The sequence below is a fragment of the Urocitellus parryii genome, chromosome 9, assembly GCF_045843805.1.
Source record: "Urocitellus parryii isolate mUroPar1 chromosome 9, mUroPar1.hap1, whole genome shotgun sequence".
NCBI classification, from domain to species: domain Eukaryota; kingdom Metazoa; phylum Chordata; class Mammalia; order Rodentia; family Sciuridae; genus Urocitellus; species Urocitellus parryii.
Genome location: NC_135539.1, coordinates 44,874,287 through 44,945,340, shown reverse-complemented (window position 1 = coordinate 44,945,340; position 71,054 = coordinate 44,874,287). Strand labels below are relative to the sequence as shown.

At 49.8% G+C, this 71,054-nt stretch overlaps 1 protein-coding gene across 1 annotated transcript; it reads right to left on the bottom strand.

Moving 5' to 3' along the window:
• Positions 1-11,185: 11,185 nt before the first annotated feature.
• LOC144256953 (phosphatidylinositol 4,5-bisphosphate 3-kinase catalytic subunit delta isoform-like) lies at positions 11,186-45,609 on the bottom strand. The gene is made up of 25 exons (XM_077802880.1): positions 45,522-45,609; positions 39,328-39,405; positions 29,637-29,756; positions 22,250-22,410; positions 20,469-20,697; positions 20,139-20,371; positions 19,577-19,738; positions 19,274-19,423; positions 18,802-18,891; positions 17,512-17,733; positions 16,776-16,872; positions 16,557-16,687; positions 16,124-16,174; positions 15,884-16,051; positions 15,676-15,797; positions 15,337-15,480; positions 15,093-15,192; positions 14,797-14,975; positions 14,586-14,698; positions 14,346-14,424; positions 13,709-13,876; positions 13,051-13,174; positions 12,736-12,881; positions 12,299-12,431; positions 11,186-11,684 (listed from the first exon to the last, which is right to left on the bottom strand). Exons 4-25 carry the CDS (start codon positions 22,391-22,393, stop codon positions 11,547-11,549), a joined length of 3,123 nt encoding a protein of 1,040 aa, XP_077659006.1. The 5' UTR covers positions 22,394-22,410; positions 29,637-29,756; positions 39,328-39,405; positions 45,522-45,609; the 3' UTR covers positions 11,186-11,546.
• Between the last annotated feature and the right edge of the window lie 25,445 nt (positions 45,610-71,054).

Below are 71,054 nucleotides of genomic sequence, written 5' to 3'. Positions count from 1 at the left end.
GTCTTATATGAAAATCTTCACCTTCTCTCTATTTTTGAATGTTGGGACAAAATTCTATCCTGACAGTTACAACCCATATCTTTTTGAAGGTATTATTACATTATCTTTTCCATTATTGCTGTCTGTTATTATCTAATTGTTCTTTTTGTGCTCATTTTAAGATCTTTTTTATGGGTCTGGAGTTGTAACTCAGTAGAAGAGGGCTTTCCTAGCATGTGTTAGGCACTGGGTTTGATCCTCAGCACAATATAAAATAAATAATTAAAATCAAGGTGTTGTGTACACCTATAACTAAAAATGTACACATTAAAAAGAGATCTATTTGCTGGGATTGCAGGTGAATCCCTGTAATCCCAGCAGTTGAGGAGACTGTGGCAGGAGGATCACAAGTTCAAAGCCAGCCTTAGCAAAAGTGAGGCTCTAAGCCATGCATTGAGATCCTGTCTGTAAATAAAATATAAAATGGGGCTTGGGGTATATCTCGATGGTTGAGTGCCCCTGAGTTCAATCCTGGCATCCACCTTTCCCGCAAAAATGATCATCATTGTCTTTGAATTTCTCTAGTTAATCTGTAGTATGAATGGATTTGGATTTATTTTTACTTTATTTGAATTTTGTTCTGTTTCTTGACTCTGAATATTCATCATTTTAGAAAACATTGTAGCAATTATCTCTTTCAACATTATCTAACCCCAATTCTCTCATTTCTTTTGGAATTATTCTGACATGTCTACTGATTATCTTCTTACCTCTTATTCTTTCTTTCATAGTTCCATATTTCTAATTCTATTGCTTTATTCTGAGTATTTTTCTCACACCTACCAGAATACCAGTTCTCATTTTAACTGCATATTGTCTGCCTTTTCACTCAAATGACTTTTTAAAGTTATAAATGTACATAATACCTTTGTTTTATTTATTTTTATGCAGTACTGATGATTGAACTCAGTTCCTCACATGTGGTAGGAAAGCACTCTACCTCTGACATACAACCCCAGCCCTTAACTTAAGTGACTTATTAAATAAATAAATATATTTTTTACCTGTATGAAGTGTGATTTTTTCTATTTTGTCTAACATCACCTGCCATTATGGAAAATTAAAATTTAAAACTCAATTAGATATCTTCATAAACCTACCAGAATTAATGAAGTAAAATGTAGGTACAATACAAAATGTTAGAGATAAAGCAGAGAAACTTGGTCATTAAAATACTGCTACTATGAGTATAAAATTGAAAATCCACTCTGAAAAATTCTCTAAACAACAACAACAGCTTAGTCATTGTATTAATGAGTATTTATTTCAGAGATGTAAAATCTTGTTTTCATGGAAGAATCTTTTATAGTAGTTTTATTCATAGTGGCTTAAACTAGGTACAACACAGACATGTTTCAACAGGGCAATGATAATGCAAACTTTAGTACATCTACACAAAGTGTACTACACAACAGTAACAAGGAACCAACACTCCATGCAAGAATATTGACAAAATCATTAACAAATCAGAGAATTATGCTGAATACAAAAATCAACTTCAAAAAAATACACACTGCAGGATTTAACTCATACAAATTCTTGAAATGACAAAATTATATGAAGAAAAAGCAGATTAGTGATCACCAGGGTTTAGATAGGGGTTTAGGCAAGAGAAAAAAAAAATGTATCCATAAAAGAGTGATGTGGCAGGTCCTTGTATAGACAAAAATATTCTGTTTCTGATTTGTGTCATTGCAAGTATCCTGATTGTGACACTGTGCTCATTTTTTAAGATGTACAAAAACTAATTAAAGTGTACAAAGTATAAGCCTGGTTCAGTTTCTGCAAGTGCATGTAAATCTACCATTATCTTTAAACATTGTTTAATTAAAAATTTAAAAATGGGGCAAAAATGAAAAATGATGTAGAATCCATGTATACAAGGTCAAGGTCCATAGAGCACTCAAATTCATAGTTGGAAAATAAAATGGTGGTTTTCAAGGGCTGCATGGAGGAGGAAATAAAAAAAATAGTGTTTAATGAGTTTAGAGCTCCATTTTTTCCAAATTATGAGATGGATATTAGTAATTTTTGCAACACCATGAATGTATTTAAAGCCTCTTAAGTACACATGTAAAAATGTTAAATTTCATATATATGAAATTTATATATATATATATATATATATATATATATATATTACTGCAATAAAAAAATTATTTTCAATAACAAAAATCAACACTGTTTCAAAGAATTTCCAGATTACACTTAATGAAATTTATATTTCTTCTAGATTCTGGGGCCTGCAGAGGATAAAGGCAGTCAGGTGCAGGAAAGAGCTGCATGAATTTGCAAAACTAAAGAATCTATGGTAAGACTACTATGTTGCGACAGGAACAGATTGGTAGACAATGAGACTAGAGTCCCTGTAGGCCTGCTTCCTCTGGCCCTCCTCCTTGTGGCCATTTTCTCCTGGCCCTGCTCCCCCCAGGTCCTGCTCCCTGGGTCCTGCTCCCCCGGGTCCTGCTTCTTCTCATCCTGTTCCCCCTGGTCTGCTCCCTGAGGCCTACTCCTCCTGTATTTTCTCCCACTGGGCTCTACTCCCCTTGGGCCCAATTCCAACTGGGTCCTGCCGTCCCCCCCCCCCCCCCCCCCCCCCCGCCCCGCTTCTGCTTCCCTGTGCCTCATTCCCCCTGGCCCTGTTCCTCCTGGTCTTGTTCCCCCTGGCCCTGCTTTTCTGGGCCCGGCTCCTCCTGGCCCTGATCCCCTGGTCTTGCTCTCCTTGGGCGCTGCTCCACCTGGTCCTGTTCCCAACCCCCATGCCCTACTCCCCTAGCACTGTTCCCCCACACCCAGGTTAGAGGGGCCTCGCATCTGGAGGGGGGAGTGCCCTCTCCACTGGGTGCGGAGGGGGGAGCTCCCCCACACACCCAGGTTAGACGGGCCTCCCCCCTTGAGTCTGGAGAGCCCTCTTTCCTAGGTGTGGAGGGGAGCTTCCCCCCCCAAACCGAGGTTAGAGGGGCCTCCCCCCAGGAGGGAATGCCCTCTCTCCTGGGTGCTGAGGTGGAGCTCCCACCCCCCTCACACCCAGGTCGGAGGGGGCTCCCCCCTGAGGGTGGAGTGCCCTCTCCCCTAGGTGCGGAGTGGGAACGGGAGCTCCGACACCCAGCTTCCAGGGGCCTCCCCCAGGAGGGTTAAGGTTAGGGTTAGAGTGGGGAGTGCCCCTCTGCCGTGGGTGCACAAGGGAGCTCCCCCGGACACTCAGGTTAGAGGCACTTCCCCCCTGGAGGGGGGAGTGCCCCTGTGCCCTGGGTGCGCTGGGGAACTCCCCGACACCCAGGTTAGAGGGGCCTCTCCACTGGAGGTGGGTGTGCCCCTCACCCTGGGTATGCTGGAGAGCTCTTCCTGACACCCAGGTTAGAGAGGCCGCATCCCTGGAGGGAGCAGTGCTCTCTATGCTGGGTGCGCTGGGGAGCTCCCCTGGACACCCAGGTTAGAGGGGCCTAGCCCCTGGAGGGGGGAGTGCCCTCTATACTGGGTGCAGAGGGGGGGATCTGCCCCCCCCACACACCCAGGTTAGATGGGCCATGCCCCTGGATGGGGAGGAGTGCCCTCTCCCCTGGGTGTGGAGCGGGGGGAACTCCCCTCCAATACCCAGGTTAGAGGGGCCTTCCCCTGGAGTCGGGAGAGCCTTCTCCCCTGGGTGCGGAGGGGGAGCTCCCCCACACACCCAGGTTAGTGGGGCATCCTTCCCAGAGGGGGGAATGCCCTCTACCTGCGTGCTGAGGAGCTCCCACCCCCGCGACACCCAGGACAGAGGGGCCTCCTCCACAGACTGGGGAGTGCCCTCTCCCCTAGGTGAGGGGTGAGGGGCGGGAGTTCCTCCCCACACCCCAACACCCAGGATGGAGAGGCCTCCCCCCAGGGGGTAGTGCCCTCTCCCCTCGGTGCGGAGGGGGGAGCTCCTCACCACACACCCAGGTTAGTGGGACATCCGCCCTAGAGGGGGAGTGCCCTCTCCCCTAGGTGCGGGGTGAGGGGCGGGAGCTTCCCCACCCTGACACCCAGGTTGGTGGCGCCTCTCCTGAGGAGGGGTGAGTGCCCTCTGTCCTGGGTGCCGGGGGGGCGGCTCACCTCCCCACTCTGACATCCAGTTTCCAGGGGCCTCCCCCAGGAGGGTTAGGGTTAGGGTTAAAGGGGGGAGTGCCCCTCTGCCCTGGGTGCACTGGGGAGCTCCCCCGGACCCCCAGCTTAGAGGGGCCTCCCCCCTGGAGAACGGAGTGCCCCTCTGCCCTGGGTGCGCTGGGGAGCTACCCCTGACAGCCAGGTTAGAGGGGCCTCCCTCCTGGACGGTTGAGTGCCCTCTCCCCTGGGTGCGGAGGGGGCGAGCTCCCCCACCACACCCAGGTTAGAAGGGTCGCCCCCCTGGAAGGGGGAGTACCCTCTCCCCTGAGTGCAGTGCCAGGGAGTTCCCCCCACACACACACCCAGGTTAGAGGGGCCTCCCCCCTGGAGTGGAGAGTGCCCTCTCCCCTGGGTGCAGGGGTGAGCTCCCTCCACAAACCCAGTTAAGAGGGGTCTCTCCCGTGGAGGGGGTAGTGCCCTCTCCCCTGGGTGTGGAGGGGAGAGCTTCCCCTCCTGACACCCAGGTTAGAGGGGCCTCCCCTGTGGAGGGGTAGTGCCCTCTCCCCTGGGTGCAGGGAGGATGAGGAGGATGCTCCCCTCACCCCAAAATCCAGGTCTCAGGGGCCTCCCACCTGGAAGTGGGAGTGCCCTCTCCCTTGGGTGTAGGGTGGGGGGTGGAGCTCCCCAGGTCTGAGGGGCCTTCCCCCGGGAGGTGGTAGTGCCCTCTCCCTTGATTGCTGGGATGGTGGAGCTCCCCCCACCCCAACACCCAGGTCCGAGGGGCCTCCCTCCGGAGGGGGAGTGCCCTCTCCCCTGGGTGCGAGGGGTGGTGGAGTTTTCGCCGCCACCCCGACACCCAAGTCCCAAGGGCCTCCCCTGGAGGGGAGAGTGCCCTCTCCCCTGGGTGCAGGGGGGAGCTCCCCCCTTCACCCAGACAGCCAGATCCAAGGGCGCTGCAGAGGAAATAGGGCCTGGAAGGCAGTCAACCAAGATGGGCCGTCCTCTCAGGTACTGTGCTGTCCCTCGGCCTGAGGATGGCAGGCTGGGCGTGGCAGCAGCAAGTGTCAGGGGAGCCATAGTAGCCACAGTACAAAAGAGGCTGCAGGGCGCTCAGAGCCTTCCTGGCCCATGTTCCTCACCTCCTGCAGGAGGGACAGGAAGGTGCTGGGTTGCTGCTGGTTGGAGCCTGTGAGGCCCACCTGGCTTTCCCTTGTTCCTCCTGCAGGCAGATCTTCAGGCTGAGGCTCCTTGCTGGGAAGTGGCACCCTTCATGCTTGGTAGCAGGAGTCAGGGCACTCAGGCTGGGCAGGTGGGACGGGCCCAGAGCTGAGAGGGAGGCCTTCCTCAGCCTTCTTCTGAAGTCCTGAGGCAGACTCTGGGGCAGATCTAGAGCTCCTCCCCATGGTTGGCAGTGGCCCCTGAGGGGACCTCTACAGGTGAGGCTTTTGGCCCTATGTGGGCTGGGGAGTCCATGGATGTGAGGTATTCACTCTGCTGGACAGACACAGGTTCCAGAGGGAAGGAAACTTTTCTTTCCCCTGTATTTTCTAAAGATGTGTTTGTTGAAATACAAGTGTCCTGTAATAGACTTCACATATTTAGGAGTGTGCAGTTTGGTAAATTTGATATATGTATATACCCATGACTTATTTTGCCACAATCATAGTGAACCCCTCTCTTATTATCCCAAACATTTCTCTAGCCCTTTCCTAATGCCTTGCTAAGCCCCCACTCCCCAGCCACCCGCCCCAAAGCAACCACTGGTCTCTTCTCAGTTGCCATACATTATTTTGTATTTTCTAGTGCTTTACCTAAATGAAAGCCTACAGCATGCATACATTGTGTGTAACTTCTGTAACTTCGCATGATAATTATGATATTTTTCCAAGTTGGCCAGCACCACACTCCACATGGTGGAGGTGGGAGCTGTGCTGATGGCTGGGGTTCCTGGAGGGGCCACAGTCTTCTGTCCCAAGGTAGTGAGAACCTGTGTGGTCCCCCTCCACCATCATTTGTACCTGTGATCTCCCAGGTGTTTTTCAGAGCCCTGATAGCCTCATTCTTGGTGGCAGGTGTTTTAATAAGGTGCCCTGCATTGCAGTCCCCCCAGTCCAAAGCTACATCATGATTTTGTAGCTGGAAAAGCCCAGGATCAACCAGAGTGGAGTCCACTGCTTTGCCTGAACTGCTTCTAAATTTCAGAGCTCTTAGGGGTTTTCCTGTTCCCTGAGCTTGGAATCATCAGCACAATCACATGAGAAGTGTAGTTCCTGGGGGATGAGTCTGAAGACCCCAGGGTAACAGCTGCTCTGCATGGGGAGGCCTCCTTACCTTCCTGGACACTCCTTACTGCGGCTGATGTACCCACCTTCTTTCCCTCTGAGGTTTTGGGAGATCCTGTTTCTGAGAGGGCTTCTTCCTTGCCTGGTGTCATCATGCTCTTTGGAAACCAATTCAGGGTCTTTCCACCTTTCCCTGACTGATCTGAGGGTCTGAGCTATGTCTTTTGGCTCACTCCATAGGAGGACAGTGTTCCTGCTGTTGTTGCCCAGAATTTGTGCAGTGCTACCATTTGTTTGTTTGCTTTGTTTATTTCACACTGGAATCAAACCCAGGGCTGTGTGTGTGCTAAGGACATGCTCTACCACTGAGCCACACCCTCAGCAGCCCCCAATTCTTGAATTTGACTCTCCCTTACCTCTCTTGCTTGTCCTGAAAATGGGTTTCTGAGCTTGAGCCTGAGTTGGGTGTCCATTAGCTATGACCAGCTTCATTGGGCTCCACAGGCTCCCTGCTATCTGAGACGGTTGCATATTGAGGAGTGAGAGGAACCAAACCCAGAGCAGGAGAGCCTGGAGGTGGACACAGCCCACCTGTAGCAGAAGTTCATTGAAGTGAACCCCTCTGACCTGGGCACGGTTTTCACAGGTGAGAGGCCAGAGCCAGCTGGAGGCCACATGGCTCCCAATATCTTCAAACTTGTGGAGAGACAGCATTGTTGCACAGTGTCCTCCTTCTGAACAAGAAGATGACATGTGGCACTAACATACAAAGGACTAGCATATGCCCCTAAAACGCCAACCATGCTATTTTTTCCTCAATTGGAAAACCACATGCATTTGTCCTGCTGGCTCAGCAACCCAGGTGCCTACCTTTAGCCACTGGGGCCCTGGCTCTGGCCCCACCCAGCTTCCTAACTTGAGCCACCTGGTATGTTCTTAACCCTGCAGGTGTGGCACCATGGCCAGCTACCAAAAGGTTTTGTAACTCCTGTGCTACTGGAACTGGCATACCTGGTAGTTCATTGACCATCTGGTAGTTCAACTGACCTGGTAGTTCATTCTCATCTGCTCTGAGGTAAATGGCAGCTACCCTCAGCAATGAACTTAAGGAGGAGGTGTGTACAGGGCTGCTACCCAAAAGAGCCAGCTGTGGTGGTGACAGAGGGCCCAGTCTCTTGGCCCTGATGTTTGTAGACACACTTTAGCACACTCGCCTTCTTCAGCCTGGCCTGATGTGGATAGACCTGTGCAGTCTGTACTGGCAGGTTGGGCTGCTGCTCCATTCCACCATCTGCTGCATTCTGAGTGAGAGCCTGAGGAACCATGGAGGGAGGTGATAGAGAGCAAGTGTCAGGGAATACCACAGGAAGGGACAAGGTTGTTGCTGAAGTTTTCACACATGAGACACAAGGACGCTCTTCTATAAAGAACAGCAGCTGGTTAACAAAGGGATCCTTGTAGTGGTGTCAGGTCACTGAATCTGTTGGTAGTGAAGTTGGGTCCTTGGACTGATGAAGGGACCCACTGCACACAGGGCTAACACTGTCCTAGCTGGCAGTGGTCACTGTCAGACCATAGCAGGGAGAGGACCACCCTGCTCTGAAGCCTTCATCAGCATCTTCTGTGGCTTTGTAGTTGCTCAAGGGATCCATGGTCTAGGGAATTGGATCCAGGGTGTTATTAGCAATTGACCATCTTTACCATAAAAGGAAATAAAAGATTTTGAATTGTGTCATCTTTCCAGTTTCTAGGTTTGGGGGTAAAGCAGGAGAAATTTGTACACCATCTACTTCCCAAGTGACTAGGACCTGAGGTTGCTTTGCCACACTGCTCTCATGGATGGATTATTTGATAAAGTTAACTATAAAGGATTTATTAGAAAAGTGCTGTTTCTTGGACATGGAACAACATCAGATTTACAGTGGTTTCTAAGTGCTTACAAGTTTTTTTTTGTTTTGTTTTGTTTTTGTTTCCTTTTTTTCTGGTCACTAACTCTTCCTCCCTGCCATGTCCTGCCAGCTCAGGGGATGCAGCAATTCAGGCTCCTACCATCCAGTGAGTTGCCCACATCTTGCACCTCCAGAAATGTTGCAGTGACTAGACTAGCTGACAAAGAGTAAAAATTGGTAATCATTTTTTTCTTTTTCTTTTTGAAGGTCTTTATTTATTTTTCCAAACTAGTGCTTTTACAAGTGGTAGAATGGGGTTAATATGTAGATGATCAACTGACTTTTTAATGCTTTGTAAATACATTGTATTTCTCTGTGTCCTTTGTGCTAATGTACTCAGGACTAGGATGCCAAGTGCAGTGACTCTGCTTCTGTTACCTCTCCCTCGGGAAACTAGGAGGGGAGGCCTACTCACTCTGGTCTAGGCATGAGGCTATGCAGGATTTGGTGTGCTGTTTGGGACCAGAGTAGTGGTTTGTGTTTGAAGTCTGGAAATGGGTCTTCGTCTTTGGGGTTCTGCACACTTCTAGCATCATGTTTGGGATGGGATCTATGGGGTCCCTGGCTTCTCATGCACTCCTCTCAGGACCAGAAGCTTCCTTTTATGTCACCCAGGCTTTGTGTTTCTGTACTGAGGCTTCATAAATGTACATTTTCCTGCTGGTGAAGTTCTCTGTGGTTCATTGAAACTGAAAGCTGTGGTGCAGATCACTTGACCACTTGGTTTTGGAGATAGCAGTGCTTTCCTGAGGGATCTGCACTCATAATGGAGGAAGGCAGTGTGCTACAATGTTCCAAAACAGTCTGCATCTACCCCACCCCAACCCTTGTGGGTTGCTCCTGCAGAATGCCCCTGCATTGGGGTCAGATCCTCACTCCAGTAGCCACGAGTCTTGCTGCTCTGATCCATGGGAAGTTCAAGGAGAGAAAGAATTTGGGGCTAGAGCAACAAAGAACTTTGTTCTTCATGTACATGTCAGATGCTAGACTGTAAACCTGGGGGTCATCCTGCACACTGCCCCTGTGTCCTCACTGCCAGTCTTAAGGATGGCTGTGCTGTTGTGTGGCTGCCCATCCACATGCAGTCTGTGTAGATGCCGTCTAGACAGTGGTAGAAGCTAACAGAGAGGGATGTCCTCTTATGGTCTGTAGTGCCTTGGTGTTCCTGCTCAGATGCATGTATTGATGCTAGGTGGGAAAGTGTGTACACTACAGTAAAGTTCTGGTTCTAAATTCAGCTGGAGTGATGCCTGTTTATTGCCTTGTTTAAACTTTGTTTTCCTTTTGAGCCAAGAACATAAGACCATAGAAAGGCTTTAATTTCTTTCCACTTGCCTTTCTGTCTTGTGAAAAAAGACAGCAGACTCAATCCACATCAGTGATATTTAACATGCAACATGAAATGATTGAAAACAAATAGAAGCTGTTATCACTGGGCAACAGACCATACACCCAGAAATCACTGAGGTTGTGCAAGGTCTGTAGCCCACGCCTTGAAGCATAATACATAGACATGTGTGTGGTTTTTCATACTGTAAAGGAGGCAGGTGGCCTGATTAAATTCAGCATTTATTTGGGAACAAAAGTGACATCTCTGGCTACTGCAGATGAGACAGGTGCTCTGGTGGCACAACAGCTATTGAAAATGCAGAGAGCTGGCATCTGGCATTCCTTTTAAGCTGTGCACCTCTCATGCTAAGGGCCAGAGTCTGCTGGCTCTGCCGAGTCTTGGGAGACACCTGAGAGATCAGCAGTGAGCCCAGAAGGTCCTGAATGAACTAAATGTGCATCAGGATTATCAGGAGCTTCTTCATATTTTTTTTTGTTTACACTGCTAGAGATCAAACCCAGGGCCTCATGCACACTCAGCACATGCTCTATGACTGGGCTCTGGCCCCATCCCACTGTGGGTTTCTAAAAGCCCAAGTCCTGGATGCTTCACTACAGTGGGCTTCAGAAAGCTGAAAGAGGCACAGGATCCTGTGGTAGGGACAGTTTCTCTTGTGTAGCCCTTTGGGATTACTGAGGCTAAACTTGGACTATCTCAGAGTAAGTGCCCTCAGATAGAAAGACCCCACCTCACGTGGCCCAAGATTATTCCCAGATGGTTCTTCAAAGGTGAGCCCTGGGGGACATCAAGCCCCATCCCTCCCTTAAACCTTCCAGAGCAGGGAGCCTATTCACACATCACCACACAGACCCTCTCTGACCTTTCACCCTGACCAGGAGGAGCTCTGCCAAGCTCATTTTTTATACTACACATACGGGAGGCAGGCTCCTCTGCAGCTGTAGAGGTTCAGTAAATAGAGTGGTATTATTTTCTTACATGAAGGTGAAAGAGGTGAGGGCATCCTCTACCTGAGAGTCACTTTAGCAGTGAAGAGCAAGCATCTCTGTGGCTATGGGGTGCCCTGGCTTCTTTGGGAGCTTCCCAGGACTTGGTCAATGGAGAACACGCAGGGTGGGCCACACAGGTGGCAGAAGGTGATCTGGGGATTGAGGTGTCCTAAGTGGACAGGAGGCCAAGTAACTGCTAGGTGGAGAGCCTGGGAATAAGGCTTCCCCAAGAGGAAGTGAGTCTTTGCTGGGCAAGATCCACCAGCTGGAAGACCTGGAATGCCCATCCTAAGACAAGAGCAAGGTACAACCTCATGGTGCCCAACGCACCGTGCTTGGACTCAGTGCAGCACCCGTCCTCTGCACTAGGCATTTGCATTTATGGTGTTTTGTTCTTTTTGTTATTTTTTACTTGTAGATGGAAAAATACCTTTATTTTAATTTATTTTTATGTGGTGCTGAAGATTAAAACCAGCGCTTCACACGTGCGAGGCAAGCACTCTACTACTGAGCTTACAACCCCAGCCCTGGCTGTTTGGTTCTTTATTATAGTTTTTTTTATACATGTATGACAGTGGAATATATTATAATTCTTATTACACAAATAAAACACAATTTTTCCTATCTCTTGTTTTATACAAAGTATATTTTCACAAATTTGTGTCTTTGTACATCTACTTTGGATAATAATGTCCATCACATTTCCCCATCATCTTGAAACATTTCCTGTCTGTCTAAATAACTAGTGTAAACAAAATATAATTGTGTTGTTCTTTCCCATGAGGTGTAGTTCAGGTGTAGGCCCCATCTAGGACAACCAAGGGTAGCTGTCCTCAGACAGGTTTGTCAGCCTGTGGCAGCTCAGAGGTGGCCACTATTGCCGGTTGTCTTTGGTCAGGTTGTGTGCCAGCCAGTTCACTTTGGTCTTCCAGCTCTCCCTCAGGGCTTCATTGAACTTCACCCTGAAGTGCTTCAGCCCCTCCTCCTCCGTCTTCCCCAGCGCCAGGGTGTCCTGGGACAGAATCATCACAACTGCATCAACATTCAGGGATCCTGACCCTGCTGCATCTGCAATCCCTTCTGCCTCCCTATACTCCTGCACCCTCGGGTTGTTGAAATTCCTTCCTAAAAGAACTGCAAGCAGAGGGTCAGGCAGCCTCACCTTAGCTGAGAGAAGGGCAGGAGAAGCTTTAGGGAATACACCCCCTCCCACTCTGCCTCTCACTAACTGAAAAGACAGGAATGCAAAGTGTCTTGCAAACCTACAAGAGACTTTATCTCATGCATGAAAGATACTGAGGACACATGGTATAACCAAACAAGATCACAGTTCACCTGCAACTGGGCGGGAATAGGCCCAGGAAGTGCAACATTCTGGCCACTTCCCACCATACTGCACTGCTGGGCCTGGGATGGCATGAGGGCCGCCATCTGAGAGGTGAATCTCCTAGGTCCCTGAGCTGTTCGGGCAAGATGCACTCTGACCAGGATGAGCTCTGCCAAGCTCATTTTTTATACTATACATAGGGAAGGCAGGCTCCTCCACAGCTGTAGACATTCAGGAGGCCTTGTGAAGTTTGTGGTAGACCCTGGCCTCCAGTCTGGTGTGGTCCTGTGCTGGCATACCTTCAAATAGTGGATGTCATTGGAGGAGCTTAGCTCAGGCAGGCCTGCTGCCTGCATCAGAGCAAAGAGTTGGAGGATGAGGAGCCCATGGCGCCGCAGAATGCTGTAGGCCTGTTCACAGTAGCCTCGAAACCTGCAGAGGTGGAGGAAATAGATAAATCCCTGGGTCCTCCCTGCCATCCCCAGCCCCAAACAAGCAGGGGTTCTGCATCCAGCCAGCACCTGCCACTGAGTGTCTGCCCCTGGCCTGGACCTGCCTCCTACACCTCTCATGGACCTCCTGTTTGCACTGCCCAACAGGGTACTCTTGGATTGGGGTGCACCTGCAGAGAAGGCAGCACCCCCAGGGTGGAGGCAGGAGTTAGCCTGAGGGTTATGTCCCCATCCCTGCCCCTGGCTGGACACTGTCCCCTCACTGGGGCCCTGGGCACCCTCACTTTTCAAATTTCTCATTATTACTAGTATTGCCCTGCTGAATCACGTGGACAAAGTCATGGGTGAGGATGAATGGGACTCGCTCATGGTTGATTCCAAACTTGGTCTTGAAATTCCCCAGAATGTGGCCAAAGTCAATGTGAAATAGCTGAGGGGAGGGAAGGGCAGGGAGAATAGGCTTCACAAAGAGAGATTCCAGTTAGAGGAAGTCAGCAGGACTTGGGACACTCTTCTGGGAGGTATGGGTAGGTCAGAGAGGCCACTGGGCCAGGGATGTAAGACAAGCTCACTGGGCAGCTGAACACAGTGCCCCTTACCTGCCCATTCTCACGGATCATGATGTTGTCACTGTGCCGGTCACCGATGCCCTGCACATATGTAGCCACACAGTAGCCAGCACAAGAGAGGGTGAAATCCTCAATGGCTCGATCCAGGGCTTCTCTGGGTGGGGAAGATTGAAAACCAGGGCTCCTTATATTTTCCCTCCTCTTGAATCCGGCCTTGTGTTAATCAACAAGGAGGGCATTATTCTGGAGCATAGGTCACCATGCCCAGCTTGAAATTGCCCCCTTCTTCCACACAATACCATTCAGAGAAGCCAAGGTCTATGTATTAGATGAAGAGAGGCTGCATAAAGAGGCACAACTGACAGCCAAGTCCCTAGGTGTGTGACTGGCCCCTTGGTAGAAGCTCTGGGCTCAGGCAATATCACAGATGCTAGCCATAGCACCAGCTATTTCAAACCACAGCAGAACCCACTCAAGCTGTATATTTGTGACTAAACACAGTGGTGGTTTTAACGCCCAAAGAGTTGAGTAGCATAACACAGCCATGAAAAATGGACACCCAGGAACAGTCCTACCCCAAATCAGATGTGGGCCAGTGCTCAGCTGAGCCAAGCAGCCATGGAAACTGTCACAGGCCTTCCCTCACCTTTCACTCTATGGAGCCTCTCCCAGGAATAAGAAAGCCTACCCAGGGTTCTTGGACTTGAGCCAGTTGAGCAGGGCATCCTTGTTGAAGGCAGCCATGGCAGCCAGGTTGCTCTGGTTCAGCTGGATGTTGGCAATGGTGTCCGAGTGCTGCACCGCCTCAATGAGGCCCATGCAGTCACCAGTGGGAAGGCAGCCATAGGGGGTCATCCTAGCACATGAGAAGAGGCACAGGCAGACACTATGGTTAAGGACATTCTCTGGGGCTACTGGAACCCCCTGGAAATTGAGGCACCCAACAAAACCACAGGGAATACTGCTAAAATTCCTAAGGATGCCAGATGGGGTGTGGGGCTCTGGGGAAGGTGCCTTAGAGACACAGAACTGGCACCCAAGTTGCAGAGCACACCTTGGCTGGGCTCATGTTTGCTCTGAAGAGAATGAGTCAGTGGGCTTGGAAGAAGGTGGCACTGCTCCCCAAGGGGTAGGAAGCCAGGAAATAGGAGCTGAGCATCAGGAATGGCCTTACCCAAACCCCTCCAGCTCCCCTACCCCTCTTGTAAGAACAGCCGCTCTCACATCCAACAGGGAGGTGTCAGTTTAGACCAGGAACTCCTCCAGGAGCAGGCTCTGAGGCCTGTTACAGACCCAAACAAACAGGTGGTGGATAGAGGCCCCACCTTAGGTCCAGGCCCTCCTGCTTCCACAGGGCGTCCATGAGCTGGATCATCTGCAGAGTCAGCATGTCCTGGCGGAGGTCTGGAAGGGCAGGAGTTTCTAGTGGGTTATACACCCATGCAAGGCTCAGAGTATCTGAGCTCTGTCTTCTCAGGGAACCCCCTGGGGCCCTACCACAGAATAGTATTGGCCTAGGTGAGAAGGCCAAGGCCTCAGCATGTCCCCTGCCCAGCCTGGCTCACCATCCCTGTTCTTAAAGATGATGCCAACGCTGTCACCACTGCCTGCCTCCTCACTGCTGTACATGATCCACAGGGGTTTCATCTTGGAGTCCATGAAGGTGCACCTTTCCACACTGCAGGTAGAGGGCCGTGTTGCCCTGGGCAGTTGGGGGCTTAGGGTGGGGAGGGGGCTTAGGGCCTGGCTCCAGGTGGGGCTAGGCCTGGGGCTCACCAGACTTCTGCCAGCATCGTGCTGGGGTCCAATGGGGACTGCAAGTGTGAAAGGGCTTCTAGATAAGTATCCTGGCACATGTACAAGTGCATCAGCTCCTTAGTTTGGGGCTTGGTGGTCTTCTGGGAGCTCACCTTCACAAAGTCGCTCAGGGCCTTCAGCTTGCTCAGTGCTTCTGCCTGGTGGGCAGAATGGAGTAGCAGCAGTGCACATGAGCCTGAGCCAGAACCAGGAGTATGACTGTGAAGGGGCCTGGAAGGGGAGCCCGCCTCAGGCACAGGCACTCTGAGCCTCACCTGCTTCATCAGCACCTTCATGTGGTGGGTGCTGCCCCTGAAGTAGGCCTCCATGATGAGGCCAAAACGCAAGGCCACGGACGGCACATGCATCTCAGAGCTGGAGGGAGAAGATGGGGCTGAGAATGGCCAGGAGTGGCACATAGCCCCTCCTCAGCCCAGTAAACATGAGGTCAGCAGGAGACCCTCATCCCCCATGGCTTTTCTAGGTTTCCAAGGAATCAGCAGGGGTGCATCCAGCTACCGAAGATGCCAGAATAGGAAGTGGCCAATCTTTCCGTTGGCCAGAGCCCGGTCCAACAAGAATTGGGTCAGTTTGCAGTCCAGGTAGGACTTGTACTTGAGGACCTGCACCAGCTGCAGCAAGCACTGGAGAAGCTTGTCGTCCCTGTAGGGGAGGAAGGCTGGTTGAGTCTGGGGTTCTGAAACTCAGGAAAGAGGTCTCCAGCTGGCAGGTGACTGGAAAGAGGGTGAGGCCAGCCTAAGCTCATCTCCACCCAGCACCCACTTCCAGGTTGCCAGGGCAAGATGTCTTAGTGAGGAACTGGCAGCATGTGGGCCTCAGTGCCCAGCTGGGACTCACGTCAGTTTCTGCAAGGACCTGATGGCAAAGGAGCCCACGTGGCAGTCAGGGAAGCTGAAGTCCAGCAGCTCCAGGGCATTCAGGACAGGAAGCTCGGGCCAGGAGCACAGCAGGTAGAGCATCTGGAGGACGCTTTGCAGTCAGGTGGTGGGGGGCCCACTGCTATCTCTCTACTCCAGCTGTGCCCCTGGTGCCCCTCTCCACCCACCTGGGCCACATCCTCGTGCTTGTTCCACTTGGTCACGAGCAGCAGGTGGGCCAGAGCCTCTGGGAAGTGCTCCTGCACTTCATGCCGCATCTTCCACACCAGGTCCTTCTCATGCTCATACAGCTCTCCCAACCCCCGCTGCTCCAGGATTCCCTGCAGCTGCAGCTTCTAAGGGGCGCAGGCAGACTGAGGCCTCCAGCCCAGCACCTGGCTCCATGCCCCACCAGCACCCCAGCTCACATCCTCCTTGGTAGTAGGCCCATGCTCCCCGTGACGTCCCAGCTCTAGAATCTGCAACAAGTGTACCTGCTGTGAGCTCCCCAGGCCTGGGCCAGCACTGGCAGGGCTCTAGGCAGGGCGTCTACACCTCAGCACTACTGCCAACCACTCTTGCTGGTGGGAGCCCTCCTGCATACTTCAGGGCATTCAGTAGCATCTCCAGGCTCAGCCTGCCTCAGGCCAGTAGTACCTCTCCCATCGGCTGTGACAGCAAAATGTCATCAGACATCACCAACATCCCCTGGTGGGCCACATAGCTACCGGAACGCCTCAAATCAGCATGATAACCTAGCCCCCAGAAATGGGCAAAGCCTGGGGTGGCCAGGGACCCCGTCTGAGGAGCTCCAGGAAAGCTCCTGGTTAGCGCTCAGCTTCCAAGAAGGACCTCACTGACCTTCTCCAGGGCAGGGTAGTACATAGGGTGAGGGGCCACCTCGGGCAGGTAGATGACCAGGGTGACAGCACTCTCTGTGTTGGGATTGCTATGCACGGTACCCATGGGGTTCAGCAGGTCTCCTTTCTCATCTGAAGGCAGGGAGAGATGTAGTTGTAGGGGAACCAGTTCTGGATGCCTTACCCTCCAAGAGCCTCTCCCTGCTGGGCCTGGGTCCACCTGGGACAGAGGGCCACATATAGAGGCAGAGCTCCCCAGTCTTGAGCTGGTCCTTGTAGTCAAACAGCATGAGGTTGACCCAGGCGATTGGGCAGTCCTGGAGAAGGATACTACAGATCAGAGTGAGCCTCTTCTTGTTCATATGCAGAATGGAACCAGTCTCCAGGCCAAGCAGGAGAGAAGATCCAGACTGCATGGAAGGTCTCCAAGTTAGACCCAGGAGGAGGGGAAGGACCCGCTATCTCTTTCCTATCAGAGTTTCAGTAATTAAGCCAGAAAGATCCCTTCCTGGCTGCCTGCATCTTCACACCCAGCATCCAGAGGCACTTGAGTAAGCTCACCAGTCCCATAGCTGGCCCAGGACAAGGGGCAAGTCACATCCTGGGTCTAGTGACTTGGGGCCCAGCCACACTCTCCCCAGGCAGCCACTCACTCATCATTTCTGTCCCCCTGAGAACACTGTCCTTCCACCAAGGGAGCTGCCTCCAGGACCCCTAAGGACCACAGGTCTGGGCTAGATATTTCATGTCAGGCAACTCATGAGCTGTTACTCAGGCAGCACAGGAAGCCAGACTAAGGAGCCAGACTAGGGAAGGCAGAGAGACTGGGGTCCCCAGGCTCTCCCAGGAACCTGTTCTCAGGGTGCCTGCCTGTGGGAGCAGGATGGCAAGAGGCCCCAGTAAGGGGTTTCACTGGGTGTCTGAGGCCTGGGCCTTTCCCAGTCAGCCCAACCCACCTCCTTCTTGGGTTTTTTCTTGCTAGAGTGCACCTTCTTGGCCTTCTCCATCACCACATAGAGTGCAAAGCAGAGCCGGGCCATGCGCGGCAGGTCACAGATGTGGATGTCAAACTCCAGATGCTGCTTCCACATGGGCTCTGAGCACACGCTCACCTCCAAGCTGGACATCGTCTTGCACAGCATCTCATTGCCATGGAAGAGCCCAGCCTGCACCACCAGCTGGGGAAGGGGTACAGGGCATGGATGAGGGAGTAAAGGCCCAACCCCATCTAAAGTTCCAATCCTCTCCTTGAAGGTCCCCATTTACACAGGGGTCCAAATCTTCTTCTTGCATTGAGAGTGGTCCAGCAGTGTGTAGGCTGGCAGCTCAGTGGTACAGGTGTCTTGCGGCATTGGTACCCCAGGATGCGCTGGGGCAAGCCAGTCTCAGTACACTTGACTCTGTGGGTCAACTCAGAACCTCAGTTTCCTCATCAGGGTTCAGAAGTTCCAGGGTCCCTTCTGCTTCTAACAGCTCTGGCTACCTTCATGCTTAGCATCTTCTGAGCCCCATGTGGCTCCAGTCTCCAGTGTACCTGTTTCAGTTCCAACCTGCCAGCCCATCCCCAGAGCAGCTCCCACCCAGTCCTCCGTGACTCCTGCAGACACAACCCCCTTCCCAGATTGTAAAGTAATGCCAAAAAAAAAGAGACCCAGACAAGACATGCTATGCTCTGTGGACCCAGACAGGCATCACCTCCCAGAAGTGGGACAATAAATCCACCTCTGCAGGTGGTTCTAAGTGCAGAGGAGCCATGAAAGTGCTTTTTGAAGAGACAACAGGGCACTGTTCCCCAAGCCCATGGGGGCTCAGCTTCCAGGGGAACCATGTGCAGTGTCCCCCAGACTCTGGGCACCCCTGGGTTGGTAACCCCTGGAAGCACCTCAGCCCAGCTGCAGCCAGCTTCTATGGTGCCTTACACATCTCTGACTGGGCCTCCTACTTCAATGGGCTGTGTCTGATTCCACAAGCTCCACCAAAGTCAAATACCCACAAGTTGCTTGGCCCAGGTTTCCATTAATTGGCCTCCCTGGCCTGCTCCCCTCCCCTCTTATTGTTTGGATGTGGTTCACAGCCAATCCAGGCAGAGATAATGAGTAATGTGCCCAGGTGACTTTTGTGTGACACCCTCCCACTCTTCTTTCTCTGCTGCCCCTCCAGGCTACAGCACACCCTGTTTGTGAAAAAAAAAAAAAACACACACACACAAAAACACCTGTCCACTCACCTGGTACCCGAGCCCCTACCTTCATCTGCTCATCAGCATTGATTCTGCTGCCCTGGATGAGCTCAATGCAGAAAGGCTGTCCCAGTGACCACAGGGACACAGAGGAAGGCTAGAGAGGAGAGGAGAGGGGCTTAAATCCCAGCTCATTCCCCTGGCTACTGAAAGGCTGGGGAGAGGGGGAGAAGGTCCCAAATTTATGGCAAGGTTCAGAAACCTGTCGCCAACACCAACCTTTACTAATCTGCCACACAGGGGCCCAGGGGCTCCAGCCCCCCTGAGATCTGCAGAGAAGTAGGCAATCTGGGATTGCAGTAGCTCAGACAGGACCCTACCCTGGGTGTCAGCTCAAGGCCCTGACTCTCCAAAAGGACTGCACCATCCAAAGTCCCCTGGATCAACACCTAGCCCTGGTGCTGCCCAAGAGGCTCTAGGATTGGCCAAAAGGAGGTAGGAAGAGAAAAACGGTAAGAAAAGGGAGGACATCATCTCACCTTCTTCATGGGAATGGGGGGCGGTTTGGTGTGTGGTTTCTGGACCTGAGGGGTCGGTTTTCTCTGCTCATCCCTCATGGCAAGGATGGAAGAGGAGTGCACCATGGTCAGGTGGGGGGTCTGTCCACTGTGCAGGCAGCTGCATATGTACTGAGATGAGAGTGTAAGATTGAACTGTCAATGGGTGGTATATCCATTCCCTGGAACCAAGAGAGACCCACAGTCTGGCTCTCTCACTCCTGTGCTGGCCCCTTCTAGAGTGGTAGGGATCCCAGAGTGCAGAGGGCTCCTTGCAGGCCTCACCTTGAATTGACAGTGCAGGTAGCTGCCATAGAGGTACTCATGCCTCCTATTCACCTGCAGCACATAGTCCTCAGGCTGCTCCATTGTGAGCTTCTGGTACATCTTGGCCTTCTTCTGGAGGGCACAGGCCATCAGCGCTAGGGGCACATCCTTGGTGGACACCTGGATGGTGAAGCTCTCCCGTGGGGAGGAGGGAGGGTTGGCATGCTGCTCTCAGGCCCATAGGCTTCTGGGGAAAAGGGGCAAGGCCACATGCCTGCCTTTATTGGGTATCCCCAAGTGTGAGCCCTACAAGGGCAGGGCCTGGGTCATTCACTGGTGAAAGTAACAGCAGACACCCAGGAAATACTTGTCCAGTGAATTAAGGGACCAATTCAGCCTTGGTGAGCTTACCTGGTGGGATGCCTGCATACCTGGAAAATGCCATGTGATGCCAGTGAGTGAAGGGAAATTTGGAGGCCTGGGACACTGGAGTGTCTTATCAGTGGAAGGTCCCCATGGGCACAGCAGCCCATGTGCCACAGCTGGGGCAGCCTCCCTAGGACATAGGCTATGGGCTCACCCTGCTGCCCTCAAATTTGACATTGACCAGCAGGTCTGGGTTGGAGATTTGAGAGGTGTTGCTGTCCCCCCAGCTCCTGGTGGAGGGCTCCAGCTGAAGGGGAAAACTGTATTGCAGCCAGGCCTCCCAGCCCAGCTGCTGCCGGGGGGCAGCTGCCTCCTCGCTGAACTGGCCCATCTTAGTGCGGAAGTCATTCACTTCTGGGTCTTGCAGGCAATCGAACTCGTGGAGGCCTGTAGGGCAGGAGCAGGCTCAGTGCAGGTGCATGTGGCACCAGCCACCCAGGTGTGCCCTACCTTGCCAAGGTGGGGGCTGATCTGTGAACCCTACCTTTGCCGATGAGGAGGCTGATCTGTGAGTTGATTACCTTCTCCATGCGGTCACCCTCGTGGGTCACCAAGCACAGCATGGGCAGGAAGGGCTGGACATCACACAGCCGCTGCTGCTCATCCTCTAGCTCCTGCTGCTCTGCGGTCTGGTTGACACAGGTGAACACGTAGGCCTTGGGGTCACTGAGCATGTGGAAGAGGGGCTCATTCTGGGCTTCGTGCCATAGCATCTGGGAGGAATGGTTATGGTCAGCCTTGCTGGCCATGACAGCTGCTGGAAGGCAGTCAGAGGCCTCTAGTCTGGGCATCCCACTCTGCATGAGCCACATAGAGGGCAAAGGGAGACCCTAACATCACCTCCTAGGAACCCTTTGGCCCTTGGGACCAACCAGCTACTCAGCAAGCTTCCTGTCCCTGTGCTCTCTGAAGCACTTGATGTGTGGAGATTGGGGACTGAGCAGCCACGCCTGCCTTAGACACATTATCTAGGGCTGCTTTCACCCCACCAAGGCGATGGTGGCCTTGAGCCATGGCAGAGCTGAACCACTGTGACACATAACACATAGCCCACAAAGTTTCATATCAATAAAAATATGAAGAAACCAAAACCACAATGAAGTGAGAGATGGGACTCCAGGGACAAGTCTGCTACTGTAGTGTTCCAACTTTAGGCACACTGTTTGAAGTTCTGTAAGCACATCAAGTGAACCATATAATGATGTTTACAGGAACTAGAATATGAACAAGATATTACTGTAGTCACTCAGAAAAACAAGTCATGAAAGTTCATAATCAGAATTTAGTTAGAATGTGGTTAGAAAACAGGAAATGGCTAAGGTAGTGCCTGTGGCTGTCTTCTATGGCAGGATCACAGGCAGGTCTCTTCCTTCTCATTCTTATTTTCCAAAATTTTATGGACCAATATTATTATTGAACTCAGGGACACTGAACTACAGAGCCATACCCTCAGCCCTTTTTCATATTTTCTTTAGTGACAGGTTCTCATTTAATTGCTTCGAATCTCACTACGTTGTTGAGGCTGGCTTTGAACTTACAATCCTCCTGACTCAGCCACCAGAACATTTGGGGACACACACAGCTACTTTTGAAGTAGAAAAATTTAAGGAAGAATGGAAGGAAGGCAGAGAGAAAATTTCCAGGATATTAAAAAAAATCCCTCAAGTGTGATCCATTGATTCTATCATTTTTTTCTTGTTCTCAATAATAGCTTTTAAAATTGTGAAATAAATTCTTGCCCTCGGGCAGTCCAAGGCATGACCCATTAAACCCGAGTTTGTAAGTGGCACAACCCCATTGAAAGTCACAGGACAGCTTCTACCAAAGCAGATGTTCATTGCTTTGACTCAGTAATTCATCCTCAAATTTATTCAATGAACCTGAGGACCCTTTCCAAGGATAATGGGCACTATGTTGGCAACAGTTTTAAAGACAAATTCCTGCAAGGCCCGTATGTGTCTGGGAGCAGACTGTGGTCACTAAAGTGACAGACAGCATAATGTGAGTCAAACTTTCAAAGTTCCATTTCAGCACTGGAGGCTTAAGGGCAACTGAGGCTAGTAGCTGGTCCTCTGGTAACTAGGGATGGGAACACATTGCCTTGGGGTAAGCTGAATTTGGATAGTAAGTGGAGTTTAACCACCCATTTTATACAAGTTCTTGATATTGTATATTTTTCAAAATTTATATCTGAGGTTCTCAAGTGTGAGGAACAATTCCTCTGTCTTTCTGAGCTCCCAGGGCTGACAGGAGACCAGGCAGTACCTGCTTGATTGTGCTGAGGTTGGCATTGCGGGACACAGGAAAGCTCAAGTAGATCCCTGTGGGCAGAAGGAAGTCAACCACCACACTCTGATTCTTCTCCTCCTGGGTCCAGAATTCCATGAGACAGTCAATCCCCAGGGGCATTCTGCTTTGTTATTTCTCTGTGGCCACGTGACATGTAAAGGAAGCAAAGGCAGAGAGTCCTTGAGAGTAGTGTATGGGGGCCTCAGGCAATGTGAGGCTCAGGGCTGAGGGCTCCCAGCTGGGCACATGGTGTTCTCCTCCCACAGGGCCCCCACTGCCCAGGTAGCTGCTGCTCCTACTGCCCCAGATAACTATCTGCACTTGGCTGCCTCTCACCCTGGTGGACACATCTGCCTCCCTCACAGCGGGCCCAGAGCCATAGACCAAATAATTTTCCTCTGGAAATTGTGTATCAGCGAGATGCTATCATGGCCACCACAGAGCACTTACCTAACATGTTCAAGGCCCTGGGTTCTATCCCCAGCCCAACCCAAACAAATACCACAAGAATTATTTTGTCTACTCAATTTTCACACTATTTATAGGTTAAAAATATTCACCAACCCAAGTTGTCCCAAACAAATAAAGCTTTTCTGATAAAGACCAGGTATCAATTTCTAAATTTCAATTAATGTAAATTAAATAAACTGTGGGTTATTTTGGGCATGGGATGAGGTGCAATTCTGAGGATGGCACCCAGGGCCTTGTGCATGTGAAACAATTGCTTTACTACTGAGCTGCCTCCCAAACAAACAGAAAGTTTTGAAGTTCATTCCTCAATTGTGCACTATCTACATTTCAAGTGACCAAGAGTTCCATATAGTGAAACCTATGATAGGTATAAATCCATCATTCACTTGCTCAAGTACCCCATGTTTTTCTCAACGTGGTGCTGCCCATCGTGAGCTCATGCTTGATCTCCAAATTACCCTCAGCATTTGCTATTGTCAAACTTACTCATTTTTGCCAATCTGATGGGTATGAAATTGGCTTACTTTGCTTAAATTGCTTTTCGCTGATAATTCACAAAATGTTTAGCTTTTGCAGAAATCCTACTTGTAACCTTGGCATGTGCCCTGCGGGGTTATTTATCTTATTCTTGTTACTTTATAGAATCTATATATTCTACATTCTATTCCTTTGTGGATTAAATGAAGTGGAAATGTTTTCTTCCTACTCTGAGTCATCTTTTCTCTTGGTATATGATCTCTTTTTGGTAAATAAAATTTTTTATTATTAATGCAATAAAATACATCAATGTTTTTGGAGGAGGTCACTCAGTATTAGAGATAATTAGCATGCACAAGACCCTGGGTTCTATCACCAGCACTACAAAAAAAGGGAAAACAATCCCATGCAACTTCCCTACCTACTGTAACATCACAGCTCCTGTATTTAAATGACTTTTGAAAGTATTTGAAAGGACATTCAGTTTTCATTTGTTTTGAGAGAGTGTTTCACTATGTAGCCCAGGTTGAATGCAATCTTGCGATCCTCCTGCCTCAGCCTCCTGAGTAGTGGGGATGACAAGCATGTGTAGTGGTGCCCAGCTACAGACATGTTTAATTTAAGAGTGATATTCTCTGGTGGCAGTGCCAGCTGGGGCCAGACATCCCTGGTGGGATGTGGAAGTGGCTTGGAGCAGTGTGATTCACACATTGCCTTGTCCTTCTAGGGCACTGCTGCTGGCAGAGGATTCCTTGGATTGTGAAACCACATCCTATTTGAGGTTCCTCTTTCTTAGAATGGCCAAGCCAAAGCATTCCTTTATTATTCAAAACCTGGGGGACTATCAGGAATCCTGGAGAATCTGTCTATGATGCCATATGTTCTTTGGCCAAGTGGGGAAGTCAGTGGGACATACTGGGTCACCTAATCTGGTGAGGCCAAGATGAGCACACAAGGGAAGACCTACCAGGAGCTCTGAACAAAAGGCCTGGGTTCTGAGAAAATGCACTCCTGCTCTCCTGCCCTCAGTACCCTGGAAGTGAAGTCTTCAACCATACTTCCCCAGCTAGGTGGCAGGGAAATAATTCCACAGAAAGTGAAAAAGTGGAAGACCCATGAAGGCTTGTGCAGGATAGAGAGTGAACAGGAGACAGGACAGGAGAAAGCCAGATCTCCTTCCCTCTCTCTGTTCCCAGGACTCAGAGTTCATCAGCCAAAAAGCCTCAACCCTCTGCTCTGGACAAAGCCCAGACCCATTACTCTCTCTCTCTCTCTCACAGATGTCAGCAAATTCAGGGACTTCAGAACTTTCCAAGAATGCAAACTGATATGACCACCTTGGAAAACTCTCTGGCAGAATCTGTGAAAGGTAAACACACCTGTGCCCTGCACCAACACATCCACTCCTCAACAGATGGGCCCAGAGACACGTGAGAGTGACTGTGACATCACTGCTTGGGACAGCCTTGACAAACTCACATCAGCAGTAGGGTGGGGAAATAAACTGCAGTTATTCTTTCCAAGTATAATGTTATATCACAGGCAAGATGAATATTCTGCAAAGGCAGACACAATGCCACAATGTAAATGAATCTCATAGACAGAAGGGTGAACAAAAGGATCCTGGAACCAAAACCAGGTGCTCATGATTTCAACCACATGGAGAATGACAAGGGAGAACCACTCATCTATCTTGGCAGCAGAGTTACCCCAGCCTGAGGGCCTGAGGGGCTTCTGGGTGTTGAAAGCATTTTGGTTTTCTATCTGGAGACTTTTCACAAGTGCCTCATACATTGGTCCACATGGTTCAGATGGGCTGACTTCACTCCTAGCCACTAAGATGGCATGAGACACAGGCCCAGCCAATCAGAAGTCAGAGTTTCCCCTCAACTGTGGGTCAGATGGGACACAGGAATGGAACTCAGGCCCAACCCATCCCTGGATGTCACCTCCCTGGCTCCAATAATCCCAGGAAGGGCATGTGAATATCAAGTCCATTGACTAGGTTTCAATGTCCAGACTTCCTTCTGGAGTAGCAGGAAAGATATACTATTGACATGAAGCTTCTAGGAACTGTCCACTGCACTTAGGGGCAGAAACTGAGAAGAGACCAACATAGGAAAGCAGAACTCCAAATGGAAATGGAGAACACAAGCATGGGCACGAGGATGTCACTGAGTCCCTGGACCTGGCCATGTCTGCAGCTTGTCCCTTCTTCCTTTCCCGTCTCACCCTCTCTTCTCTCCAGAGAAGTTTCAGTTGGGTTTTCTGCCACTTGCTGTATCTTTCCATGAGTGCAGCCACATTTCCTTTTGGAAGTTTCTAGTGTCTACAAAGTCCTTTGCTTGGAAGGTGCCCTGTCTCTGTGAGTCAACCTGTGTCCTCTGTACTGCCATCTAGAGGCAAACAGGCAGTCCACCTGACCTCTGTCACTGATGGAAGACCCCATCTAGAGCATCTGGTTAGCTCAGAATTCCAAACTTTGCCCAAAGTGGCTGGAAACAGTTTCAAAGTGATAACTGGGAAAGGTAGTGGCAATGTGTGGCTGGAGAGAGGCCTGTAGGGACAAATCATAGAAGAATGTTTCAGGTACCAAGCTCCTGCAGAGTCTAAAAGTGTGCCACAACCCCTCCCTAGTCTCCAGAAAACTTTCTTGCTGGCCACATCGCTGAGCTTGCTGCCAGCCCCCCTGGCATTTTTCAACGTAAGCCACATTCTGTATGCCTGTCCAGGAACAATTGCCTGATTTATGAACTCAAGAACTCATGGCTATCTTTAATAGTTTCATCTCATAACTTGCATTCATGCATTACTGGATTTTTAATTTTTTATGTATCACTCAGTCTTGGATACATTCCTTAATTCCACTAGTAAGTATGAAGCTTGATTAAGTACTAGGCATTGCAGGAGGAGCTGGGAATAGGGTGGTGATGGCCCTGACAGAGCTCACACTCCACAGGGAGACACTGGTCCACAAGCAAATAGGCAGGGAAGCAGAGTGTCCACACATGGCCCAAATGTAGGGGAGGACAGTGCCACATGACGCTGTTATGGAGAGTAGCTGATGGGAAGGGGCACCCCATGTAGTAGGCTAGGAAAGACCCCCATGGAGAGGACCTGAAGTGAGGGCCAGAGAGTGGAGGGGAGACGTGGTGGAGATGGGGTTCAAGGTCATGAGGGTCGGAATCCTGCACATCCTGGAGAACAGGGCAGCACCTGGGTTTCTGCTTTTAGTGAGATGGGTGGCCTAGGAGGGTTTTTTGGAAAATCAATGATGGGATGTGACTTTCATCCAAGACAAAGCCACTGGCAGTGCTATGGAGGGACTTATGAGAATCAAGTCAAGGAGGCAGTGGGTGAGCATCAGTGAGTTTTTTTGACCCAGCACTGAATATCAAGCAGAATCCAACCTGCTCCCAAGAGGAAAGGGTTCAGGTGGAGAGGAGTCATGGATAGCCGAGGGTTTGGGCCTGGGAGTCTGCAGGGCTGGTGGTCATTGGATGCCCAGGGAAGTAGAGGGTGATACAGAGCCCTGGTGATGAGGCAACAGGTGGTCCATCTCAGACAGATAAAATCTGAACTGCTGATTGACACCAGTAAAGAAAGGTGTGCCCCTGTCAGAGGTCCAGTGACCCGGTCCAGAACCCATGGGAGCCATCTGTGGGGTTGCAGAGATTTAATCTGGGGCCAGCATGTGACAAATGGAGACCCATGGGAGCAGGTGATATGGCCTAGACAAAGGGTCAAAGAAGGCCAGGGGCACCCCAGGAGCAAGGGTGGCATCATTCCAGGATGAAACTTTAGCAATCCCTCCCTCCCAGGCCTCTGTCTTCCCAAGCTGACTGTTCTGTCCAAGCCTGACATTCAGAGAGCATCAGGGAAGTAGCACAGCACAGACTCAGTTCCTCTCACCTCTTGGCCACTAGGTCCAAAAAGGCAGCTGAAGGACAGCAGAGATTCTTGTGGGTATCCATCTCAGGAAACCCTGTCATCCCTTCCAGTGTCATGGAGTATCCCTGTTGGCTGTTCTTTCCTAACCCAAGCCTAAGGAACATGTGGGGGTCTGACCTGGGCCCTGCAGAGGCAGCAAAGTAATTTCCACAAACATCTTAAGGAACACACTGTGGCCCACGGGCCTCACTGCCAGGAGCAGGAATACTTCTTTGCCTTCTGAGGGAGGGCAAGTAGGGACATACCCACAACTAAAGATCCTTCCGCCAGCTGAAGCTGCAACCATTGACTGCCCCTCTAGGCTGATAGCCCCACTGGCTGGTGGCCTGGCTGAGCCGAGGATACCTGAGGGATTCCCTTTCTTTATCCTACACCTCTGCCAGGGCTCTGGGCCAGAACCTTCCCAGTCTGGTAGACTCTACTGCTTTTCCCTGGCCATCTCAAATGTGACTAACTGACCAGGCAGCACTGCCCAGCTTCTGCTGATGTAAAGACAGGCTTTGGGACCTTCTGTTACATGTTCTGGGCAATGGATTTCCAGGGGAAACATGAGTCCCTCCAGGCATAGTGGACAGGCACTGAGAAAGAAGTGAAGATGTGTCCTGCCCATTTGTGTGACAAACATCTCCCTGAGGGAACCCCAGGCGATATGTGCCACGTTCCCTACACGTCGCCTATGGAGTATCCATGAGCTGCTCAAGCACAGGAACCATGCCTATGAGACTGAACCCAATGACAAGATATCATCTCCCTTCTGGATACCAGAGCCAGAATTCACAACCCAACTAACCTGAGAAAAGGGACCTCAGTCACAGAAACCTCGAGAGGGCAGAAATGCACACAGTCCAAGTGTCTACCCCAAACCCAAGCTGGGCGGATACAAGACCAACAGCCTCCTCAACCAAAGAGAAAGAGAAAACCCTGCAGAGGTACTTGTGAGGTACATGACCGATGATCACAAAGGCCAGCCTGTTGCACCATGCTGAGCCAGCAGTGTCTGGGCTCGGCTCCTTGACCTGGGTTCAATATATAGATGCCCTTATTAACTGAAATTGACACTTTTCCCATTGTCCAACCTCTGTGGACAAGTGAGTGGGCACTTCAGGGTCAGAAGGTGCTGTGCCCTGGGGCCCAGTTCCCAGCAGAACTCCTAGACATTCACCAGGAAGGTCCTAGAAACTGCCATCTGGCTCTGTCTACCAGAAAAAGCACAAAGACCCTTCAACCACCACAACCTTCTGGAGACCCCAGGAGTAGAGGTATGGGGGAGGCCTCCTCCTTGGCCCAGTTCTTCAGCAGGCATTTCTGTGAGCACCTTCTAGTTTCCCAGTAGGCGCTGCACAGGCACCACCCCTTCTCCTAGAGAAGTTGTAGTCTAACAGAAACAGACGAATTTTAAAAGGAAGGAAATGAATAAACAAGATGATTTCAAAGAAGAAAATGCCTAGAATGTGGAAAAGAGAAAGGGTGGGCAGGAGACGGTCATCAGGGGAGGTTACACTGAATAGGTGAGGCCCTGATGAGAGACAAGCTAACAAAGACCCAAGACATGGGAGTAACCATAGGGTTCCAGGCAGCAGGATGGGAGTGCAAAGGCCCCAAGCCAGGTGTCTGGGAATGGGGAGATGACAGCAAGCGTGTGACCCTGCAGGGCCCTGGTGCCACAGCCAGGATTCCAGGCTTTGCTATAACTGCAACGGGAGCCCATGGGAGGATTTTAGGCAGGGGTCAGACTTGGCCTGTTTGTTCCTCTACAAAAAAGATGGCTTTGGCTGCAGTGAGAGAAGTGGAAGTAAGGGGGTTCAGGATGGAAGCAGGAGAGGACAGCAAAACCCCAGGCAAAAACAGACAGGGGAGAGATTAACCAGGGGAAGAAAGAACTCTGCCCCACAAGCCCAATACACCTGAATCCTCTACTTCAACAAGCAGAGGAGCAGATGTCCCAGCAGGCTGTACTTCTGCTGTCCTTACCAACTTCTTGACCTCAAGTACAAGTCAGGAGAAATAAATAGTGCAGGGCCCCCCCCTAAAGGATATGTCTAGGCTAGATGTACTACTATTCTTAAACACAAGGCCTTGTGTTTTGTGGTCTCACGCATGGGAGGCTGAGCTACTTCCCAGCCCCAAGATAGCAGCTTTATTTGCAATCAAGAATCAAGTGGTAACAGTTGGGCACAAGGGTACACACCTGAAATCTCAGCTACTGGGGAAGCTAAGGAAGGAGGATCACAAGTTTGAAGATAGCCTTAGCAATACAGGGGAAATCCTGTCTCAAAATTACAGAAGTAATAAGTGCTAAGATGGAGCTCAGTGGTACAGTGTCCCCGAGTTCAATCCCCAACACTGGAAGAATAAAAACAAAAGTGGACTTTCACTCATTAAGCAGGGAAGGAGTTTGAAGATGATGAAATATCTGCTGCATTATAAAAAAAATCATGATCCTGTTGAAGAGTATGTGGAAGACCTGGGAAAAGTGGTGCCAGCCTGTAATCCTGGAGGCTCAGGAGGCTTTGGTAGGAAGATGGTGAGTTCAAAGCCAGCCTCAGCTTCGGTGAGATGCCAAGTAACTCAGGGAGTCCAGTCTCTAAATAAAATACAAAAAAAAAAAATGGTAGGTATGTGGTTAAGCGACCCCCTCCCCCCACAAAATAAAACAGTATGAGGAAAAATTCATAATTAGCAAAATGAAGACAAAGTAAATAAAAAGTTGAGAGAATTGCCAAGTCCAGGAAAAACACAAAGCGCAACAAGAAAAGACATACGACTGGGGTGCACTGAGTGGACACCACTGTGCATGGCAAAACTGCTACTATTTCATACAGACTCTGGATTCCAGTTTGTACCCCTGGCACTTCTGTGCCAGGATCTCAGCCTTGCAGTGTGTCAATGCTGCCACTCCAGAGCCAAGGATAGATCACCCTCCTCAGCCCTGTTCACTTCCTTAATGTGACACAGACACATCTCATCAATTGGGTCAGGCTACAAGTCCTGGCTATAAGAGAGGCCAAAATTTTGCAGTTCCCATGGTGGGTAGGTGTTTGCTATGGATACAGTCTATCCCAAACTTATGTGCTGAAATCCTGGTACTCTGTGGTGATATTAAGTGGTGGGGCCTAAACTGGGAGCAATATCACATGCCTCTAATCCCAGCTACTCTGGAGGCAGAGGCAGGAGGGTCACAAATTTGAGGCCAGCCTCGCAACTTAGTGAGACACTCTCTCAAAATATAAAGGGCTGGAGATTTAGCTTAGTGCTAGAGTGATCCTGAGTTCAACCTCCAATACCCTCAACAAAAAGGAGGTGAGTCCTGGGCTGGAGATGTGGCTCACCGGTAGCGCGCTCACCTGGCATGCGTGCGGCCCGGGTTCGATCCTCAGCACCACATACCAACAAAGATGTTGTGTCTGCCGAGAACTAAAAAATAAATATTAAAAATTCTCTCTCTCTCTCTCTCTCTCTCTCTCTCTCTCTCTCTCTCTCCTCTCTCACTCTCTCTTTAAAAAAAAAAAAAAAAAAGGAGGTGAGTCCTGGTGTGAGTCTCTCTCTCTCTCTCTCTCTCTCTCTCTCTCTCTCTCTCTCCTCTCTCACTCTCTCTTTAAAAAAAAAAAAAAAAAAAAGGAGGTGAGTCCTGGTGTGAGGCCCTTAAGTCATAAGTGGTGCTGCCTTGAAGGGAATGCTGTTCTCCTGGAGTGAGTTCTCAGGAAAGAGTTGTTACAAAATATGAGCGCAGTGCCTCCCCATAATGGTGGCCTGCAGCTTTCTTTCTTTTTTTCTCTCCCTCTTACATGCACTTCTTCTGTGATGCCATCTGCCATTAGTCCCTCACCAGAGGTTAAACTGATGGGGCTGTCCCATCTTGAATTTTCAAGTTCTAAAACTGTGAACTCAATAAACCTCTTTGCTTTATAAGTATCTGGGTCCATGTATCTAGATATAAATACAACCTACTATAGTGTTATTGTTTCTGCCTTATCCCAAGACTATTCAACATACTAATAGCTGAACTATGCATAGAAAGCATTTAACAGCTGGGCCTAATGTAAATGAGAGAAATTGCATCCACTTCTTTCCTCATTTACTCTCTGATGTTAGTAGAGAACATCCTCATAAGGCTTCCTTGCAAAGAGATGAAAAGAGCGTTGGAGTTTTTGAAAATGCACATCTAACTGGGCGCAGTGGTGCATACTTATAATCCAGCAACTCAGGAGGCTGAGGCGGGTGGAATGCCAGTTCAAGGTCAGTCTGGGCAATTCAGTGAGACCCTGTCTCAAAAATAAAATAAAAAAAGGCTGGGGGATGTGGCTTAGAAGTAAAACAACCTGATTCAATCCCCAGAATCAATCAATCATCTCTCTCTCTCTCTCTCTCTCTCTCTCTCTCTCTCTCTCTCTCTCACACACACACACACACACACACACAAAGGAAGAAAGAAAGCAAAGAAAATTCACAACTAAACCTGTATCTAATGTACTATTTTACTTAAATGATGAAAACATTCTGAGTTTGAAATTCATTTTCCTTGGAATTTGAAACATCTGTCCATTTTCATATAGTTTTAGTGTTTCTTTTGCTTTTGAAAAAGTCCATGGTAAATCTGTTCTTTGATCAGGATGCAGCATTTTTCCTTCTGTTAAGGTTACTTCTACTTATGGAGGCATTTTGTTTTATTTTTATTTTTTTTGAGAAAGGGTCTCACTACATTGCTCATGCTGGTCTTAAACTCTCCAGCTTAAGTCATCCTCCTGCCTCAGCCTCTCAATTAATCATGATCACAGGAGCATGACTGGCATGAGTCAAATGCCAAAGGCTGCAGCTCACTAACTGGCTCTGGAGCTCCTCGGTACAAATCCATTCCAGGCAGCTGCATCCTTCTCTTTAGAATTGCCTAAAGTCTAGTCCACATCCTCACTTGTTTGCTGAAGTTTGGGTCATTTTCTTCTTTTGGGACTGCTATTGCTATGAAGATGACCTTCTTTGGCTAGAGTGTCAGGGAGGTTGGACCTTCTCTAAATTCTTAACTTCAGAAACATATTTCTCCTCCCTTCCCCAAAACACTGCTTTCTTCCCCAACGTACCTCTCCAGAATGAGCCATGAAAGACCACTAGCAAAGTCCCTGCTGCCTGGCAGCTCAAATGTACTTTGGTGGCAATGAGCATCATTCCACACTTTCCTGACTCTGAGTTGCTTATTTGTTGGGGAAAAAAAGAAAAAAAAACACATATAAAACAGAATCTCAGAAACCTCCAGTGCAAGCTCTTACAGGACTTTAGCCTAACTGCAACTTCTTCACCCCTGTTTCCCTTCTTGCATGCCACTCCCATTTTGAATGACTGGCCCTTCTCATGGCCTTTGCCAGTGCCATTCATTGCTAAGTTTGGTGGTACTAAAGCATACCACAGGGGTATTTCCAGATCCTGGAACAGGGCTGTACATATGGATGACTCACATAAATTTTTTAGAGTTGTTTGTTAATTTTATTTGTTTTTTTTTGAGAGGAAAGTAATTAATCAGAGCCATGCCTGGGTTCTAATTTCAGTTGATAGCTGCAGAAAGTAGATTGAGAAACTTGAGAATTTGACTGGCCATGTGGATCTGTTTTCAAAGCCCAATCTAAAGGAAAATTCATTCCTGTTTCCTGGAGATGAAATGAAAGGATGTGAGGGAGGGGTACCTGCTCACTGAATTTGTGGTGTTAGTTTCTCCACCTTGGGAACTTCTGGAAATACTCTGATCACAAAGAGTTGAAAGAAACAGAGAAAGAAAGAAAAGGCCTGACAAAACACCCGAGCTCCAACCGAACTGGGTGAATTCTAGAAGAAGAATCTATCCCTTCTCCCAACCCTGGCCCTGGGCACAGCTACCTGCACAGTCAGCCTGGACCCCAGCAGGTGGGATGGGGAGGGCTTCTTAAGAGCCACAATCCTAAAACATGGCTTCTGTATGAGATGCAAGCAGAACCTTAGAAACCTACTGGAAGAGGCATGTGCTAAAACAACACATTTCCCAGGGGCCAAGCTAGAGCCTTCTGGGCTACCAGCCCAGTTCCTGGAAGGATGCTCTAAGGACCCTGCTGCAAGAGCAGAGGAGCTTAATCCAGGTATACACCAAGGAGAAACCAAGTGGGTGCTGGGAACGAATGCCTGAGCCTGCTCCCAGAGAGAAGCGGACACCTACTATCTGCCGGACCCCTACTCCCTGCCCTGCAGAGCAGCAGGAGCAGGACCTGGACCAAGAGTCCCCGCCTTCACATGCTTTGAAAAGAAGCAAAACTGTGGCTTCTAGCATTAATTCTCCCACTCTTCCACAGTCCACCCTGAAGTCCTGTGCTTTAAGAGGAAGTAAAGCCATCAGTGGGGGTGGGATGGAGCACACAGGTGCCCTATTGCCACTCTTGACTTCTGACAATAGTGGCTCATGACAGAAACCAAAAGTGAAAAACCCTAAAATGTCCAGCTGTTCTCTGAGTGTCAGAAATGACCAGCTACCTTCCTGCGAAGGCCTGATGACTTACCTCCCTCAGGATCAGGGAGGGCTAGGAGGAGACAAAGGCCTCTCTTCAGTCACACTCAGGCTGGACAGTGCAGATCTGATAGGAGGTGAAGTCCCCAAACCTCCCCAGTGCAGCAGACACAGTGGACCTGAGCCAAGGGCCATGCACCACCAGGGACTCCTGAGCCTGCAGCCACATCTTGTGACCCTGTTTCTGCCCAGACTTTTGCTTGCTTCAAGTACATAACTGTCTCCTCCCAAGTTCCTAGGTGCCTTCAAAGAGGCCTTGGGAAAGTGCTTCTTTCCCTCAAAACGAGCCTAGAAAATATTTAAAAGGAAATTAGATCTGCTTTACTATATAAAGTCTCTGGGAGAGTACATGTCATGAGAGGTCCCGAGCAGTACCCTACAGAGCCCAAGGGCTAGAGTTACACTCTCATGATTCTAGCCAGTCTGGCTACATGCAAGCTGAGTCACCTGGGCAAAGCACTGACCTTGCTGGGCCCCCGAGTTCTTATCAGTAGAACAGATAAAAGCAACTTACAAAAAAAAAAAAGATATAACACCCCCCCTGCCAAAAAAATAAAAATAAAAACACTTAAAATAGTACCTAGTGCACAGGCAGTACTCAATTAATCTTAGCTTAAAAAGAAATTCTGAGCCAGGCACACACCTATAACCCCAGCTGCGCTGGGGACGCTGAGGCAGGAGGATCACAAGTTCAAAGCCAGCCTCAGCAATTTAGAGAGGTGCTAAACAACTCAGTGAGACTCTGTCTCTAATAAAATACAAAATAGGACTAGGGATGTGGCTCAGTGTGAAGTGCCCCTAAATTCAATCCCCAGTAACTCCCCCAAAAAAGAAAAAAAAATCTGCAAGTATTTAATAAAATAGTTCTTTTTTCATTGTTTTTATTGTTGTCGTATAGTCTTTTTTTTTTTTTTTTCAAACAGATCCTGATTTGTTACCCAGGCTGATCTTGAACTCTTAGGTTCAAGACAGCCTCCAGCTTTAGCCATGTAGCTGGTATGACAGGCCAGCATCACCACTCCCAACCCAGTTCCTAAATTTTTAACTTGTCTGTACATGTGCAGGTCTATCATAAAACTTAAAAAAAAAAAGCAAATTCTTCTCAAAGACAAAAGGAACACATGGGACTCGTGGAACATGCCTGGAGTTGGGCAGGAGGCCCCCAGGCCCACGCCAGCACTCACTAAGCTGACAGGAGCTGCGTGCTGAGTTCTCCCTCCGCCGATCTACTTCACTTGGACATGTTCAGGTGTATGTTTTGGCTCCTCCACCCCAACATGAGCTCCCCAAGCAAGGGACAGTAGGTTGGCCTTCTGGTGCACCTCTGAACTCTCTGAGAAAGGGACAGTGCATTGGCCTCTGGTGCACCTCTGAGCTCCCCGAGCAGGGGACAGTGCATTGGGCATTGTGCCAATGAGCCTGGACTCATGCTGCCTGGTCCCACCAAAGCAGCTGTCTGTGAGCCTTCCTCCCCCTGTGCCAGCCTCTGGGGAGGCAGCAACCCTTCCTGAAAAGAGGGACTCCTTGGGGAGAACCTCCCCAGCAGGCATGAGCATAAAGGTGGGTGTCAGGACACAGGAAGCCGGTCATTTCTGACACTCAGAGAACAGCTGGACATTTTAGGGATTTTCTGTCACTGCAGCACTGTGGATGGTCTTTACAAAACCCCCTGCCTGGGCTCCCCTCACCCAAGTTAAAACCAACAGGGCAACACAGTCACTCTGCGGGGGTAGAGGGTACTAGAGACGCTCAGAGGGGTAGGGCAGTCTCACCAACTAACACAAACTGCCGGGCTCCCCAGTGGCTCCCACCTAGAATCAAAGACTGAACCTGCAAGCTGTGGGGACAGCCTCTGCCCACTGTGGAGCAAAGCCCACACTCATACTTCTCACAACCTAAGCCACTCTCAGCGGATGGCTGGCAAGGGAAGGACCAAGAGGTCTCTGCAGGATGGTCCCACAAGAGGGAGCTGGATGATTGACTCAGCTCCTGGTGCACTTGGTATGTGGGGCAAGCACTGCTATCCCTGTCACCTACATCCCAGTGCACATCCCCATGCTGTGCCAGCCTACAGAATAGGCATCCTAAACCACCAAGACTGCTTACTTTCCCACACTCTGATCAGGACATGGGATCAACAGGCTGCCACTGAAAGAATTCCCCACGCAAAGACACTTCACCGGGAGAATTCCAATTTTATTGCAAAAAGCTGTGTGCTTATATAGAACTAAAGGGGAGATGGTAGGGCTTAGATAAATGGCAGGACACCCGTTTATTGGCAAGTTCTTCCAGATATCAGTTCCCGCGCCCAGGAATTAGTTCTCATTGGGGCTAAGGTTCCCGCTAGCGAGGTTTAAAATTGGGGCCAGTGGGAGAATTCACAAGGGCGGGAACTTTTCGCGCCACTGCAGAGAAGAAGAAGGTAGGAAGAAGAAGTCCTTAGACGCCATGTTGGGGTTTCTCTCTGGGGTACGGCTGCTGTTTACACTTTTCCCAACAGCCACAGATTCTTCCAGCTCTTCAAATAAGAACAACAACTCCTGCCCACCCCTGGGACCTGGTCTCCCACCATCCTCTTCTCCCTGCTCCCTGTTCTAATCACACACCAGCTTCACCACCCTTCCCTGACTGAGCCTCTGCTGTTGCTGTCCACTCTGCACAAACCTTTGCACCAGGCCCACCACCACCTCCTGATGGAGATGGCTAGCCCAACAGACTCCTGGGTGTGACCCATCTTCCCAGCGATGATGTCTGCCTGCCTATTCACTCCCATGTCCCCAGCACCCAGCACCCAGGCTGAGCAGGCTCCAAATGTATACTTCTTTGAATGAAAATTTAATAAAAGAATTTTCAGCAGATTTCCAACAAGAGCCATTAAAATCCAAATATGATACCTCCTATCAAACCGAGTACCCTATCAAGGAATTTCCATCTGGTCTCCTGTTGGGATTCCTAATAAGGAAGTGAGTCACTTTGGAATTCACACTGTTCTTTGATCTGCAAGACCTCAAGCAAAATTTCAAAATACAAACTTCTTTCTGTGTATTCCGTGTGGGGTATAATTTGTGCTGCATGTATTTAAACAGACTCCCTTATGTAGTCTCCAAACTGCAGGGGCAGGGGCAGTCTGGCGTGTGCCTCATTTAACCCTAACGGATCTTGCCAGGAGAGGACTGCAATATAAACCTGCTCATCCCTGTCTACCTGTTGTTCTGAGCGCAGGGGCTCTGCCCTGAAGGGAACTGCTATTAGCTGAAAGGCACTTTCCGGTATGTGGCGGAAATAGGGAGGGCAGAGATGCTGGGAGGGGAAGGTCACACCTGTCAAAACAGCAGCCCCTGGTAATTTCCAGAGAAAAGGGAACAGGAGGGAACTACCCAGCAGGATGATAAGAGATTCATTTACCAGCAATCTGGGAAAATACATCTGATCCCTGAAAGCATTATTTTGAAAAGCAATTTTCACAGAGATTTAATTTATGACAGGAAAAATAAAAAAAAATAAATAAAAAAGGACGGCAGCACTTAAAATAGCCCAGGAATCCATTCCGATGCCAGTTAGATCAACAAATCCACTAACATAAGATTATTTTCTAACGTACCTGGAAAAAAACTGGAGCTCACATATTATCAGGCTTAACACAGCACAGGAAATCATTTTCTACTATGAGATCAAGGGTTGTATCAAAACAGTAAACAAATCACAGCCATACCAGTGAACAACAAGAGGAAAAATCAACTTTTAAAAAATGGTAATAATAATAAAAATAATAGCCGTACCCTCCACCTCTTTTCTTATCCAGTGACAATGTCAAAGGTTCGGGTGAAGCTATATGTTCAAAGCCTGTTTTTAATGCCCACCTGTTGTGTTGTCAAAAGAAATGGGCATTGACCTGCCTGTCCTTATCCCTCAGGGCTTTTGCAGGCCAAAATGGACACCCCTTCAATTTTGCCCAGACTGATGGATGTGGATTGCTCTAGAAGAAAAACAGAACCCAGAGTTGGCACACATTTGGCAGTGAGACACACTTCCCAGCTGGGGAGGGCGAGACGGCAGGGAGAAGGCAGCCACAGGGGCTCCAGTGGGGTTCCCTAGAGATGGGGGCCATGGTGCCTGCACAGAACTGGGGAGGGCTCTAATGGGGAGGGGACAGAATCCGAGGACAACAAAACCTGGCTGGAGTCCTGGCTCTGGTGTCACCTGGATGGCTGTGAGCAAGGCACTCGCCTTCTTATACCACACAGAGCCCTGATGCCCACTCCCCCCCCAAGTGTGGGCTGATTTGCCCTGTGCCGGCACAGAGGGCAGCAGAGGCTGTGCTTATTCTTTTCATTTTTTAAAATATTTGTAGTTGTAAATGGACATAATACCTTTATTTTGTTCACTTAGTTTTTTTATGTGGTGCTGGGGATAGAACCCAGGGCCTCACACATGTTAGGCAAATACTCTACCACTGAGCCCCAGGTATTCAGGTGTTTATCTCCAAAGGCCCAAAGGGACATAGGCATGTTTTGATTCTCCCTTCACTTGCCCGGTCATGCCCCTCCAGCCCTCCATTCCCACCCCCTCTACCCACCCCACACCACTTCTCTCTGCAAAATACCAGCTGACATGCACAAGGCCCTGGCTTTGACCTCTAGCATCCCAGAGGGAAAAAATAAACACCACTTTGGAAATTCAGATCCACAGTGAGAAATCAAGGTGTCTTTAGATCCTGTAAGAACCATGATTTGTTCTCTCCTCAGAAGCCACCAAGGTACTTGGTCCTTCCAACAAATTAAGGCCGCTTGGGGTGAAGATCTCACTTCACCTTGCAGCCTGCCATGGCCTCTGTCCCCAAGCTGGCATGTACTCTGCCCTCATCCTTCATGAGAACAAGGTGACTGTCACAGAGGATAAGATCAATACCCTTGTTGAGGCAGGTGGTGTAAATGTTGAATCTTTTTGGCCTGGTTTGTCTGCAAAGGCCCTGGCCAATGTCCACACTGGAGAGCTGCATTTGCATCATCAGGGCTGGTGAGGGCGCTGTAGCAGCAGGTGCTGTGTCAGCAGGTGGTCCTTCACCTCATCCCTCTGCCCCAGAGAAGAAAATGGAAACCAAGAATCCAAGTGTCAAGCATAAGCTTTGGTCTATTTGACAGCTCTTAACATTTTCAATAAAAAGTTGAACTTTGCTCTTTGCTAATTTGAAAAAAAAAGAAAGAAAGAAAAAAATAGCACCATGGACTGGAGAGTCTATAACATTAATCCATGAATGATTTCTAACCTTCTTAAAACAGGCCCAAGAAGATTTGTGGATGACACACTCATCAATACTCATAAAACTCTCAGCATTATTCATGCACCCTGTCACCCACATCATGCATGTCCTGTCTCCCCACATCCCACACCTCCCCCTGCTTGCATTCCACCTTCGTACCAAATTCCCTTCAACTCTGGGTTCTGCAGTTTTCCCAGGTTAACTAGTTCTCACACACGAACAGCCTAGGAGGCTTATTCTATCTAGGTCATTTTATCAGTAAAAACACGTATTAAAACTTCATCAAAAAGTTTCGTCTCCTAAGCCCCCTGGAGAAGACTGAGCCATCAAAGACAGAGTTCAGAAAATGAAATAAAGAAAGTAAATCCAACTTACACAAGGCTCGCAAAATCAGTTATCTAGTTTTTGGCATGCAGCTAGATAACATTCTGGACATACTTCAATTTCATTCATCTGTAAAACAAAAATACATTAGAATATGTCAACCAGGAGCCTCACATCTGGGAGGCCTTCATAAATTCTTGATGGTTTTTTTTTAAGTGTTTATGCTTTTATTTGAATGTTTTGGGGTGATTTGGCTCTTTGCTGGATTTGGTTTTTAAGACAGTTCTTGCTGTGTTGCCCAGGCTGTCCCTGAACCCTGGGCTCAAGGAATCCTCCCACCCCTGAGGAGATGGGACTGCAGGCTCATAGTTTGCTTAATGATTTTAATGATTTGGGACACAGTGGGAACACCTTGGAAATAGATCCAACCTTGGCACCACCATCACATTCTGGACCAAGGACGCCCCAGGTATCCAGCCCAGACTCTCGCCCCACAACAGCGCATTCCCCACGCGGGACCCAGAGCCACAGAAATCTCAACTTGCTTCAAACGCTTCCAGAGACTTCCCTGCACTGGGTCTGCAGGCAGGTTCCTCACCCCTCCCCCGCCCCAGGAACTTGGCAAGGTCTGTGGCATTTTGGATTGTCACACTTGGGGGGGGGGGTGCTGCTCCCTTGACCAAGAGTTCCCGGGCCCCCAATACCAGTCATGCCAATTTGAGAAACTAACAATGAAACCTAAATGCCTGAAGCACCTCAAGGTCACGTGCACCCTGGACTCAGCTCCCCTGGTACCAGCGCCACTCTCCAAGCCCTTCTGGCTGCTCTGTCCCCCAACACATCATGTTCCACTTCCATTTCTAATCACACCATCCCTACTTTATTTCCAGTGACAACAAACCAAAAATCCAACTCCTTTCCTGTCCCTTTCCTGCAGAAGACAGCACACTTTTTGAGTAACTTCCGGACTCAGAATATACAGCCAGGAAGCTCCTTGATCCAACTTCACTGCCACCATTTCCTAGCTTCATATTCCCTGATCCTCCCCTCTTCTTTGTAAGGAAAAGGGTGCCATCGGTTCCCAACCCCAGGGTTAATAAAAAACACGGAATGAGCCAGATGACACAGTATCCACACAAGTGAACAGCTGTCGAAGACTTGGGGACTGGTGGCCTTCTGAGTGCTCGCTGAGGATCGACTCAACAATGCCCAATGAGGGGAGATTTTTCTTATCACCATTTTTCAGGAGGAGAAAATGAGGCCCAGAGAAGTTGAGGAACCTGTCCAAGGGCCCAGCACCAAGGTGGCAGGGTCAGGAAGTAAACCCAGGCAACTAGGCTCCAAAGCCCTGAAGCTCCCCCACTGCATGGTGAGCTGCTGCTACTGTCTCCCACGTTAGCAGTCCCGATTTTCTCTTTATCACCTATCACCATGCCAGGGGCCACTTACTGAAAACCGGTTGACTTAATAGGTGACCAAAGACATAAGTGAATGAAGAGAGGGGGCATCTTCTCCCACTCTACTCAGCTGCTTGGCTCTTCCAGAGGCACAAGGCATACAGCCACCTGTCATCCAACAAAGGCAAACTGGTGACCATAGTGAGGGAAGACCACCACTGAGCTGCTGTGTGAGGTGTAACAGCTCTTCTGGAAGACAACCAGGAAGCATCTACCTAGCCCTCTGCCGTGTTCACATCCTCCGACCTGGTCACAGTGTATCTAAACATTGTGCAAAGTGACCACCAGAAGCAGGTGGGGCACTCCAAGACGGTGGGGCAATGGCTTGCATCATCACCTTAGGTAAAGTGCTGTCACAAATAAGTTCCACTCAAATGACAAAAAATGTCCGTGGATACTATGCAGCCATGAAAAATTCAGTTCTTCCCATTGTTCAATCACCCAGAAAATAGAAAGTACTCAAACTTCAGGTGAAAAGGCAGTTTAGAAAATCTTACTTTCTCGCTCTGTGGACATGCACAGAAGCATGTGCCTCATGGATGCTCCCCAGCCATCCCAGGCAGGTCCGCTTAGGAAGGAAGGGACAGACGCACAAAGATGGGTCTGTTTCTATTCTTACAAAGGGATCTGGTAAAGAATGCCACTCCCTGTCACTCTGGTTGCCATCTTGTCCCACCACACCGAGTCTCAGAGCTCACAGACCCAACAGGTCCAGCATAGCCTGTGGGGGTCCATAGGACAGCTTCTCCAGGACACCCTGGCCACCCTACGGAACCTTTCACACAAGCCTCATCTTCAGGAGGACAGAAAGGACACTGACTCCAAGCCACAGGCTGTGCAGCCAGGGCCAGACACAGCAAGCTCTAGTGACAACCAGGAAAAGAGCTCAGAACCCTGGCGGTGGCCAGAACCTCAGGGAGAAAACCAAAGAGGAGCATCTTCTCCCTGAGGCCACCGGGAGGCAAAGGTGCTCATCACACCATGGCCCCTCTCTTGTCGCCTTCACTTCCTTCAAGATACAGGGACGTGGTCGGCCCCTCAACCAAGCCCACGGTGGCCACGGTTCCCCACCTTGCCTTCAGATGCCAGCACCCTGCTCTGGACGGGTTTACAGGTTGGCAGGAAACACATACCTCGTGTTCACAGATTTTGATGACTATTTTTGCTATTTGCGTGAATTTGTGATTTCCTAGGGGAATGAGAAAATAGGATTAATTCTACTGGAAACACTGTAACACCCCGCCTTGCAGTTAGATGTCCCCTGACAACATTTAGCTCGCTTTCCTCCAGCAGCTGACCAAAGTTTCTGCTTTCAAATGTCAGTTCCAATTATCTGCCCTTCAAGACCAACCAGTCTTTGATGCCTCAAGGTCATTTCCAAAACCAAGCAACTGGTATGGCTTTCCTCAGATCATGGATTAATATCTGAAAAAGGTTTTATCTTCTACAGGCTCAAAAGTCCCAGAGAGGAACCTTACTGTACCTGTCACCCCAGACTGCAGCAACCCAAGAAGGCAGCCGGGACGTCACCACATGGCTGGGCCAGGGGCTTCCAAAGAGTCCTCCAGGAGTCCCAGCAACAAGCAGGGAAGAGCATTCAAGCTCAATTATCAACTAAGACAAGGTCAGGTTCTTCCACCAGGATACTCATAACAAAGCAGAGACCTGGACAGGTCTAACCCAAATCCTCACCTTTGCTCTAAAGCAGGGGATGAAATGGTTAAAAAGTCATGTTTTCTTTGACCCTTCGAATATTTTCAGAAGTTTGACATTTGTTGACAAAGAGATTTCACACACACACACACACACACACACACACACACACACACGTGACCTAGATATTCAACTCCTTAGGTCTGATGACCCTGTAACCAACAATCCCCAGGAGCTACCAACAGCAGCCTCTCCAAACAACCAGAAGTCCCTGCTCCCCTCGCCTCACTGGCCATCCCTGTGGCTGCTAGTCTTCTCCTTCACTCTTACCCCACTCACTCTCTCACATGCTCGATGGGCCTCTCTGTGCTCACTGCCCAGTGCCTCCCCTATCTCCTGGCCCTGTGGCTGAGGAGTTGACAATGCAGTATGCGGGCTCCTGCTAAGGGAGCTCCCCTGGAATGCTGGCTGAGGGTCTGCACTGGGCCACTCTTTCACAGGGAACAACAGTCAGACCCACCCTTGGAGGAGTCACCTCCGGGTGCAGAGATCAAGCACATACAAACAGCACCACTCGGGAATCGTGGTGATGCAGCCAGGCCAGTAGAGAGCCCAGGTCAGAGACCTCCAATGGCCTGGGGCCTCAGGAAAGGAGTCTTAGAGGCCAAGAGGCTGAGTCACAGGGAAGGCCAGGGAGGTAGAGGCAGGTGGAGGGTCAGCAGCAGGCACCACCGAGCACAAGCACAAGCTGACCTGCAGACCAGGGCACCAGGTGGGCAGGACAGGGAGACCTGCCCAGCCAGAGGCAGACAGAAAAGAAACTTAAGGAAGGTGCCCAGAGGAAAATCAGTGGAAATTCTCCTCAGTTCTGGCCAGAAGGCTCCATCCTCCAAATCCATGAACACAACCGTCAGCACTAGATCCAGCACATCAAGGACACCGGCAGTGAGCCACAGAGTGCAACAGCCCAGCTTCTGAGTGAACAGTCAGCGGGTTTCACCCTAACACACAAATCACTGTGAAGTTCATGAAATGATGACTCAGTTCCTGGCCATGGGGAAAAGGCAAATCAAAACCCCTGGTGACATAGGAGACATTTCACGTCACCCAAGAATGGCCATGTCAAAAAGCTAGGCAGGGCCAGGATGTGGGGCAGCTGGACAGCACATGCCCACCCGTGGAGCACACTGACATGAGCCCTGTGCACACACACTTGGACAAGAGTTCTCCTGAAGCTAAGATGACCCACTCGATGGTCCAGCACCAGACATCCAAGAGCCACAGGCACACCTGCCCAGACCATGGGCAACACAGGAGTCCCAGCAGCTTCCTCCACAACAACCCAAAGATGGAACTCCAAGACAGAGACCGCAGGATCATCCATCATTAACCAGGGGAAGGGACCGAGCGCGGCATGCTGATCAGGTGAAAGATCACCTGGCAACAACAAAAGCATGATCCTCGGTCATGCCAAATCCCAACACAAGGTGTGCGCCCTGAAACTGAGAGCACCCCCAACCTGTCCATCTGGAACTCTAGGCCACGGAGGGATAGCGGAGCTCCAGCAGAAACAGGAGATGGACTGAAAAGCCTCCACCTGACCTGAGGTGTGGACCTGCAACCGTCCAAGTCACTGAAAGTGCTCAAGTCACTGAACGTGCTCATGAACCTGTGCATTTCTCTGACATTTCCACCTTTCAATTACGGAGTTTTGAGATGACCGTCAGAGCGCAAACCGCACATCATGGAGCAGTGGACATCAGCTCATGCCTTACCATGCAGGTCGCACTGGCCTCGTTCACATGCCACGGCCATGTGCACACAGTGTCCTTGGTCACCTGAAGCCTGATGCTCCACTCTGCAGCCAGGCTCTTTGCGAGGGGCAGCAGAGTGCACACCAGGCACGGGGTGCCCTCTCTAAGCACCACTCGCCCACTCACACCCCATTATAAATGATGAAGTTGTGCAAGATCCACTTGGCATCAGCTAGGAAGGCCTCTGTGCAGCCGTACATTTTCTTTTTAGTGTTCTAAGAAGAGAAGCCACGGGGCACAGAAAGCAGTGGCTCCATACCCAGCAGAACCACTTGCTCCTCACCCCATCTTCTCACCACCACTCACCAAATTGATTAAGGCTCATCCACTCATTTCTCATGATCCTGGGAGATCTATGACCCAATTTTAAAAAATTCACCACTGAATTCATCACAAGAACTTGAATTTTGTCATCTTAACGCAGCTGTCATTTGTTAAAAGGTTCCTTCCTAGAAGAGGTTGATTTCTCTCTTTGTATTTATTATAAAGACAGGTCTCACATGAGCCTCCTGAAAACTCAAGGAAGCACACATCACCATCCCCACTTCACACAACACTATGCCAACAGTATGAAAAATGTATCCTCTTCTTCTTTGGTGGGACTACTAGGGAAGAACCCAGGGGCACTCTACCACTCAGCCACATCCCCAGTCCTTCTTTTCATTTTTATATCATTTTGAGTCTGGGTCTTACTAAGTTGCTGAGGCTGGCCTTGAATTTGCAATCCTCCTACCTCAGCCTCCTGAGTCACTGGGATGTCAGGTGTGCACCAACACACCCAGCAATGTGTCCTCTTCATAGATACTTTTCATTACCCATATTGAGATCAGCACCATGGTGGTGTGCACAATCTAAAGTGTTACAAATATAATTTTCACCATGGAATTTTAGCATGAACTTGGAAAAACACCTTCAGGCATTAACAAAATAGCCTTATCGTCTGAGAAGCCAATTCTAAGAAACCACGTCCTTATTGCTAATCTGGAGGTTTCCTAGCGACTTAAATGTTCTCTTCTTCCTTCCTGCTGCTCTCATTAGCACCTCCAAAAGAAAGAGAAGAGGACATAAGGCTCAAATTGATCAAATTACTAATTCCTAGAAGTGTGGCTCTTTCAAGTAGAAGCTGGAATCACTCCCAGAAGAGCAGTGAGCACATCTCCCAGGACACCCTCATCCTCTGGAAGGACGTCACAGAGGAAACAAAGTGAGAGGACCAAGAGTTCTTCTCTCCAAATAAAACTGATCTAACTTGGAAGTGAGGAGCTGCCTTGGCATCTCCACATCCGGGGCCAAGACAGGAGGCTCTGAGACGGAGACCAACCTTTTCCAGTGTACAAAGGTCCATGGGGTGGATAATATATTCTGTGTAGTCGGGATACTGTTCCAAGGGAACGGGCTTCTGGAATGCATCTGTCTGTAAGAGAAAAGGTACATATGCACAGGCCAGGAAGACCATACTCCAACCAACATGGGATTGAGAAGCTGAAGAGAACCTCTCCAAAACTGCCAGGAAGGAGGCCATAGGCAGCTCCACTGGCCACCATCCCAGGCTGCCTGGATGTTGATAATCCTGGGCCCAGATGAACTGTTTGGGGTTTTGTTATTTGCTTTACTATCAACATACACCCAAGTAGCAGGTTCTGTCCCCTTCCAGTGAGGCTGAGAGTCCCAACACACCAGGGGTCACTTTAGAGCTAGGCCACACCTAGAGGGACTCATCACCACCTAAAGATGACACATCAGAAAAAGTCTTTTGGGTGCCAACAGATGTTTCTGATACGATGGGAAATCTAGACAGTGAGGTTTTGTTCCTGTTTTCAGAGGTCAAATTGCCTTCAGTACAAGAAGTGTGCAAAAAGTCTTTACCTTCACCCATTTGCTTAAGCTCTAACTTGACTCAGCTCAAGATGGATGGGTAGGATTTATTTAGCAATTTTTTTTTCTTTTTAAATCCAAAGATTTAATTAAATACCAAATTATACCCAAGCAAAGAATCGGGACAGATTTCCTTTTGCAATCACCTGTGTTCACTTCAATCCAGAATGAAAGTTTGACCACTGTAAATTTAGAAAATGCTCCAGAGCAGGGGTATGGCTCATGGGAAAGGCACTTGCCTAGCGTGTGCCAGGCCCTGAGTTCCAGAATGGAGATTTCAACAAAATCAGTGACCTTACACCAAACAGAGTGAGAAAGTAAAAGCTTTCTTCTATGTGTCCTTTGGTTTAAAACTTGACAGAGTTGACAAATCTAAACACTCCGTCTTTTTGTAAATAGTCATCAAGTTCAATCACTCCACAGTTAAAAAAAAAAAAAAAAGAAGTTAAAAGATTTTTTCTTATGGTTCCAAGGATTGAACCCAGGGCCTCACACATACTAGGCAAGCTCCTTCCCTGCCCCAAGATGTTTTGTTTTTTAACTAAACTAAAGCTACTAGCACAGTTTTGCTTCCATCAATTGAGATTTAATTCAAGAGGTAAATAGGTAACTAATTCAATATCTAATTGGCACATCTTAAATTTTTTCATCATAACAAATTTCAGAATATCTCAATGCAAAACTTTTATTTGTTTAAAGAAACAAAACCATAGTGGTCACTAAAAGCAGTGAGATACTCGGCTACTGCATATGCAGTTGACTTAGAAAGCAAATCATAAAGGAGGGACCCATCCTTAAGATTCTTTAGATTCATCTGGAGGGAGACAGAGTCATAATATGTCCATTGTATCATCATATTATTTTTGACAGAAGACATTCCTCTGCCATTTTCCTGAAAACTATCATAATAATAACAGACACACCTAGGGTATGGCAGGCACTCCCAGCAGGGTGCCATGTGAGGGCACAGCCAAGCCTGGCAGCCTTGCTGTCATACAGTTTCCAAAAGTAGGAAAGGCTGTTCAGCAGAACTCATTTCACAATTGACGGAACTAACCAGATTCTCACCCATTATGGAAATCCCCCTGGTTCCACACCAGACCTCAGTTATAAATAAACAGGGATGTCCTCCTCTCCCTGAAGCAGAATTCCATCCATGCTGAGGGAAGGAGCACACAGCCCTCAGGGTCAAGAGGCTGTGAAGTTCTACTTCTCAACCCATCAGGACTTTAAGGCCCCACTGACTACTGAACCTCTTGTTATTTCCTGACTAATCTCTTTGGGGACACGGAGAGCTCACTACAGAGAACTCACTGAATGGCACCGTACCTGATGTTTACTTGACAGATTTAAAATGGGAACACACAAGACAAGTCCAAAGAGCCCGGAGAGGGATCTGAAAAGCAAAGCTGACGAGCAATGCGGAAAGCTGCTAACAGAACTAAACGGAGTCTTATCTTCATTTACGCTTACATCGGCGGACCAATCCTCTTACCCCTGGCTGTTTCATTTTTTGAATGGCAAACTTGAGCAGGTAGGAGAGGTGTTCAATGGTGAGCATTGTCGTGGCTTTGCTCTGGGTCTCAATGCACTCTGCTACTGTAATCTTCTACGAGTCAAAAATCATACGCACACATCTGGTTAGAAAAAAGAAAATCACAGAGCTACGGGTTTTTCTCCTTCTACTTTTTCTTTTCTTTTCTTTTTTTTAACATACACATAAAAAGAGATTCCCATCTAAATGTGAATAGCTGTTTCCCTTGGCAAGGACTCCAATCTACCAGACCAAAATATACTGGATCTGTGGGAAGACATTAGAAAGCAACCAGCCCACTGTCTACCTTACAAGGAAGTGTCTCCAGCTCAGAGAGGGGACAGGATCTGGGGGGGGTTGGGGGAGATGGGAATCTGGAAAAGCATCCTTATCCCAACCTTGGTTCTCAAGGAGGGGATGTGAATGGGAAGGTCACCGATGCATTTGGGGGGGGATCTCCTCCCAAGATGATCTGTCATCAGCTGCTTATCTCGAGCCCCTTGAGACTCAGAGATATTGTGCAGGAACATGGCCCAGCACTGTCTGATGGCAAGAGACAGGGCTCCCTGCAGGAAGAACATGGGGGTGGGAGTGGACTAATAATTAATAGGACTCCATTGTTCATCAGCACTGATGTGAACTCACTTGGGATTCATGGGCACATTTCCAAAGGGCAGAATCTACCTGTCTGTCCACACAGGCAAGAGATGTCATTTCACATGGGAAAGTCCCATCAAAGAAGAGACAGAGAGAAATGATGGAAAGTGGATTCTACAATGGGACTGTAATATCATATCTTGGGGATTCAGAAGGCCCATGTCCCAGCAACAACAAAAATAGCATCTGCTCTTAAGTCATGCAATGTTCCTCAGCCATCTGTGAAAGGAGCGTGGATAATTTTTCTTGGATAATTTGGACTGTTTCCACTCTTCAGTTCTTTGGGAACTCTTAGATGTGTCTGGTTGGTTGTTGAGGAGAAGGACCACCCAAGAGTCACTAGGAAGTTAGAAAGGCTGCATGATGCACGCATCTCATCCCTGGGCTACCAGAGCCTGAATAGCAAGTCTTGCCAGCGCCAACCTTACCAGGCAACCCTGGAAGAATATCAGGCTGTGGACCGTGCACGCAGAAGTCCTGATTGTCTGAATTGCAGTTTGTTGGTGGGCTCCACCCAAGGAGAACACTCGGGTTACATGCCCAACTGTCCCTCACTCCCTCACCCCCTGCTCCTACTTCCCGACTGGCACTGCCTGGAAGTGCTATATGAAGCCCTTATGAAGCCTTTGTTGCATAGGAACTGAGGAACGGAAGCTCACCCTGAGGCCAGGGTAAATCAGCTGGAGAATGAGGATAAAATCCTTTTGCTAGACAAAGAGATGCCAGAAGTGTCTTCCTCTTAGAGGACCACTACCTGTTCTGCAATGGGATGAAACAAGTGGGAACAGTCGCTTAGGACCAAAGAACACTGGTGGAGGGTCCAGGTCTCACTCTAGGTGTAGCAGAACAAGATATGGCTCCAAACACAGGCGGGCATGGGTGGGCTACACCCAGCCCATCTCTGTCTCCGTGGAAGAGTGACCAAGGGAACCAGCAGCCACCTTCCAGCCATTTCGGAGGCAGAGTGCCATCCCAGGGTCTTCACCAGACCAACTCGATGCCTGATTGCTTTTCACATATTTTCTATTTTCCTCCTTTCCCTGCACAGAAGTAGCTGCAGGGACACTATCTGTGACTTGTTTTGTTTTCCACAGAAAACATCCAGGCAGCCCCTCCAGGGCTCCCCAGACACATCTTCATGTGCAATCTTAGGCCAACGTGCCTTGGGATCCAAGAGACATTCTACACCAAATGACTTTCAGATGATTCTCTTCTTTTTAGCATTTGAAAGAGCCTCCTTGTCCCAGAGTGGTCAAGAACAGATGCCTCCTCAGAACCCTGCAAGTCCAGGGACTGGTTAGCTTCAAGCAGCTCTTGGCTACCCACGAAGTCTACGCTGCCTTCACTGTCCCCCTGCTCTGCCCAGGCCGCACCTTTGCCCAGAAGGTTCCCTCAGACGGCAGCAGGGCCCACCTCCATCAGGTACTTCTCAAATCTCAGGGGGGCCTTCCAGGCCTGGACATTTAAAATAGAACGCCCTGTGGCTCCTGAACTCCCTACTCCCCATCTTCAATTTGCACCTTTCTTCAAACTCATTATTTCTAACTTTATTTTCACTTTTGTCCTTTTCTGTTAAAAGGAAAGTGATCCATGCCTACTTTTCAGAGCACTATCCCATCTCTGTTAGAAATATTTGTTGTATGAAAGAAAGACTCAGATGGCACAGCCACCACCCAGAACACAGGGCCCAAACTGGGCATCCCAGGTTGGCGGTGGTTGCTGACCTCATGATGCAGCAGGGCACACCCAAGAGAAGCTGTACAAGAGTATTTCAGACCATGTGAACTGTTAACGGTTCAAAAGTTATCGTGTAAGACATGCATTCTAGAAGAAGAAAGGTAGTAGCAGATGTCGAAATGATTCAAAGACTGAAGAAGAACCCAGACAATATTCCATGTGATCATTTCTCCAAGAGCTGCAGGACCACAGCCAGGGGCAGATGCTGGACCAAAAGGGAGGTGGCCAGGACAGAGCTGGTGGGAGGCAAGAAATATCTTTTTTTCCCCTTATCTGGATTATTAGAAAGTTTGTAAGTCAAAGGAAGAGAAGAGAGAGGAAACGAAGCAGGTAATGTATTCATTCGTTGGGAACTAACCTCACATTCAGAACAAAACCAGTCCCCCTCTGGTTCCTATGTCAGTCTCAGACACTTAGCGTGATAAACCCAGGGACAGAGCTCACAGCAAAGGACTTGGCCTTCCCAGTGACAAACCCAGCAGTAGAAATCATTCCGTTCATTCTGTGGTATAACATCAACAGGGTCTGTGGTGAGTGGCTGTTTCATATAGTAAAACGGACCATGTCTTAGTTATGACTGAAATGTAGGCAAGAAAGACAGGTTTGGTTTCAAAACAAATGTGCATTCTCAACAGGAATTTGAACAAGTACATCAATAACAACACAAGAAAATCACAGAATTTCATATCTGCTAAACAGTCGAGCTAGCTGCGGTTCCTCTACTGTCCACAACATTAGCAGGTCATTGGATAACTATGAGGGTCTTTCTCCCTCCCATTTTAAAAGGTCAGATTGAACACTAGTGTCTCAGAGTCACCAGGCGGCCCTGGCCTATGTAGGTACAAATTTTAACTACCACTAAACAGCCGCATGACCTTGGACGGGTCTCCCCACCTCTGGGCCTCAGTTTTCTCATCTGTAAAATGAAGGTGAGGTACCTAACATCACAGGATTATGGGGCTGTGTTCAAATGAGAGGATAGAATGTATGGAATTAACACAGTGCCACCATCACCAATGTCGTCCCCATGGTTAAGAGCCCAATGTACACAAGTTCTTGGTAGTGGGGAGGGAACCCAGGGAACCCACCTATATGGCAGGCAATAGCTCTACCACTGAGCTACGTTCCCAGCCCAATATAAAGTATTTTAAAGGTCTTCTTAAATCCCCACCCTGGGGCCAAGTGTGCTCCACCAGGAGGATCCCAAGTTCAAAGCCAGCCTCAGCAACTTATCGAGGCCCTAAGAAACTCATGGAGACCCTGTCTCTAAATAAAATATTAAAAATGGCTGGGGATGATGTGGCTCAGTTAAACATCCCTGGAGTCAAACCCCAATACCAAAAATATAATAATAATTTTTTCTTTTAAATTCCCCCTGGGGATACAGCTCAGTAGTAGAGCTGTATCCCCAGGGGTAGTAGTTCAGCCTTCAGGAGGCCCTGGGTCTGATAAGTACCACCACAGAAAGAAAAAAGTAAAGAAAAAAACAGAAAAACAGAAAGCTTCCCTCTAAAAGTCCTGAACTCCCAATATGTGAAAAAGAGAAAAAACGGTGCCTGCACTTAAACTTGGCTCAGCTCTTGATAATAAATGGAAATGCATGGTTTGCTTTTTTACAAGGCCAGAATGGCTTTCTTTCAGAACACTGGAACACAGAAAAAAACCAGGGGAGCAGGGGGAGAAAGGGACATAAGTCAAAAGTCAGAAAACTGTTAGTCCCACCCCCCCACACCAGAGGTGGAAGGGTTGAGCAGAGCTGACTGCTTGTGACCCTATAGGGAGGGATGGGGAATACACTGCAGGCTGACATTAGCTCAGCCTGACACTAGTTCAGCCCAGTGTTTGCAGGGAAGATTCTACTCAGCCCTGGGGTTGCTGGATTCTGCTAAGTGCTTTAGTCTAAATCTTTGTGTCTCCTTCAAAAGTCCCAAGTTGGTATCTTCCAGAAGGCAGGGCCTCTGAGCACTGATGAATGGGCCTTATCCAGGAGGATACCAGAGGCCCTCACCCTCTACCACAGGACACCCTCTATCACACCTCTATCACAAAACACAACTGTGATGGCACCTGATCTCGGACTTCCAGCCTCCAGAAATTCCTGCTGTTGGTAGGTCACCCAGCCCATGGTGCTTTTTCACAGCCAATCAAACAGCTAAGACAATTAGTGTTTATAAGAACCCAGAAATGCAAGCTTTTATTTGAAATCTCACAATCCTCAGAGGTTGGTGACTGACAGAAATCATGACATATTGGTCAAACCAACATATGGGGAAGGGGAGGAAAAGGAAATGTAGGTATCCAGGGGCTGGAGCTGGGGCTCAGCGGTAGAGCTCTCATCTAGCATGTGCGAGGCCCTGGGACCACATAAAAATAAGTAAATGAAATAATGGTATTGTGTCCAAGTACTTCTAAAAAAATTTTAAAAAGTATGTATCCAGTATCATTTCTTATAAATTCCCTATGAGGAAAACAGAGATTGCACATGAAGAATATTGGCCCTACTCTGCCAGCATTTAAAAAAAAATGCTGTTAGGAATGACAGGGTCAAAGGTCAGGGGCATCTTCCAGTTTCAGTGAAGGTCACTCCATCTTTGCTAACAAAAGTCTCTGGGCCTTTGTGCCTTGGAGTTTTGGGTCAGAAATGCAAACGTGCAATGGACCTTAGGATGTTTTAGTCCAAAACCCTAATTTAGGACATAAACTGAAGCTCAAAGAGAAAGCCACTAATGTGGCCACCTGGTGAGTCCCCCAGATGCCATGAACTGGAAGGATCACGTGTCTAAGAGGAGCACCTCCCCTATCTGTGAATACTGGAGAGGACAGGAAGTGTGCTCAGGCCCTGTGTCCCCCGACCTGGCCCTGCTGTGTCCATGGCCGAGTGCCTTCTGCATCCACAAGTTCCCACCCTGTGGCAACATAGCCCTGAACAGTCACTCAGGCTGTTCTGTCTGTAGAGCCAGGATCTGAGTCTGCTGGTCCAAAGCAGGGGACACCAACTTACAGACACATCAGTTGGTCATGAGGTTTCGGTGCCACAGAAACGGTCTTCACACAGGGTAAGAAGGCAAAGCAGAAAATACCCGAGTGGATTAGCTTCCAGAGGAAAGAACTGTGAGCAAATCCTTAGAAAACTGTAGGGACTCCCACAGTGAGTGTGCATGGGTGTGCATGGGTGTGCATGGGCAGAAGGAGGAGACAGGAAAGGACAGCTTCTGGTCAGGAAGGACATCTGCTCTCAGGACTCCCTGGGAACTGGAAAGGGAGTGTTGGCTCAGGAAGCCAAACTGGTGGTTTAATTAAGGGCTGAGGGTTATCTGACCACCATTTTCTTTCTGATAGCTCTGAGGTGGCTCCAGGGCGACTGCAGTGGGTCCTCACCAGATTCTGGGACAGAAGGAGCAATTCAATCTCTGTGTTTTCAACTGTAAAATGGTGATGCACATGGCCCTTCCTGGCACAAACATTCAGACTGACATAAATGTTTGCAACGGCAGGTGACATGGGACAAATGCTGCTTTGGTATCATCATGAACACTTTTTATTTCCCCAAGTAGTTTTTCCAAGTGCCCCTGAAAACACACATTGGATCCTCCAGTTGCTCCTCCACGGATGGGATCCCTAACTGACAAGGCAGCTACCAGCCATAGGCAGCCACATCACTTTAAACAGAATGAAAAAACCAAGTTGCTCCCTGACACTGGTTGATTTCGAGGGCTCACGAGCCACATGTGACTGGGTTGACACCAGACGTCGGGGTCTAGGATACATGTCAAATCATTCTCTGGTGATGGAGCCCAGCTGCACTTTTTGTTTCTGCTCTTGCCCTGTCCTTTAGTCCCATGAGTCTCCATGACAGCCCAGGGGCCTGAGCAGCAGTGCCAAGATGCCCAATTCCATGAACGAGGAAACCAGACCCATGGAGGTCCACGTGCCCATAGTCACAGAGCCAAGGGCAGAGCTGGCAGTTCACTCTACAATTTTGAGAATGAAAATAGATTTGCGCTGGACACACGCCTTTCCCAGGCCCAGGCACTTAATGTGGCTAGGGCTCTTCCTGTGAAGGCAGCAGTCTCATCTAATTCAACCTTCCATCTCCAGGGCCCACTCCAGTACCCAATAATGCACAGAACAGATGAGTGGGTCACCAAGAACTGCTGCTCAAGAACCACTCAAGGCCCCCTGACCTTGTAGTCCACACAGGGGTGGACACTTCCGCCAGTGAGTCCACAGTGCTCTCACGTTCCCTATTTGGAATGTCTAAGCTGCACCAGAGAATTTTAAAGCCAGAACGTTCCCTAGATGAGACCCAGGATGGTGAAGAGGTTTTCCTGAGCCTCAGACAATCCTGTCAGCCAAGGGGACAGGGAGCCTGTGCTCAGGAGAAGGGGAGGTGACCCCTGGGCCATGCCTCTACCAGGGGCCCACACCCTTCATTTTACAGATGAGAAAACGAGACCAGTAGGGAGCTATGTTGCCCAGCACTGGTCAGCAGGGGAAATCCTCAGGCCACCCGGGAAAACAGTCCTAAGAATATAGAAACATGAAGCCAAGGAGAAGCCCCAGCCCCTCAAGAACAATATCCTCATCTCCTCTGGGTCATTGCTCTGTCCCCAAAAAGATCTGAGAACCTGCTGGAAACCTCACACAGGCCCCTCTGAGCTGCCCTTTCTACACATGCAGCACCAGGGCAGCCTGCTAAACAGATGCCAACCTAGCTCCAAGGAACAGAGCACTGTTGCCCACTGGCGGCCCGCTGCACGGCCTTACCTGACTCTTGCTGTTGCTGCTCAGTAAGCCGGGCTTCTTTTTCTTCTTAATAGGTCTTGTAAAGGTGTCCTGCGGCGAGTGGCCATAGGAAGAATGTGGGGGGTTGGGGAACTTTCTTTTCTGGGCTGTTCTGTCTCCAGAGCCAGGATCTGAAAGAGACACATAGGACCACACATTTTAAAGCACCAGGGTAGCCAGGGTCCCATAGGAGGGTGAGTGTGATGTGGTACATTTTTCCCCAAACTCAAGGTCATTTGAAAGTATACTCCTCCTCCTAGAATATACTTGCCCCCATTTTTATTGTCCAAGGTCAAGGATGTGCATGACTATTTTTTTTTGGGGGGGGTACTATGGATTTAACCCAGGAGCACTCTGCCATTGAGCTACATCCCCAACCCTTTTTAAAAATTTTATCTTGAGACAGGGTCTTCCCAGGCTGACCTTGACCTTGTGATCCTCCTGCCTCAGCCTCCCAATGAGCTGGGATTACAGGCATGAACCACCACACTCCACTCCTACGTGATATTTTTATGAAATCTTGGTTGGTTGCCAAAACAAAAAAGTTCAAGACCCACAGGCCGTGATGACACGAGAGAAAGTTGAGCAACAATCCCACGTTGGGGGGAGAATGAGTCTCCACCTTGCACACTCATCATTGTTCCCGACTGTGTCCCTGTTGACAAGGCTGCAACCAAGCTCCTAGGAGGCGTCACATAGGCGCCCGCTGCTGTTCACATGCCCAAGAACTTCTTTTCCACACCCACAAAAATGGCCAATCAGTAAACGATGAAAGGCAGGTCACCAAGGCCACACACCAGGGCAACAACAGCACCTTTCTCTGTGCAGAAAAGGAAAGCTGCTGTGTATACTCACAGCTGAAAAAAACAGAATGGGTAAAAAGAATGACACTGCCCACCGGAAAGTTCTCCCAGCTTTCAGCAGTGGGCACTCTGAGACCTTCCTCCCAAGAAATCAATACAAATTACATTCTTATTGATTCTCGCCTGAAAAGTACCAGCCCCGCGTCTTACCAGAACCCCCTCGTTTCCAGCCTTTCTCCCAGTCAGAATCTCAGTGTATCCTTCTACCACCATCCATTCAGTCTTCACCTGCAAGGACCAGAGTCCATCCCATGACCCAAGGTGGCCTCCTCGGCTTATGGACAATAGTGGCGTATCTTGGGACAGCTGGCATCCTGAAGAGCAAAATCTACAGACACAGGAGAGTGGAGAGTGCATCCTGCACACCAGGGCTGGGACAGGATGTGAGATATGGGAAGATGACAATCCCCAAAGATGTTCCTCCTGCAGCTCAGCACGGGGCAAGTCTCAGCACACACCACCCTGCACCACATCTCCTGCCTTCAGGGTCCAACACCACTGAATGCAAGGCCTCCAAGTGGCTCCCTTTGGTTTGGGAGGGCAGGCAGCCTCTAGCAAGTGCACAAGGCCTGACAATGAGTGGACACTCCTGCCTCACCACCAGGCTTCCAGAAAGTTCGGAACCAATGATCAGCAGAGGAAATTCAATACTAACCACAGGTGTCCTGAGGGTGAAGAGCCCAGGGTCTGGGGGAGCATCCCACAGACACCAATTGGAGGCCCAGAAAGCCCAAAGGGTTGCCCCCAAGGCACAGGAGCTAGTTAGTGAGAAAGCTAAAAGACAGAAACTGGGACAGGCTCGGGGAATAGGGACCGTCCCCAGGGAAAACGGCTTTCCCAGAAGGGTCCGCTCCACTGTCTGATGGGAAAACTCACTTTCTCCACACTGCCTGGCTCCACAGAACCCTCCTGGAGCAGAGCAGGAACAAGAGGATCCCACTCAGACCTGGACAACTTATGTGTCCACAAAGAGCCAGTCCTCAGACACAATGGAATGTTCCAGCCCTTTGAAAAAAACAGGCAGCCAGTTGCCGTGACCCACCCCTGTCATCCCCAGTGACTCAGGAGGCCGAGGCAGGAGGATGGCAAGTTCAAGACCAGCCTCCACAACTTAGTGAGACCCTGTCTCCAAGTAAAAATTTTAAAAGGCCGGGGATGTTCGAGACCCTAGCATGTTCCCTAGCACTGCAAAACAGAAAGGATCCAAAGGGCACCTCCCCATGAACTGAGATTGCCAAGCTTCGGTGCCACATTGTAAAAGCAACAGGTATCCAGCACATTAAGGGACCCGTAAGGATGTGATTATACATCGGTGCTTGTGCATCCTCAGAAGACTCCCACATGAACACAAAAGTACAGCAGGGCTCTACATGGGGACAGGTGGCCGCCTTGGAAGGAGATGTGTAGGGAGCGGAGAGAGATTATTTTTCACTGTACACCTCTGTGTATTGTATTCACTATGTGCCTGAATGATTTTATCAAAATAAGGGAAATTAAAAGTATTTACAAAGTTCAGTTACACATTTAAAAGAAAGAAAGAAAGTCCCTGATGAATGAAGGAGGAGGCCCAATTCAGAGTATAAATGTTTAAGGAAGGTGTTTTGAGCCAGAAGTGGTGGCGCACACCTGTTTTCCCATTGACTCAGGAGGCTGAGGCAGGAGTATCACAAGTTCAAAGTTAGCCTCCAAACTTTGCAAGATCTTGTCTCAAAAAGTATAAAGGAGCTGGGCCCGGTTGCACACGCATATAATCCTAGCGGCTCATGAGGCTGAGACAGGAGAATCGAGAGTTCAAAGCCAGCCTCAACAATGGCGAGGTGAGGCGCTAAGAAACTCAGTGAAAACCTGTCTCTAAATAAAACAGGGATGAGCATGTGGCTCAGTGGTCAAGTGCCCCCCAAGTTCAATCCCCAGAACCAAAATAAATAAATAAATAAATAAGATTAAAAAGGGCTGGGGTACAGCACCCCTGGGTTCCATCCCAGCCACCAAAACACATACATAGAGAGCAATCAGGCAAAGGCTTTGGTTGGTGTGTTTTCAAGTGCATTGTGAGAGAAGAAAAGCTCACCAGAGGGAGAGAGAGTGAAGATTTTCAGTGTTTCTCAAGAGGATTTTGGAAGGGAAGGCTCATCCTCACTGCAAGGACCACCTCAGCAATCTGCCACTCATTTCCGTCAGTCCCCAGACACACAGGGTCTGGTGATCGGACCAGCCCAGCCAGTGCTTAGATGGCTGCTGGGGCCAGAGCAGCGCCAGCTCCCCCTGGCACCCTGTGACTGAGGTCCCCTGGGGTGATGGTAACTAGCAGAAGTAGCAGCAGCAGCACCTGATAATACACTAGAAATGACAATTTGGGGGCCCTGCTCTGGATCTACAGGATTAGAAACACTGGGGCAGGGCCCAGCCACCCTCTTCAATGGCCTTCCAGGACTAAGAGGCACCCAGTTTGAGATGCTCTGGGTGGTGTGTGTCTAGGGGGACTGTGAGGTCTCGGGGCTGGGGAGGCATCTCCTCCACCTCCCATCACCCTGTGGGGGCTGGTCTGGGGCTCCACAAACAGCGCCAGGCAAGGTGACCAGGCCGGAAAATGAGGCTACATCAAAAAGAACCCTAGGAAGTGTCTTTACCTCTCAGGGCCTCTGCGCCTGGTCTGTAAAGTGGGAAAGGAAGAAAGAAAGGGACCCAAGTAGAAGCTCTTCCCTGGAGTCCACCACCAACAAAAGGCACGTCCTGCACACAGACACAATTCTCTAGGCCGTGCGGCCACAGCCTACTCAGGCTTCTCAGAGGTGTCCTAGAGATCAAGACCACAGGGCCAGAAGATCTCAAAGTCCCTCTGGGACTTCAAAATCCTTTAATTCCATGGGAAAGATTCAGAACAACACTAGAAATCAATATTCCCATCAATCATTTAGAGCGCCCAACGCAAGTTTGCCCAAGTCCACCAGAACACCAAGAGGAAACTGGGGTCCTGAACTGTGGAAGGACAGGTCTGGCCCAGGGTCACCACACTGAAGAGTATTCCAAACTTTCCAGTCTCAGCAGAACATATAAATCCCAATTGTGTGCTGGGATTGTAGCTCAAGTGTTAGAGCGCTTGCCTAGTTTATGCAAGGCCCTGGATTCAATCCCGAGCACCATATAAAACTAAACCAACAAAATAAAGGTATTGTATTCATGGACAACTAAAGACATTTTTTAAAAACATAAATAAATGATTTAAAAAAATTGTCTGTGGTTACAAAGGCCCCGATTCCCCCCAGAGTTAATGAGAGTTGAGTGGCTGTATCCAAGGGACAGAAATTTAATAGCTTCCAATCAGCAGACACATCTGGCAAGAGCAGGGCCTTCTGTGAAGCTTCCGAGGTAGAAACCCCAAGAAACGTCCGCAGGATCCCATACCCTTCAGAGGTCGGAGATGGCGGTCAGCTCTGATGCAAGCCCTTGGCTGAGACCAGACCTCTGGTGGAGACAAGATGGCGGTAGAAATCTGGCTGTCGTCATGGTAATGAAGCCACCACGGGGAGCTTTTCCAAAAGGCTGAGTAAATTTCTTTTTTCTCTTTTAATGATTTAATTCTGACGAGGCCATATTGCTAAGCACATTTCATCCATGAACTTGGAAGGATGACAAACCGCCACTTGGACTGTGGCGTGGGGAAGGGTTCACCTTTGATTTGAAGGGTTTCTTGGTTCTCTTTCGGTCTGGGTTTTTCTGGCCACTTTCTCTGGGTTAGGGAGACTGGTGACTCTATGGGGCTGGCCCACCAGCAACCCTGGGCCCCTACCCGCCCTCCGTGTAGGTCTGGCCTGTGAGGGATCATCTGGGTGAACCCGGCCAGGGAGGGGCAGGGTAATGACTCTGGGGTACACATTCAAACTGATTGGTTCAGGCCCTCTATGCCTAGTGACAAGCTGCACAGGGCCCTTGGCTATTAATCAACTAAATGGTCAGTAGGGTGTTGTCTTAACTGCCTCAGGAATTTCAGGTTCTGGGTGTAGCAGAGGCACTTAATAATACCTGGTCCTTCACTTTTTAACTCAGACCTTGCAACTTAGAAACTTTACAATGCCCAGTCTTTTTTAACTCAGGCTTTGCAGCTTAGAAACTTTACCCTTTCACTTTGTCACATGCAATAAGCACAAGGAACCATTTAAAATGCTTCCCTGTGGTTCCCTCCAGGTCACTTGTCCAAGACGGCACAGCTGCTGAGGGGCAGGCAGGGAACTGAACCCAGGCAGTTGTGCTGGCTCTGAGGCCCACGCTGCCAACCCTGGCACCACAGGGCCTTGCCCCAGCAGGGCCTCATCCTTGGCTCCGAGTGCGAGGACTTTCTAAGTTAGGGCCCAGGGTTGAACAGGTGGCTCTGATTTTGCTTTTATTTTTGTTTTTTCCCCAACGGCTGTGGGGGCAGGGAAGGTCCCACAAGGAGTTGCGGGAACTGGGCAAAGGTGGCACACCATTCTCTCCAATGACAGTCGCCCAGGAGCACATTCACCTTCCAATCTTCCAATGGTGGCATCAACCTGCCTGGTGCTACAAAAGAGGCTGGGGGCTCCAGGGTCACCTCCCCTCCCTTTCCTGTCTCCACCAAGGCCTCCCGACAGACCACACCAGGCACCTCATCCCCACCCACGCCCAGGGCCTGACTCAGCACTGGATGCTCTCACATATTACAGGGAATCCTTGCCTCCCTCCAGGGGAAGGGCTGAAGCTCAAAGGCCCAGGCCTCCTGTTTCTGTGGGTGTTAACATCTGCACAAGCCTGCTGGGGCCTGCATGCAAGATAACTGGGAAAAGCAAGTCCACCACTGCATGTCCACCACTGCAGCAGGGTACCCTGGGGAAACTGGAACAACTGGTCATCCTACAGAGTAGAGGCACCAGGTCATAGATGACAAAGACAGGTGGTCAGGAAACTGCTCTCTGGCATTAACAGCCTCCAGAACATAGTTCTACTCTCCCCAGCAGTGTGACTGTGACGAAGTGACTCAGCCTCTCTAGGCTGTTCTGTAAGACGGAGACAAAGGGCAGAGTCACCAAAGGAGGAGATGAGTTGATTTTGCTCAGCTTTCAGGAGAAGACTGGGCACAAAGTGAGCTCAATTAAGGAAATATCTCAATCATTGCTCCTTCTCTTCCTCCTCTTCCTCCTCCTCCCCACCACCACCCTGCCCCCAAAGCAGAGCATGCCTTCTCCAAAACACATTATCAAAGACACCAGTCTATGTGGAATGTGGAATGAGCCAGGATGGATTTCTGCATTTCAATCAGACCATAAAAATGCAGGATTCCCAGGTAACAGCAGCAGAGGAGGTCAGAGAAGGCCGCACCAAGGCTCAGACAGCTCTTAGTGACCACAGCCCTTGCACAGGCCCTCGCACAGCCTGCCTCAAAAGGGACCACCCGCACCTGTCCTTCCAGAAGCAGTGAGGTGGAGCATGACTGCCCTTCTGGGACATGGAGCAGGGACCCAACCAGCCTCCCACTTCAGGAACCTTGGGGCCTCCATGAGGAGCAACTACTATTAAAAAAAAAAAGGCCCGGAATTTCCTCCTGGCAGAGAGCAGGAATCAGGGCAAAGGATGGGGGCAGGGAGTGAAACTGTCCTTAGAGAAAAGAATGTTGAGCCTCCAGAAGCATATGAGTCCCCACAGACCTGGGGAAGACTCAGCCTCAGAGCTACAGGAACCCATGGGGAACACGGCGCCCGCCTGCCTGGGCCTGCCAGGTCAGAGGATAGCAGCCTCCTCCATGGCCCTGGTGGCACCTCCAGGACGCCCTCGGTGACAGGAGCTTCCCACCCAGAACCGGGAGATGAGGTGAAAGGGAAAACAAGGCAGTGGGATAAGAGGGTCACTTCCCCGGCAACTTGGGCACTGTGACCTAAAGTGAGCACAGGAATCAGGGAGGGCATGCTTACTGGCCATGGAGGAAGCCTGGCTTCTCTGAGGGCCTGGCCTGTCCTTTTCCAAAGACACAGAGTCTTACTTTGCAGATATTCCTGCTTCCAGCTCCTCGGCAGCCTCTCCCAGGGGGAGGAGGAAGAAGCAGAGGACAGGCTAAGAGTCACCAGTTACCAGGCCAGCCCTGGTCCTGGACATATTAGGTCACCTGGTGGGGCAAGGACACCATCACCTCTCTGCAACCAGGCCATCTGGGGCAGAGGCTTGCCTTCATGTCCCTGAGCCTTCGTCTCTGATTTATCACCCTCGGCAGCAGCACAGCCAAGTTGCAAGTCCTCAGTGCACTGCACCAAAGAACCATTTATTCAGGTGAAGGTGAATAAACACAAGGAGTCTGAGTTGTTCTGCAGGCCAGGAGTGAGGAGGGGAACAGGACTACGGGCAGTGCCTTGTATTTTCAATGTGCTTTCAGTTGTCCTAATAATTGCTTCAAATTGCCTTTGAGTTCTGATGCACTTCCTGGAAGGGAGAAGCCCATCCTGGTGCTGGAGGAATGACCCTGTCCCTGCACAGCCTCCCCCACCCCACACCCCACAGGGCAAAATGGGATCAAAGGGCAGTATGAATGCAAGAGGTGGACCTGCTTCTGCCCAGGGATGGGGGCTGGTTTCCAAATGGCTTCTGTTTTCAGCTCAGCAACCTCACTTCTCCTTGGAGCTGGATTGAGGCCCTGGGGGAGGAAGAGGCAAGATCACAGGCCAGGCATCTCCTGCTGGAGAACCAACTAGGTGCAGTTTACCAAGAGACAGAGCCCAACTCGCTCCAGGAAAGCAGTGACCCCGCCACCCTCAGAGGCCAGGCCTCGAGGCCACTCCAACATGGCACATAGCAGGCGGCCAGCCACCTCGGCCAGACCACACAGGCAATGAGGAGGAACCGGTTGCCTCAGGCCATCCCAAGGCTGCTGGCTCTGCTGGCAGAGACCCATCTGCCTGATTCACGTGGCTGCAGGACTCCGTGCCCACCCCCACTGTGCGGCCGGGCTTCTGGGAAGCTCAGGTGCCCCACACTTTCAAATGGGGCAGTGCAAGCCATGGCGGCGCGAGGGCCTGTTCAGACACAAAAAGGCAATTCTGTGGCGGCTGCAGCTGAAGCCCAGAAGTGGTTCTGCGAGAAGAAAGGGGAAGAAAGGCGCCTCAGAAAGGAGGAGATGAAGGCCGAGGAGCCGCTGGGAACTGAGCAGTGCTCCGCAGGCCTCTGGAAAGTCCCCTTAATGAAAACAAGAGCATGCTGACCAGGAAGAAGGGACAGCCCTCCACAGCGGGAACCCCTCTGGGGAAGGGAAGATTTCAGATGCAGAACATGGCCTACATTTCATGGAGCTGAGGGAGAGAGGGAGGGAGGGAGGCTTCCCATCCCCGGGACACCAGTGGGGTGATGCTGAGATGCCCTTCCTACCTCCTACAGGCAAGGCACGCTCAGAGCGGGCACCAGGGCAGCCACTGCAGCGTGGCCATTGGAGCCCAAGACAGGACGCACAGCAGTGCCCACCCACGGGGGAAAGCGACACAGACAGAGCACCACGGGCCAGCCACATGGTGGGATGCAGAGACGCCTCTGTGTGCTGTCAGGGCATAAAGCCCTCAGAAACCAGGCAGCCACAAGAACTAGGTGCAGGAGGGGCCAGGCACGCACTGGGTTTGCCAAGACCTAGGACACTCAGTAAGTGCTGGGCCCCTGAATGCTCCGACACTTTAAGTGGGGAATGGGGACAACAGATTGATGGAACACTCAGGACATGCCAGGTGCTCCTACCTTGTATACCCAGGATCCAGTATACAGCAGGAGCTCAGGGCAATTCTCCCCCAACCGCACATCCACCTAGGGCCACCTCTAAGGGACTCAGATGTTTAAAACAGTGTGGAACAGAGGTCATCAACTGGGTTCCCCCAGCAGAAACATCTGGAGATAATTTTGGTAATTGCCAAACCCCTCAGAAACCCCATTTTATTGATACGGTAGACAAAGAGAGGGGCTGCTACTGGCCTGTGGTGGACAGAGACCAGGGACTCTGCCAAACACCCCACAGGATGGCCCCAGGACAGACTGATCAGGTCCATAATGTCCACTGTGCTGAGAAGCTCTGTATCAAGGACCTTCCAGTGAGCCTGCAGGAGGCCTAACCCTGAGTATGCTGCAAATGGCCTGGGCTGAGGACACCCAGCGTTTCACCTGCATTTCAAAGGGAAGAAAACAATGGCAACAGTCACAGATAGTCACTGAGCAACTTCCAGATATCCAGGCCACCAGCATCAGGGGGAGGGCCTGCCCTCCAGGAAGGACAGCCAGAAATAAATAGCTGCCTCCTGCTGAACACTTACTAGGGGGGTGGATTTTCTAAATAAGAATCAACTTATTTCCAGCTCACCACAATTTTCCAAGACAGTAGGTTCTCAGAAACTCCACTTTATTGATACAGTAACTGAGGCCCAGAGGAAAAGAGCCCCATGGTAACATGGTTAGTAAATTGAAAATGACTGACTGCATTCTAGACAAAAAAATAAATAAATTTAAAAAGAAACATCAGGAATGTGTGATTATGTATGGGAGGAAGGTATAGCAAGGGAAGTACTTCTCTATTTTCTTTTTGTACAGGGCTCATACAATAAGTTACTGCTTATTGAGAAGCTACTTTAAGAATCCTCCACCTCCCAGGGTGCAGGGAGTGTGGTGGCTCAGGCCTGATCCCAGGAAATCAGGAGGCTCAGGCAGGAGGACTGCAAGTTGGACGCCAGCTCGGGCAACTTAGCAAGACCCTGTCTCAAAACAAGAACAGGGATAGAGGGCTTGCCTGAAACATGAAAGACCCTGGGTTTGATCCCCAGTGCAGGGAAGGAAGGCAGAGAGTGAGGGAGGCAGGTTAGGATGACAGGTCTGGTGCCTGGCACCTAAAAGGTGCTCAGCAAAGGGTGCTCCTGCCCCTCCATCACTTCTGCCCTTTCATTCCAACCTTCTTGGCTGCCACTTTCCAATCCCATGACTATCCAACCACCGGCTGGACTGCTTACCTCAACAAGACCAGGAAGGGTGAATCCTCCTCCAGTCCTCCTCTGAGAGCCTCTTATCAAGACCTACAGCACCACCAGTGTGCAGCCCTGTACCCCTCTGTTCTTCAGTCACTCAACTCCAACCTCAGTGGCCCCCTTCTGCTGCTCAAACAAGCCATTTGCACATGGATGCACCTCCATCTAGAATGTTCTCTGCAATCTTTTCCATACTGGCCAACTTCGGCTTTGGCCTCAAATATCAGCTCCCCAGAGAGATCTTCCCTGACCACCCTGGACTCAGCCTCCTCATTGCAGTATCCAGAAGTTGTGGTGTATTCCCTGGGTCGCCGTCCCTCACTGAGGACTATCAAGTTATTTTCTGCCAGGCGCTTGGGAGGCCGAGGCAGGAGGATTAGAAATTCAAAGCCAGTCTTAGCAATTTAGTGAGGCCCAGAGCAACTCAGTGAGACTCCGTCTCTAAGTAAAATACCACAAAGGGCTGGGGATTGGGCTCAGTGGTTCAACACCCACAGGTCCAATCTCTGGGACCAAAAATAAAATAAATAAGTAAAATAAGTGATTCTCCTCCTTTGCCAGTTCACTGGCTGACTGTGTCTCCTCCTGACTGACTTCCATCTCGGCATGTCTGTCCTTTGCTGCAGTCCACAGCTGCGCACACAACCTGGCCAGGTGCCCCCAAACACATCTGGATGATGAGGTTAGGACCAGAGGGGCACCAGCCACCTGGACACTCCAGGTTGTCTTCCCCAGCCTTCAGGAATGCCTTCAGCAAATCCAGAAGAGCAGGAATGTGGAATCAACAGCCCAAACGGGACCTGAAAACAGGAAATTCCCCTCTCCACAGGTACAGGACCATTCGGGCCCATTTCCCCCTAAAAGAAAGGGATTAAGGGAGGATTTATACCCTGAATGTGTCAGGGCTGAGCTCAGACACACCACTGGAAGACCAAAGTTGGAGACTCGGGAGGCTTCCTGGCCCCCACTTCCCACTCATCCCACTCTTGGGGACAGGTATTGTTCTGGAGAATCAGGGGCAGTAAAAAAGAGAAGTGACTTTCCCTGGGGAAAACACACTCCCTGCCAGGAGACCACAGGCACCTGAGACCCCAGCCTCTCTGTCCTTTGTCTTAGGGGCCTTTTAAGCCTGAAGCTCTCTGTGGGGACAACTCCCCAGGTCCTCAGCCACTGGGATTCTCAGTTCTGCACCTGCCTGGTGAAGCCTCCTGCAGCCAGGACAAGGCCAAAGCTGCCTTTCAAGACTGTCACCCCATCCAAGCCCCGGGGCAGGAGTGAAAGGAGTCAAATTTCTTCCTGCCTCCGGTTGGCCTCCTCAGTCTCCGTTGGGCCTCCTCAGCCTGGCGAAGCATCTGCGGCCCCCAGACTTGGTCCAGATTTCACAGATGCCCACCTACCCTACCACACAGCCCCTCGCTCTTCACAGCCTACTGTTTCTGGCCCCACAAAAATAGCCACTGGTTTGAAAGATGGTCCCCAAAGACTAAAGTGCCACAAAGGGAATTAGGCTCACTGGGGAGGAGGAGGTGACAAACCAGTTCAGCATGGTAAGGAAGGAGAGCCCTACTAGGGTAACAAGGGAACCAGTGATCCAGGATGGCCACCACTGGCACTCAGGCCAGGGAAACCCCCAGCAAGGCCTGGGCCAGAGGTGGCCAACAGAAGCCCCCACAGCTGGACATCACTATTCTAAAATTTTTAAATTGGAAGCTGGGCACAGTGGCACAGGCCTGTGATCCCAGAGACTCAGGCGGCTGAAGGAGGCTGGCCTCAGCATCTTGGCAAGAGTCTCAGCAACTTATTGAGACAAAAAGGTTTGGGGACCTGGCTCAGCAGTCAGGCACCCCTGGGTTAGCCCACAGTATCCCAGATAAATAATTACTTGATTTGATTTTTAAAAATTGGCAGAAACTAGGGTGCCGCTCAGTGGTACAACACCAGCCTAGCACGTGTGAGACCCTGGGGTTCAATCCTCAGCACCACCAAAGAAAATGAGAAAGAAAGAAAGGTAGAAACTAAATTTTAAAAACAAGATGTGAAGTCACCAAATCAGGCCCTGCAGGGCCCCCATTCCACACAGACCACTGTCCATCACTGCCCCTCAGGTGGTACTGCAGACTCCACTGTAAACTGCTCACAGGGCATGGAGAAGATGCAGCCAAGAGGGCAATGAGGAAAAGTGAAAGCCAGAGAAGCAGAAGTGGGGGACATGGAATGGGGGGTTCAGGTTCAGCCTCCTAGGATGGGAACAGGTTTGTCTATATATGGGGTGGGGAGTCCAGATACAAGCACACAACTGTTAACAATGGTCACCTGCCATAGAGGGGTCTTTGCTTTTTCTCTGAGCGGTTTGACTTGTTGTAAGGAGATCTACACTGATTTTATTGTAATTGGTAAAGGAAAAATCCAACAAAACATTTTTTCCCTTAAAATTATTTTTAGTTCTAGGAAGATACCCTTCATTGAAAAAGGCATGTACTCAGCAGCTACTATGAAGTGACCGCCCCACAGTCAAGAGATGCAAGGGCTGGACCTTGGGGTGCAGGGACAGGAAGTAGGTCTAGCCCCCTGGGTGCAGGGACAGGAAAAACAACCAAAGCAGGGAAGGAGGCCAGGAGAGGGCAGCTGGCTCTCTCCACACCCCTTGAGGAAGCCCGGTACCGGGGTCTGGCAAAAGGCAGTTGCTCAGGACATGGGCAAGAAATGCCAACTTGGGAAGATGGGAAGAGAGATCTCATCAAGCAAAATATCAACTCAACACAAGGTGGAATATCCACCGAGCACTGGGCCCGGCTGCATGCGTCCCCCTCCAAGTGCAGCTCAGTTCACAATGAGCCCATTCACCTCTGGAGCCGCAGAGGAGGGTGGCCGGACAGCACTTGCTTTAATAGCGGCCCTGTTCTGGGTCTCTTCTGCATCTGTGCCATCCACTATGGTGGCCTCCAGCCCCAACGGGCTGCTGTGCACGTGAAGCGGGGCAAGGACTGCTCAGGAATCAAGGGCTCAGGAGGGAGGGCCTGGGTCTCCAGGGATATGGAAGACCAGGGGAAGGTGTCCTCAGAGAAAGGCAGCTGGAAGGAGCTGAAGGACGGCTCAGTAAGGGTGCATCACAGGACCACAGGCAGCCAATCTGCAGAGCCCTGCGGGGCGTCCCCAACCCAACAAGGATTCTGCCTCAGCACCGCCCAATCTGCAGCAGCCCTCAGACACAAAGCAGGACACACACCTGGATTTGTGTATTAGAAAAAGTCCAGCAGAAACAGTATGCCAAGAAGGAAAGAAATCAGAGGGAAGGGGCCATGTCTAATAGTCCCATGTTCCTGAAGGGAAAAGATAAGCCACAAGGTGTAGCACACAGAACAGACATCTGAGCCAGGGAAGTATTTCCAGGCACTGAATTTTGCTAGAAACCAAGCCAAAAGGATCAAAGTTCCATCCATCAGATAGACAAAATTCATTCATCCATTCAAAATAAAGATTCATTGCGCACCACCTATGACAGGCACAGTACTAGTTAAGAGGATGAACCAAAACAACAGCCAGAACTCTTCTTCTCCTAGAGCTTTAAATGGTTGGGTGGGGAGGGGCGTCAAGGAGAGAAAGGGGAGGAGAGAATTTCCAGGTATGAGCAAAGGCCCTGTAGCCAGCAGTGACTCTTTCAAGGACCTGTAAGATTGAGTATGAATGAAGAAGAGAGGAATACAGGGAGTAAGGAGGCCAGTGAGGTAGCCAGGAAGATGGGCAGTGGCAGTGCATGAGGATTTGAGGACTGAGATCTTCACCCTAAAAACTAAGGAGAGCAGGGGGTGTAGGTCAGTGGTATAGAACAAGAAGTGGGATTTGCTTTTCTTGACCTAGAACTGCATGGTCCTCAAAGTCCTGTGAGAAGGCGTGTCCAGTATGGAATCAAGCCACACACTGGACAGAAGAGGCAGGGATCAATAAAGGCGTTTCTTTAAGTCTGTGAAATGCTGATCTCTAGGTTCCTAGGAGTGTAGGGGGAGGCAGGGGTTCCCAGGAAGTTGAAGGGGACCTTGGGGACCTTACAGCATTGCACTCACTCCCACCACAAGCTATGGCCTTCCCAAATGTGCTCCATATGTCACTGGTAAAGAATCCACTATACGAGCCAGCTCCCAAGGCGCAGACCTGTAGTTCCAACTACTCAGGGGGTCGAGGCAGGAGAATGACTTTAGCCCCGAGTTCAAGACCACCCTCGGCAACACAGCAAGATCCCATGTCAAAAAAAAAAAAAAAGAAAAGAAAGAAAAAAATCCACTGTAGCCAAATGTAGTAGAGTTTGAGCATCTCGAAAGTACATCAACCCGAAACCCAAGATACTCTAAAATCTGACACTTTTCATGCTGATTTGACATCACAAGCGGAAAATTCCACACCCGGTCTCATGTGACAGGTCAGTCACAAGAGAGGCCCACTAAAGATAATGCCCAAGATGAGCTACAGGACACTTGTGGAAGATGCATACGAAACAGTAATGAACTCTATTAGACTCTGTTTAGACTCGGGTCCCGTCCAAGATACCCCAGTATGCACACGCAAATATTGCAAAATCTGAAGGAAAAAAATCCCAACTCCAAAACGCTTCTGGTTCCAAGTATTTCAGACAAGGGACACTCAACCTGTAACATTACCCAAAACTTCAAGTGAAAAAGTGTCAGGGTCTCTAAAAGCTCTCGGGGGGCCCTTGGGGTTTACTCAAGGCATTGGGAGGAAGAAAGAGATGGGGCTCCTTTTTACGGCTGAAGAGAGTCTATTTCTGACCATAGTCCCTCAGAGTAGTAATAGTCCCACAAACAAGTCCCAGGGTCATGCTTCAAATGTGGAGCAGGTGCAGGGTTTCTGCAAGTGAACCCCAAAGCTAAATTAAGTCACCCAGGCATTACCAACGGGGATCCCTGCAGGGAGGGTCTCTAAATAAAATACTAAGAGGTGGTGATGAGGCTCAGTGGGTAAGCGTCCCTGGGATCAATCCCTGGTACCAAAAAAAAAAAAAAAAAAAATGATACCTTTGTGCACACAGACTTGGGTTCTTGAAGTCTCAGCAACCCAGTCAAGCCCAGGTCACTACATGTGTCACTAGCTCACCTGGTGCCAGTGGCTCTGTGAGAAAGGTGTCCTGGACACAAAAGCCACCACCATAGCCACCCTCCCCAGGAAAGAGCACTCAGCTCTGCCCAAGGACAGCCTCCAAGAAACGCCCAGTAAAGAGGAAGGTCATGCTCAAAACAAGGTGAGCCCCTCCAGGGACTCCTCACCCAAGCAAGGTACAGAGCACCTGGGAGCTCATCCCAAACAGCGGCAGAACAGCTCTCTCCCACTGCATTGGGGCCGCAGGACAGGCAGGTGCAGGGCGGTACCCGGTGTCGGGGTCTAGACAGAGGTCCCAAGCCCTCTGAGGGGCCACCCTACATGATCCTTCCCTGTTGAGCAGGGGTCAGTCTGGATACCGTTTTCCCATCTCCCTGCACACCCTCTTCCCAGAGGCTGAAGATGCGGGGAGAGCAGAACAATGAGGAGGACCTGCCCTGGCAGCCCACCTAGACACGCCCGCCTCTGCAAGCCTGTTCCAATGGGGGCCAGCCCCTTGGCCCTCACCACAGCCCAGCTCCACTCTGAGCACTCTACAGGTGGGCAACTTCACCTCAGCACTAACCCTATATCCTTGTTATCCCCAGATGGGGAAACTGAGCCACAAAGAATAAATACTGAACTAGGGAGGAGGCAACCCAGAACCAGGGAATCTGGCTGGAGGAGTTTGGCTTTTGAAACCTTTGTGGTTCCTGACCCCTGAAGGGAGAGGAGGAGTGAGCATGGAGGCCCAGGCCCTTCTAAAAAAGGCATCTGCACTCTGGCACAAAAACAACAAATACAGTATGAGAGCAATATCAGAGTGATCAAGGAACCTTCTGGATGCTGACGATGCTCGATTATCTTGACCTGAGTCATAGACCCAAGTGTTCACTAGGTCATTCATCAAGCTATATGTCACAGATAAGGTTAACTGAGCACCAGGACATGGTACACAAAGGGCAGACAGCAGGAACCACCTTTCTCACTGCTGAAGGGGGAGATTTCAACTAAGGGGATGAAGCTAGAGCTGATCCGTACAGGAATAGGAAAGCATGGAGTCAAGTGCAGGATCTCATGATCTCACATTTAGCTAACACAGATGGGTACAAGCAGGAGTATGGATAGACAGATGCCTATGCCCTGGTGGCCACATAGGTAAATGTTTCCCTCCTGTCAATCAGAGAACCTAGAAGCACAGACACCCAGGAACTGTGAGCATGCCCAGCACACAGATCTTGATTTCTTTTTCTTTTTGGTGCTGGGATTGAACCCAGGGCCTTGTGCATGTGAGGCAAGCACTCTATCAACTGAGCTATGTCCCC

Excerpts from the sequence above, each read along its gene's own strand:
- LOC144256953 (XM_077802880.1), bottom strand. The coding sequence starts at position 22,393 with ATGCCCCTGGGGATTGACTGTCTCATGGAATTCTGGACCCAGGAGGAG. Across the intron at positions 15,798-15,883 it reads AGCACGAGGATGTGGCCCAG|ATGCTCTACCTGCTGTGCTC; the intron begins GTGGGTGGAGAG and ends AGCGTCCTCCAG. Across the intron at positions 15,481-15,675 it reads AGGTCCTTGCAGAAACTGAC|GGACGACAAGCTTCTCCAGT; the intron begins GTGAGTCCCAGC and ends CCTCCCCTACAG.